This window comes from Anomalospiza imberbis, chromosome Z (assembly GCF_031753505.1).
Source record: "Anomalospiza imberbis isolate Cuckoo-Finch-1a 21T00152 chromosome Z, ASM3175350v1, whole genome shotgun sequence".
Taxonomy (NCBI): domain Eukaryota; kingdom Metazoa; phylum Chordata; class Aves; order Passeriformes; family Viduidae; genus Anomalospiza; species Anomalospiza imberbis.
Window position 1 is genome coordinate 44,551,765 of NC_089721.1, and position 72,089 is coordinate 44,623,853.

Here is a 72,089-nt window from a genome sequence, read left to right on the forward strand (position 1 = left end):
GAATCCCCCAAGTCCTCTCATTCATGCTGAATTTGAGGTGTCAGCTCCTGTACTGCTGCTGCTGTTCCTTGGATGGTGTCTATGAAAATTGACACCCTCAGTCGTGTAACACAAGGGCAGGGGGTATGGCTTGCTTTCATAGAGACATTTGCAGGGTTGGGCACAAATTTTTATGATGCTGGTGTTCTTTTCCCGCCTGTAGCTCAAGTGAGACTGAAAAAGTGTGAAATATTATGTAGCAGGTGTTAGACAAAGAGGGATAATGCAGCAATTTTGGAAGAATTGCTGGATGGAAATAAACAGCTAAAGTCATCATCTGGAGAGGAAACCCAGAACTGTTGTTTCCTCATAAGCTGCAGAAAAACAGAGACTGTGCATTAGGGGTTATTAGAAGGCAAATTTTAACTTGTTTCTAAAGGTCTTCATATGTCTTTGTGTTTTCTATTTTCCTTTTGGCTGTACTAGAACTTCTTTGTTTTATACTGGCACCTTCCAGAACATTTTTAAGTTATGAAAAACATACTTATCTCAGGGCTCCATAAATGAACTATGAATTTTTCCCCCTCTCTAGTTTTTTAAGCTCAGGGGACCAATTCCCTATTGTTCTGCACCTTGTGTAGGTCTTATGTGTCAAATGGGTGTGAAATGCTGGCTATAACTACAAATGTATCTTTGACTGATCAAGCTTGAACTTTGGGATCACAGCCCAGAAATTTGTATCCAAATCCTACATCTCCAGTGTGGGCTGAGCCTCTTCAGATGGCAGCTGGTATCACAGGTATTAATAAGCCACTTCTCTTCCACTATTATTTTTGTAACAAAATGCTGGTTTAATTTCTAAAGAATATTTCATCACTCTGCTCCTTGCTTTTTATTTTTTTGACAGCCACCACGAACACTGGCAGGAGGTTGACAATGGAAAGTAATAGCAGGAAAAATGGATTTTCCTCAACTTGTTGAATATACTGCCAAAACTCCTTTGCAATCCACCTGCAGTCTGCAGACTTGCTGTTACAGAGAAACCAAAGCTAAATAACCAATTGTCACGGTTTGACACTGGTGCAATGCCAGCAGCCCCATGAAAATGCACCTTCCCCAGCTGAATGCTGTGAGATGTGCTCGGGAACAGAGCAGAGCAGGCCCGAGCTTAAAAACAAAGGAGAAAACCTTATTATCCTACAACTACAATAAAAGCAACACACAGAATTCAGGATGAAAACCCTCCAAAACATTCCTCCTCACCCCACCCAATTTCCAATAAACCACAGTGAGACACAACTTGGACCCTCAATCAAGTTATCACCCTTCAGATAATCAATACTCTGTCCCTCAAGGTAGAGAGGAGTCTCTCTTGCACCACAGACCCACCAGGAAACACAGTTGTGACCTCCTGTGTTTCCATGTCGCACATGACACCGCTCAGAGAAATGTGCCATGATGACACCCTCCTTTCCATGTCACAGTGCTCTCACTACCATGCATGGACCAAGACTGCTCATAGGGCTCCTTTAAGGATGCTTTGCCAAGGACGAAAAGAACAACAGTTCAGTTTCTCATTTTTGGGACCACCGTCCCCACCATTTTCTCCTCCCCTGGGGCCAAGGGTCTCAAGATCTTCTTCCTGGAGACAGAGGGCGCCACCACACCCTCCTCAACTTTTCTCTGTTCACTCTGCTCCTGTGCTGGCAGTCGCTGAAGCAGGTCACTCCCACTCCTGCACTCTCTTGGCTCAAGTCATTGCATCCCCCTAAATGCAGTCTCTGTGTCGCAGGATTGGTTCAGTCTATGGCTATATGAGAAAAGTCCAGCCAAGACCACTCCATCATCTCCTTCCACCTAGGATTTCTTCTTTTAAAATCTCAGGTTCCAGACTGTCTCTCTTCTCTTTCAAATCAAGGAGGAGTAGCATTTTGCAAAGCTTTCTTTTTCCCAGGAAAGGGTTAAAAGTCTCAGAGTCCCAGAACGGCTGGAATCTTGACTGCCCAGAACTCCAACTCCCATGACTGGGCACCTTCACCCCCTGCCTCCGCTTCACTTTCTCCTCTGCCTGCTGGCACATGATATCAAATTTCCTAATTTCCTTCAGGCTCTCTGTCTCTCTCTCTCTCTGGGGGTGGGGGGAACAAAGACATCTCAGTTTCTCTCCACCCTTCCATCCACAGGGGCTGGCCCGGTTCCAGTCCCTTCACACCCTGGGCCTACCTCTCCTAGGCCGTATGGCATCTCCTCTGCCACCCAGCCTGTGGCTGGGCAGGGAGAGTCTGCACTCTCTGACGACTGGGAGTTCTCTGCTTTTAACCCCCTGTGTTCCAGAGGTGTGTCCATGCCTTCAGTGGTCACTCCAACTGCCACTATCCAAACCTGACCACTGATTGGTTTGACCCCAGCTTCCTGAGAAAATTCACTTCCCTGTCAAACCATGACACCAATGATGGATATTTTTATATGCTAAAAATGAAACAGCCCAGAAAACAAATAACCAGTTTTTAAATCATAATAAAACTTATAGTAATAATAGAAATTATTTATTACTTTCTGTGATAAACTTTCTCCATGAAATATTATTCTTTTTCTGGAATAACTGTAATGGAGGGTGATAGATGCTGGTACTCAAATTTAGTTGTTTTTTTTTTCTGTCAGAAACTTATCCTTAGGGCCTTCTAGTTAGCAACTCTTTTCATGTTATGTTATCAACCCACACCTCTCAGAGACTCTTCAATGGAGTGTGTACTTCTTGAATAAAAACTTCTTATACAGTCTTCAGAATAAAATAATTCTTACTTCTCCTAATCTGATCATTTGACCTGGTAGCTGAGATACAAAGAGTCCCCTTTCTTTACAAATAGGAAAAACCAAATACTATAGCTTATAAACATTATCATGGTCTTGCAAAGTCAATTTTATATTAAGCACAATATTGAATAGTAAGTGTCTTAATAACAGCAGGAAAAGAATTTTTTTTGAATGCTCTGTTTACCACAGTCACTGACTTATCTCTCACTCAGGCAATACGACATTGAAAGCTAATTTCTGTGAATTGGAGAAATAAGGATTTGACCACATGAAGAAAGACAATTTTCCTATTTTGTGAACTTATGCACCAATTAAAAAAGCAATTATAGTTTTTCGGCAGATTAACTATAAATTTATTACAATAATTTTCTGATATTCCATATTGTTAAGTTTTATTTAATACTTGTTATGAGATTAAGAGACAAAGATATATCTAGTTTAAGGAAATATCTTCAAAATTCATTTGTAAGAGAGCTGTATTAAACCAAATATTGAGATTAATGGTGATGAGATCAATTAATGTTCAATATGTCTAAGAGCGAAGAAGAAATTGCTGACTAAGACAGTGGAGAGAGAAATATTGGTGTCATCACGGTGTCTTTGCAATCACTTCCCCAAATGTTTATACATGTAAGCACTGAAGAAAAATCACTTAAAAGATTTAATCTGATGCTATTAGAGCTTTTGCTGATTGTTTACTATGTTTGACCTGCTTATCTAAGTACTATAAACTAGTGTATTGTCTAAAGCTAACTTGCAACAGGTGAGTTTAAAGGCTAGTTTAAAACATGTGTGTTGATTATAAAATGAACAGAATAATTCTAAATTGTTTCAAAATTTATGTAAAAATGTGTGTATCAAAGTACACTAAAGCATCTGACTATTTATACCCAAATTTTAAAATCATAGATATATATTAACCAGTAATTTTGAAATAGATAATTTCTCTCTACATTTTAATATATTTAATAATGGAAATCTTCAGGCTAGCATGTTCTACAGAAGACAAGCAAATGTTTAGTGAAAAAAAATAAAGAGAATGCATGCTTGTACTCCTTTCAAAGAAACTTTCAGTGTGAAAACACTATTAACACATTTGATCTGTCATGATGGATAGCAGAATATGATTTTACAAAAATTAAAATAAATGGCTCTTGGAATGGATCAGAAATTCAACAAAAAATATTTGACAAAGGTTATATTTCTGGATATCTAGTACAAGCAATAATTGGTAATAATAATATTTCTTTTCATTGATGACTATCAGAGATATTAAAATGGTGTTTGGTAGTCTGTTGACCATCTGTCATCTTCCTGGCATACCAAAGAAGTTCAAATAAAATTATTTGGGAAGAACACTATTACTTTTCTGCCCTAGATTTATGATTGTATTCATAATAGGAATTGATTTCATGTTGTGCCATCAAGTGTCTTTGTGTATTACACAAAAGCTTTCTTCCTGCCAATCCAAAGCTGGGTCCCAGCTTTGGAAGGCAAAAACTGCTCACTGACCCAATACTTCTCTCTTGCTCTCAAAACATTACATCAGAGCATTTGTTGTAGGACACCACAACTAGACATGGAGAACTTTTTGCAGCAGAACAAGATGCTAAGGAATGATCTGCAGATTTCCATGGGGTTGTCTTTTGTTCATGGCTGGTGCTGCAACTTGCTGTCTGCAGATGAAAGTTACTTCCCATTAATAATTGATGCTGAAATACATCTTTTTTATAATAATAATAATATGTCTGTTTTAGTAATGTAATAATACGTATTATTAATATAATAGTATTATATAATAGTAATAATAATATAATAGTAATAATACGTATTATTAATATAATAATAATACGTCTGTTTTAGTGACAGATAGTGTTGCTTAGTTTAAAGAACCACTGCCAGGAGCTTAATAGCCACTGGTTTTGATGAGCAGAAAACAGATTAACACTGGCCTCCATTTTTTTTCAGAAACACTTGAAAAACAACTACTGCCATGATCACAAAGTAGCAGCAATCCCTTTCCACAAACTCAGTTTGTCATAACCTTGTGACATAGACCATAAATAGCCTTCTTATATTTCACACACATGAACAATTAATGTGAACAGTATATATATTTATTTTACAAAAAAAACAAACAAAAGTGCTATATGAACAAGCCATCTATTAGCAAAGGGTTAATTTCCTATTCCACATGAAATTCAGACTGTATGCCTGGCTGACTTGCTTGCTATGACACTATATTGGTTGCAGGTATAAAGTGGTAGTGATGAAAATATTAATCAGTTGCCACTGGGGCTGCTACTGCAAAAGTTACACCAGAAAAAAAATTTAGAGGAGGCTGAGATCTGGATCACGGAAAAGCTCATATGATTTTCTGCGCCAGATTATGGAGTTTAGAAATGAAAAAATATTTAAAAGGAAGCTATTTTTGTTTTTGAAAATTATTCTTGGTGAGTTTATTGAATATGTTTTATTTGCACAGATGATTAGTATGATAATAATAGCAAAATGCTAAAAGAATATGTCAGAATTCCAAAGCACTAAATCTGAAAATACTTACTTGAGCAAATAACTTTTTGTCTGCTTATACCTAAAACCCAGCTACTCTATGGGAATATAAGACAGAATAACAGTTAGACCACTTTTTTTTTCCTAACAAATTTATCTTTGTGCTTTGAAAACTGGAAAAGATATTTTGTCTGATGAATTGGATGTTTTAAAGTAATATAAATAAAAGTGTAGGTAGAAAAAGCAATTGAAAGTGGTGTATTTAAGAAAATATCAACATTTTTTACATGCTTCAATGTTACCACAATTTCTTGCTGAAGATTTACAGAAATTTAAAAAAAAGATTAAATTTATAGAGTATTTAATTCTTTTTTCAACATGAGAAAATATTTTTGCTTCCAAATGCAATGATGCTGATTTGCATTTTCAAAAAAAAATTGTTAAAGATTAAGAGTAGGCAAACCATTTCTACCACTGGAAATGTCCATTTTACTTTTTAAATCTTTATTCACCATGTAACTTCGTCTAAGAGAAACTATCAGTTTGTTCTACTATCTGAGATAACAGAGGGCCAAACAATGGGCAGATGGAACAGTCAAGAAAAAGAAGAGGTCCACAGAAATTCTGTTACTTGTATACCTTTAGATGATCAGGAAAGTGACCCTAGAATGATCAAAATGTTCAGGAAGCCTTCTCTTTCCCAGACATGAGGTAAGAAAACCTGATAGATTAAAGGATAATGCAGTCTCAATCATTCATCTGAAGGAATGACCAAGCCCATTTACCCATTTTCATGAAAAGAGACCAGACTTCCTGGCAACATATGTAGCACCAGTGTAGACAATGCTGCAGGTTTGGAAGGACCTGCAGTAAGCCAACTGCTACCCCTGGAGCACTGGAAACGTAAGGGTGGATCTGACTGGCAAGTTATGTTGTGAGTTGCAGCAAAATTGAGAAGGAAAACTCTTTTTCATCTAGTCTAATCCCTCTGCCATGGGCAAGGACATCTTCAGCTAGATCACGCTGCTCATAGCCCCATCCAACCTGGCCCTTGAATGTTTCTAGAAATAGGGTGGGCATCTACCACTTCTGTGGGCAACCTGGTCCACTGTCTCACCATCCTAATCTTAAAATATTTCTTCCTCATATCTAGTCTGAATATATCTGTTTTCACTTTAGTGTAATTACCCCTCGTCATTTCATTCCATATCCTTGTCAAAAATCCCTTACCAGCTCTCTTTTAGCCCCTTAAGTTCCATAAGGTCTCTCTGGAGCCTTCTTTTATCCAGGCTGAACAACCCCTAATTCTTTCATCCTGTCTTCACAGGAGAGGTGTTTCAGGCCTTATGGATTCCCTTGCATTTGCTTCAATAGGTCCAAATTCTTACACTGGGGGCTCTCAGAGCCCAATACAGCACTCTAGGTGTGGGTTCACCAGAGCAGAGTAGAGGAGCAGAATCACCTCCCTTGACCTGCTGGCCACAGTGCTCTTGATGCAGCCTGGGACACTTGCTGGGGCATGTCCAACCTTCCTTCCATCGGTATGCACAAATCCTTCTTGTAAGGCCTGCTCTCAGTTCTCTCATCCCCCTGACTGCATTGGTTCTAGGGGTTGCTGCAACCCAAGGGCAGGACCTTGCACTTGGTCTTGTTGAACCAGATATGTTTTCCAGAATCCCACTTCTTGAGCTTGTCCAAGTCTCTCTGGATTGCATTTTGTCCTTCAGACAGATTGGATTTATGTCATCAAAATACGAGTGCAAACAATGAAACAGGAAAGAAATACACAGTCAACAGAGTTTAAATTATTATATGGATCTCCACAGATATAATTAGGATTACTTAATCTCATTTTGCTCTACCTTTCAAAGAAGTTTAAGTTTCTAGCCAAATGAAGGCCATTCATGTTGGATTAACTTACCCATAACTCCTTTGCCTTCATATTTCCCCTAAAGCAGTTGTAAAAAGATCCTAATTTTTTTCCATAGGAATTTAGAAAAGTATAAAACTAAAGTGGGCCTCAAAAATATGAAGAAACTTTGGAGTTGATACTCTGCCAAGTAACAGAAATAGATGAGAGCATACACTGGCAGACCTGGAGCAGTTAGGAGTGAAAGATTAAATAAGATGTGAGCAATCAAAATACTCAGAGATCCTTTGAACAGATATAATATTATTAATTTAATTACCAATGCAAATGGTACATATGTAGACAATATCATGCTAAAGAGAGGGGATAGACAGGTTGAATGTTGAATTTCTCTGTTCCTTTATTTCTTCCTTTCTCTACTTCATTAATCTGATGTCAAAGGAGTGCAGTTTTTGTCCATACATTTCACTGGCGTCTTATCAAACTACTGGGGATTCTGTAAATTAATCTGTGATGTTGTATCATAATTCAGTGGACAATGCTTTAAAAAAAACCTCCAACCCTATCCCTGTATTTACTTTTTCATATTTTCTGGTTGTTGTGATTAAAGATTTTAAATCAACACCAGTTGCCACACCACAGCGTCTGAAATACTATTGTCATTTTCCCCTATAAAATAGATACATCAGGATAAATATTTCAATGTCAAAGCCAGTATTTCTTTTTCCTCCATGAGTACAGTTAAAAGACTTCAAATATTTATAGATTTTTTATTAAATCTCATTGTCAACACTATCTATATTCAGAACTCAAATTTCTCCCAGCAAATCAGTTCCCCCAGTATTTTAATGTATTTTTTGTTCCTAAATTCTATTCTATGGGCACATTTCAGAGGAAATAAAAATGTGGATTTAACAGACTGATGCATGTAATGAAAATGAAGCAATTTGAGAGATACAGCAATAGTAAGTTACCAGGACTGAATGATCTCCCTCCAGAATTCTGAAGATAGAAATTTATTAATTATAGTATGTATAGATGGGAATATACTTTTTAAGATAGTAATAATAATATATAACCACCCCCATTACAGACTGAAAGGCAGTAATACTGCTAATTTCAGGGTTTAGAGTTTAAGATATGGTGTGAAAATTCAGATGCATTCTGGCGCTGGGAAAGCTGTTGAATTGTCCTAAAGATGATAAAAATGCAGGACTTGAAGGAGTATAACCTGAAAGGACTAAAACTATGCATCTTCTGTAAAGAGGAGCTGAATTAGAGCAAAACAGGTAGAATTAAGAAAGGAATAAAAACCCCTGGACAAAATCTTATGGTAAAGGTAATTTAAATAAACTGTTTAAGGAAATAAATTTCTGTGTAGGAAGGAATGAACTCCTACTTTGGATTAAACCAGGTATTTATTATTTTTAGTGCATCAGTTCTCTTCTCCCCCCCCCCCCCCCCCACCTCCTCCAGCATGAAGGTAAATTAAAATTGTACTAACACATACTTAGGATGGATAATTACTCCTGCTGTGTTTCTCTGGTCATGTCAACCCATGTTGACTGGGATGAAGAAAGTAAGAACTAGCTAATGTCAGTAAGGTGATTTGAGTGGCTCAAAAACTGATACGGCCAGTGGTAGGATTCTGGGATAACTGACATGTCTGCTGAACTCCCAACTCTTCCTGCAAGCTGTTGCAGGGTCTGACGCTACACAGCAACCTGTCTGTCCATGCCCAAGCTGTGGCTGTGTTTACTCCTGAAACAAAGCTTGATTCTCCAGATTTGTTCTCTAGGAGCATACTACAGAGACTGCAAGGATGTTGTAGTGCCAGTGGAGACTCATGCAAGATCTGCTTGTCAGGAGCAGCGAGGCCGCTTGTGTTACCATATTTAAAAGAATAGCAATAACACAACCTGCCAATAAATAAGTTTTTTCGGCTGTAGACCTGTAAATTATACAGAAATCAATGTCATATTGTCACCCTAACCACAACTTGTTGCTTGTAGGAGCACATCCATGTTTGTTCATCTGACTTTGGGAAGGACACTTGGTATCACTTGGGTAACACACTTTCAACACAGGTTTTAATTAGTGTGTCAGATTGCAAAGCAAGTAGTTAGACATCAGCCTGAGACTGACTCACCCTGAATTCACTCGAAGTCTGTAAAAAAGAATATTAGTTGAGTGTATGTAGGCATACAACAAACGGCATATCTTCTGCCCTATGCACACCCACAGACCAAAAATAGAAGGCCACATCGATGAACAGAAATAAGATTGATTCCTTGATCTGTCTTGAAATCAAAATGGAATCCAGCCCTATTCAGTCAAATACTTTGGCTGGATTTTTAAAGAATGTTGGATCAGTGCATTGCTGTTATTCACTGTAACAACTCATATAAACAACTAAATACATGACTTTTAAAGCCAAATGCTCTTCTCCAGCTCTGAAATGAAACTACTGTGAGAAGTTTGGCTATCTAAAAGTAATCGCATGTAATGCTTCATGTTGTACAGTAACTTTTCTGTCTGAAGAGGTTAGGAAGGATATATTTTGCCATGTTAATGGGTAACCTCACTTTTATTTTTTCATCAACTGATATGTTTTTGAGGTACTTACTCATTAATGCTGGAGACACAATGTGCCACTGCCTAATTCTTTGTGCCAGTGGTGTTACTACTCCCACTGGGAGAAAACATTTAACATCCCGGAAAAAATGGAACAGTTGTTCCCTTTGCTTCTCATGGATTCAGCTAAATCATTCCTTTGTGGTCATCCAAATTTTGGTCTACTTTCTTACTCTTTCAGTCAATCAAATGTAATTTTTAATGTGTCCAGTAATCCCTATGCCCAGGCTTTACCTATTAAAGCACAGGTAAGCACAAAAGTGATGCAGGGCACTGGTTAATGGTGACTTTCTCTCATACATATGTAAAAAGCTTGTCAAATACACCTCTGCCTAATGAGAAAGCACAAGTGTTCTGACAAGCAACAGCAACAAATTAAAAAAATAGTCACTATCTTGTCAAATAATGTTTGTATATCAAGGATCTGGAATACAAAGCATATTTGTCAGCAATCACATTTTGAGTAGAATTCACTTGAATGTAACACCTATTCTCTCTAAGGTTTTGAGTGAGGCATATTAAAGAAGATCATACAACTTACTTATCCCAGGAACAAAGGTTCTTTTTTGAAAGCTGTCAGCTTGCTGACAGATATGATGAACATTTACTTCAGTCTTGTAAAACATTTAATCAAACTTGTTCCTATAGCTTCAGTCCACGGAGGGTTATTGTTTTCTTTAGAAAAATGTACATAATTGAGGAATGATGAATACATGTATAGCTTGAATGCAAAAAATTATCTATGACATTCATTTATTTGTAATGAATACATACTAGTCCATAACAGGCTTATGGGAAATGTAAGCAGTATATGGAAATCTGTTTAATACAAGGCTATTTGCCATAGGTCCATGCACCATTCACTGAACTTTAAGAAACTTTTGAAAATATAGGTTGCATTTGCAAACTTCCATGTATAGAGAGCTGGCAAGCTGCCTGGTTTCTACTTAAAGGATTGTCATCCTTGGAAAAATAAATTTCTCCAAATAGACAAAAGTCAGTGTTTTCATGTTTCACTGCAATCAAACTGATAAGGCTGACAATTTAATGGCTCAACACCTAAAATACCTGTGGATAATTAGTTACTTCAATTATCAGAACTACAAATTCCTCTGTTTTCAAACATTGTATACATATGACAGAGATATTTAAAAGTTTTACTAGATGCCTCTCTGTCCTTAATCTTTAGTGATTTCTCTTAAGCTGTGAAATTATTTTTTCCCAAATGCATGACTTTATAATTAATGGGGAAAAAAATCCAATCCTGCACAATAATCAGATTTTTAAACCTTTGTGGTAAAGTCCTGTTTTATTTAATTTAATGTATATTTCATAGCCTGCTTGCCTGTTAAATGTATGTGGAAACATGCTGGCATTTCAGCTGAAGAGATCTTTATAAGTGAGAAAATGCTCAAGGCTTTTTCAAAGTAGGTGCTGAACATATGTTTCTCTTCTTTGACTCCAGAAGATGCTAACAGCTCTCCCAGCAGACAGGTATCACAAGGTTAAAGGCTAGCAGAGCTGTGCACTTTCAGGATCTAACTGTCAGCAAAGGAGATGAGTAGTTTCTCAAAACTAATAAGAAAAATGGCAGCAATGATGAGAAGCAGAAGGACATGACAACAAAAAACAAAAAACAAAAAGCAAAAAAAAAAAAAAAAAGAAAAAAAAAAGAAAAAAGAAAAGGAACCAGCAAAAAATTAATTCTGGGTAGTACAACACCTGGAAGAGCTGATTTTAATATCTGGCAGGTTGAGTTCACTAATCTTTGCTATTCATATTGATGTGAAACTTCATAGAGTTTTAGAGATTATCTATTAAGACATGCAGGAGTGTTGCTACAAAATGGGAACAAGTTTGTTAGCACCTGCCATTCATTCTCCATGATAAAAATTGATACTATCTTTTTAAAATGCCTAACAGATAATTACTCTCAACACTCAATAAGAAAACTACATCTTTAGAGTGTCCTTTATCTTTCAAAAGAAATTAAAAAAAATAGACTAAAACTCACCAGCAAGGCAAACCAATATTCTTTTGGTTCTTTGATTACTTGAAGCCTTGTAATCAAACTAAGCTTAGTTTCAGGACCCTTGGGGCAGTATCTCTTGGTTCTCTGTCAGGCTGCTTTGGAAAACAATCAATCTTGTTCTTGTGCTGGCTTGGTAGAAGTGCCACAACACAAGGAGTGCACTGCTTTACTCTTTCTGTGAAGCTTCGATGACAAAAGTTTTTATCAGAAGCTGACTGTATTTAGGATTATGAATATGCAATGACTCTCATTAGTATTGAAGCACAGGAACACAGTCTGACATCCCTTGCCACTTTTAGCTGCTGCAGAGCTGTCTAATGAGTTGTCTTGCTCTTTCACTCTCGCAGTCTTTGCTGTTATGGCCCAGTTTGAGAATACTCTTGATGGCAAAAAATTAATTGCCAAAACCCACTCTTGATTTTGTTAAACAGTTTTGAGTCAGTGCTTAAATTGTCAAAACAGAAAACCATTAAACTCTACAGGAGACAGATCCATCGCAAGTGGAGAGGATATGCAGGTCTGCATGCATAGCCATGAACAAGCATAAAAGTATATGGCACAGGTATGCATACAGTCTTATAACTGTACTTATACATAAAACCAGATGTGTATGTATCAGTGTTGTGTCTCAGAAACCTAATGTCCTGATGATTTCTTTTACTTTTCCAAAAAAAATAAATGGAGATAATGGAAAGTTTTTTCAAATGAGTTTGACTCTGATACATTGCTACTTGACCAACCATTTTATTCTCTTCCCTATCCCATTGGAAATATGCCAAGTACTTTTCAGCTCATCTGCAATCTGTTTGAATAAATTGCTGATAAAGACATTTTCAAGAAGTGATTAAGATACATGGCTTGATTTGTTGTATTTGAGGAGGTGTGTAGGCTTTCAGAAACAAGCGAAAAAGACCCTTTCTCCCCAGCTGGTTAAATTAAGTATTTTTTCCCCTCTTCATTAGAAATTTCTTCTGACATAAAAGAAACTCTCTGCAGATTGTGAAGGGTAAAGTGACTTGAAACAGCTAATGTATGTTGTAGTGTGATTTTGTATAAAGTTATTTTATTGATGTTAGGTTAAAATGGTATGTTCCTTGTACTCCCCCGTACTTTCCCTCACAGTTGGTTCAGCCCAAGTTGTTTGCCCCAGAAGTTCCCCCACTTGGCTCCCCAGGGAACTGTCAATATCCTCACCCCTCCCTGCTCTTTCCTTGTTTGGTTCTGCCACTCAAAGTTGTTAACACCCCTCTGGTTTATCAATCCTGTAACCACCCCCAGTTTCTTCCAGAAGTTTCTGTGTCAATCACCCCAGTTTAGCTTGTCCATTTGTTCCCTGATTTTGTACCCAGCCCTGTCATCCTGTCATTGGTTATTATGATCTATGTAATCCCCTTATAGTTTACCCCTATTGGATAAGACAAGTTTACACCCCTGTCCGCCCACTTCCTATTTAAGTTGCTGTAACCCTTGATTTTGCTGACACTCATCCCTGCTCCCACCCTGAGAAGACCTTTTGTTCCTACTCTGCCTGGGGGAATAAAGACTCTTTGGGCACGCAAATGACTGTCCTTTCCTTCATCTCTTCACCTCCTCCCAGCATGTTTTGACTACCTAAGCTGTGTTACCCATGCTGCAGCACTCAGCACTACCGGGGTGGCTGGAGCCATTCCCCTGGAGTGCCCATGCTTGTGGTGGCCATCCAGCCTTATATGAGCCGGTGCATTTCATCCATTCATGGCCGTGGCAGGTAGCTGCCACAAATGTAGTCAAAAAAGCTTAATCAGCATTCTGAAATGTGTGTATGTACTGCAAATAATAAAGGATATGAAGTTCTTGCAGTAAGATGCCAATCCTCTGGAGCTCTGTATCTATTTAATCAGTAATGGAAATGGTCCCAGTGCAAGGAAAGAGGATCTCTTTAATTTTTACTGTGATTTTTTGGCACTGTTGCTCTAACACAAGCTTGGCTTACCTCTGAATCTAACCTCAGAACTGTCTGTTCTTATCGGCTGGATTAGAAAATAATGAACATCTACATCTTGTGAGTATCAAATACAAGAGCAGTTTAAAATAAATGCAGTTCTGACAAAATTGGCTGAACTACTATACATCAAACACTTGTTACCTCACTTTGCCTTAGTGACTACATATGACTAAGAAAGAATGCATGATAAAATCTGAAGAAAGATGAAACCAATCTGGACCTCTTTAAAGATCATCAATCATTCTGCACAGCCATGATATTATTATTTCCAGTAAGCCCTGTTCTCCCATTTTATGGACATCTGAAGTCCCCCACCCCAGAACCAATGCTACCATGGGAAATCATTTTTATGGGCAGCATCTCAGTGTGGGCCAATCAGATCTAATCACATAACAAGCTACTGAATTATTCAATGTTCTCCCTAATTTTGCATTCTTCCTGCACTTTGCTGTCATACAGGGTTTTAAAAGTATGGATTTTTACAATATTTATTAAGAAGATAACCATTTGCAGAAATTTTTCTTTCTCTATGTCTTTCAATAATCATCTTTCCCTTAGATGGTTGCAGTATATACACTATTGTATACAGAATATTTTTTCTAAAAGAGTAACAATCCACAATGTGGCACTCAGCTTTAAACTCTCCCAATTTTTAATATATGAAAAGTAAGGACAACAATAGCGAAACAATTGTGTTCAAACATAAAATATTCATGTTTACAGAGCAAACTATAACCAGCATGTCTCTTAGCTGTTGCTATGAATACAGGGCTTACATTGTATGTGAAAATATTTGTTTTAATTGCAAATCTGTGCAGAGATGATTTGGGGTCTGTAATTAACATAAAAATTTCAGACTTTGCAACTGCTGTAAAGACACACATTATTTATGGAACTATCATCTAAATATATTTCAGTGGTTTTTGCTTTCAATAACTACTGTAAAAGTCTCATTTAATGAAATGTGAAAAATTTCCCATCTCTTGCACTTCTGTTCACATTATGGAGCATTCATTCCTTTGCACTGCCATTTCCCACTCAATCTGCCGTGGACTTTGCTTTTATTCATACTTCACTCGCACCTCAGGGAGATTTCTTCACAACCATAAAGCGCCTTGCACTTAATTTGTTTAAAATGAAAGCCTGGATTATTCAAATAGGTCTGAACTGCACAAACAGGGTAGTTTATGTGGCCTCCATCCTCATGTTTTCATCATGGCTAGAGGCAGGAATAAACAAGGAACGTAGTCTAAGCTGGGTTTAAGCTTCTGTGTGCAGATTTCCAGTTATCTAGAGAGGGTTAATGGAAGGACAAAGTGCTGCCTTGTTATCACCTACTTATTGTAAACTTCAGGCTCAACCATTTCTAGCTCCCATCAGTGTAGGGCACAACCAATGCAAAATTTGCTTCTTCCTTGCCAGAAATCCCATTCATTTTCAAAACAGGTTACTCACAAAACCTGTTTTACAGCAATCGTTTTGGAGACCTTTCACCATTCTTGAGTTTAATAGTGTATTTTTAAGTCTCATGGAATTGAGCATTTTTCTTGCCAGATTTGTGCTTGTTTCTAGGTTCAGGACTGGAACTGCAGATAAAGAGACTGGGCACCAGGTATGCACAAATACCACAGTGTCAGGTTTAATAGTAAAACAGAGCTTGCATTAACAACAATGACAAAGTCCATAATACGGGCTTAAGTCACATCAGAATGTGACACATCTGAAATTTTATATCCTCTACATTTTTTTCCCCCATATTCTTTTGGGTCTCTGTGTATATAGTTTTGCTCTCTTTGAAGGAAAATACTTGCCCACTTCCTGTCTGCTTCCAAACTACAAGACGGCTTACTGTCTCTGGCTGCTCCAGCACCTCTTTTCAATGGCAGCCTCAACAGTCACTGCAGTAATAATCAGAATAATGATCACTAACAGGGCTGCCTTGCTTCTCTCAGGGCTGCCTGCCCTAACACAAAAATCTATATCTGCAGGAGCATCACCCAGCCCACTCACAGGGTGGGCTGAAAGCTGTATCAGTGCCAGAAATGTGCAAATCTTTTTGCATGGGGCTACCAGGATTTTCTCAGACCTGGGAGCAATTCCTTCTCATATGTCTGTCCAGTTGCTGGCACTGGAGACAGGCAGGAGCCCTGGATGGTGAACACCAGCATAATTTTCTATTTGGACAGTGGTATCAATGTCATGGTGCACATGCTCTACAAAGAGAGTTAAGAAGAGTAATTGAAAGATTAAGTGTGAAGCCATTGAAAGCTGTATTTTAAAGTTTCAGTATTACTGTAACCATTAAAATGTAAAGCGACAGAGGCCCAATTATGAACAGTTATTTTATTATATAAAATTATGTTTTTTGGCCTTTGTAAAGCCCTCATTTCTGCTTTGCCACAGGACCTGTCTTCATGGCTACTGGTGTCAGCAGTATCCTGAGCCTCCTGATGAGGAACGGATGAAAAGGGCAGAAAGGCTTGAAGCCTAATGGAGAATGGCAAAGCAGACTCTGCCAAGTGGTCTAGCCTGCTCTTGTGGTAATATTAGACAAAGCTTGAGTACCTGAAAGAGACTCCAAACCTGCCTTTGAAACTGAAAGTGGCATCTGGGGACCGAGAAGACAGTGAGTACATTTTCAGGAAGATAAAAAAGGATGGGTGAGACAGGAGAACTTCTCTGACAGACAAGTGAGTTAATGATTGTTGTATTTGCTTTCTTCACAGTTTTGATGCAAAAATTTGCTGGCTGTTTATACAATAAACCTTAACATTTAGTATACCTCATAAGACTGTCTGGTCAAATAAAAAAAAATTCTTCTGTACCTTTATTTGGCTGGTAGTACATGGACTACTTCAGATCAATAAGTTATACCATCTTTAAAACCCCACGAACAATGTGCTTGCATTGGTATATTGGTATATTTTCATTGCATTGGTATATATTGGTATTTTTGTATATTACCAAAATATTGGTATGTTTTCCTTAATGTCTGGCATGATGAGATGCTGCGAAGGCCTGAGCTTTCTCATGAGAAGGAAGTTACTACTTTCTGGGAACAGGGAAAATTTTAATACAGAATGTCTTTGATTTCTAAAAGTGAAAGTGGCATTTGGCCCACAGGTAGCAGAACTGTAGTCTAAAAATTCAGGAAAGTAGACCTGTCCTGATATCAGCCAGACCATTCAATGTGCAACAATTCAGTTCAGTTTGATTTTTTTCACATTATCAGCATAATTCCAGATGCAGAACAATGAATCTAGTTTTCAGATGAGATTAATAACACCTGAATAATGTGGAAAATCCCTAATAAATGCCCAAGTAGAAGGGAAATCATAGCACTCTTTTCAAATCTGACAGAAGCAATTAATTCTCCTTACAACTGATATCATAATATTGGGGTATTTTTCCTAGCCACCTGTCAAGCAGCTGTACATAAGACCATGACATATCATTCTCACTTTCAGCAATGTTGCTGAAGGAATATGAGATACTTTCCATATACTGATCATCATCAGCCCAAACAGTTTTCATTTTTAATTCCACATTTAATCAAAATGGAAGTGATCAGAAGAAAATATCAGAGAAATTGTTCAGACCACACTTGAGAACATTCACCAAGAGTGGTGTAAAGTAGAGGTAAAAAGATGTTCTCTTTGAATGTACTTCTGGGGCAGGGCAGAAAATGATTTCAAGAGCAGAAGATACAAATACACCTTACCAGCTCACTCTTTTTGATGGTCATAAGTATCTGTGTTACAAAAGAAAGCTACAAAACATTGCAGGGAGACAAACTAGTGATGCAGGTTTTTTTTACCTGCCTACTTTCCAGAGCAGAAATTAAAGCTGTCAGTGGAAAAGGTTTTTGATTTTCAACTGGTAGGCCATTGTCAGCAATTGCTTTCTGCAATACTGGCAAGCTCAATATTTGGTGTTCATGCACTACTTTTTAAATATTTGAAGTGGGACACTGTGCAGCAGCTAGAGGACAGCATCCCTCCGTGCTCAGTACTGTACAAATTCAGGATCAACACATCAAGACAGCTCTTTGTCTAGGAGATTACAACACAGGGAACTGACCAGTGATATTTCATTGTCCTGTTAAGGCCAAATTGGCAGTGATGCTGAACCCTAGAGAAAAAAATTAATCACTTATGTCACTCCAGCTGTACCTGTATGCTTATATCAATATGTATGTTGTTCTGAGCTTGACCTGGCCTGGGCTGGCCTTGCACATGAAGGAAAGACGAACCATATGTCATCACCAAAGAGGTTGCTCCCAGCACCATCCTTGCAGCTGGCTGGATACTGGGCCTAAGTAACCTTTGGGATTCAGCCCAAAGCTTTCCTGCAAAAACAGATGAAGGCTGGGCCCAAAAAAAGGCTATTTAATGTTGATTTAGCAATAGGGTCAAATAGTGTGAATTCAACCTAGTAGCCAATACTGAAATTGGATTTGAATTACTGCACAAGTAATTGCAGATTAGAAAACTGGAATCAAAGAGCCATGGTAAGACATAAACCACCTGCAGGTCATAGGCAAAGGAAATCAGAAATGGTGGTTACAGAGGTCAAAGGTTTTTTAAGTATCACTGTATCGGGGAACAGAGATCACTTTTTATGTTTGTGACATTGGTCTTAAAATTTCATTTTGTTTTACATACAGGTTTGGTATCTTTCCACTAACTAGTCTTACAACTGAAAAACCAAATAAACATTATTTACACTGAACATTTGAACTGTTGGCCTGATACTGACACTCTTTTTAAGCACAAAGTAGCTTACTTTCATCTTCTCTCTCTGCTTGTGCCGCTTTACTCCATCAGTAGTAAACAATGAGGAAAGCTGCAACATCCTGTAGTGACTACAACACATCCTTCCCTTAATTACAGGTTTATGTGGCCAACGCCCATCATCTGAATGGGTAAGACTGAATTCCATGACTGCTGAATTGGACATACTTTGAACTGAAATGAAAGTGGCGAGGTGTCTGTGCTTATTAGGGCTCCTAGTAGAAGTCTTGGTGTCTTATGGAAAGGTAGTGTTACTGTCATATGTGGTGTTTTTTGGAGGTTAAAACTGTGAAAACAGATGAGAAACAATATTTGCTCTATTAACCAGACTAAAGTTCATAAATCTAATGTAACTGGGAAAAGAAGATCACAATTAAAAAAAATGTGGCCCAGTCCCATTTTTAGGGAGTAGATAAGGGGAGATGAAATCATCACATCCTCACACAGGAAAATGAACAATGTTATATATTGCATATAAAGCTCCCAAACAGATTATTTTGCTCTTAAAAAGATCTCAGACCCAGAAGCTGTCCTATGTCTTTGAACTTGTAATTTCTCTTTCTGACCAAAGTTTTTAGTCAGAAAAGGCAGAACAAACTTAGTATTTCTTACATCTTTTTGCAAAGAAGGATGGCTTCACAGCTGTTTCTTGACCCTGCAAACAGGTCTGATTAAATGCATAGGAAGAGTATAACTTGGTAATTTTGTGTATTAGTCCTTACCCACAACAGTGTGAAACAGAAAAGGAAGGGATCTGCTTAGTCCCAGTCTGGATCTGTTGCTATATTTTCAGCTTTAATAACAACATTTTGTTATTCTCAATAATGACATTCATTTTTTTCTGTATTTCAGTGTATTCACCTTGAAACAATTACAGAACAATGCTAGAAATAATTATGCAAAGTGTTTTGAGGTGCTCTTAGAAAGGAGGTATAGAAAAGGAAAGCTGTACAAGAAGACAGCTGGCAAGAAACACCAGCTGTGATGCCATCATTTCACAGTACACTCTTTTCTCCTTTCAATTAACACATCTTAGCTCATACCTTATCAAAATATTTGCACAGATGCAAACGTGAACATGGCCCTCAGAACTTTCTTTAAGGGAAAATGTTTCCTTGTGGAGAAAACTTATTAACAGTCAAAGCAATGATGGAATCAGCACTTGGGGCAACTCCAAAACCACCTACTCAAACTCACAAGCAAGAGAGTTAGACACAGATCCTGGTGGTATAATTAGTATTTCCTCTGGTTTGGTTCTTGTTATTTCTGTTCACATCTATTGCAAAAAAAAAAAAAAAAAAGTTTTAAAGATGTGATTGTGTTCCTCTGCAAAGCTGATTTCCATTTTGCAGGAGATTTTTATTTCCCTTATATCCACTACCAGACTGACAAAATCAAATGACAATTTCTAATTCCTGTTTCCCTCTGTTGACATCACCAGCAGATACAAATTTGGGAAAGCTGCTTACATCATTCAATTAAATTGATATGCTGGTGCTGTCCCTGGGCTGAAGAATGTGTGTAACTATGTATGTTTGATTCTCACTGTCCTTTCAGCAAAGGAAGTGGAGGCTGGAAAGAAAGGAAATTTTTAACCTATTCATCTACTTCCTTCTTTCTGTGCAGTCTTTTGTGCCTGATATATAGAAAACTAGGGTGTGTGCCAGTTAACACCTTTGTGAGTAATAAGAAGGTTTGTATATAGGACATAAGCAGGTGGACACTAACCATGTTTTGAATTTATGTTTTGTGTATGCTTCTTCTTGGCCCTATCCTCCCTTCATTCTTTAATCTGCAGAAGCATGTAACCACACAAAGAGCACTCACACAGCCAAGCTCCCAGTGCATATGGTTGAAGAGAATGAAGGACTAATCATTAAAACACCTTTCATTTAGTAGTGTTTACATTAGGAATACCTTGTTAGGCACACTGACAACAACATTATCAGGCACAAAAGAAACTTACACAAATCCACTTCAGTTTGGCCCTAATTTCTGAGCATTGTGTGTATTAAAGACTCAAAAAGTCCTCCCTTAAACTTAACTGAGAAAGGACACAAGACACAATTTTATTAAATATAAACATATGTTGTTGCTGATGAACTCATTTTGAATTTTGCATATTTGATTTGCATCAAAAAAGAGGAAGAGACACATGCTGCTGTGTGACTTTCATTGTAGCACTGGTATCATACCCTCCACTTCTCCAGATATAAAAGGTAGTTTAGGCTGGTTTTTGTAACATATAGGTGGGCAGTATTTGTGCTGATATTTTGCTGTATGACTGAATTACATGAGGAGCAGCTCCTAGCTGCTGATGGGGCAGTGCTGCATTTGCCAGCTCTACTCATGCATGGCTCTCATTGGAGGAAGCAAGAAGCGTCACAGTGTCTCTGAACAGAAAACTAGGAATGGGAGCATCCTTGCTCAATGCATTCAAGGGGATTTAGTAGTCTGGCCTGAGCTTTTATCACAAACTTAATCATGTATCTTGGTAGTATCACCCTTGTTTTATTGCAATAGTGGAAACCTTGAGGTAAGTTAAATTGTCAGATATGGTGACACAGACACCCAGCTGAAGGTAAGACTGAGGACTGCAACCATACACTGCAAGATGGACACACAATGGAGAAAAGGAAAGAAAAGTTCTTCATCCCTCACCCTCTCAACCTACCACCCTGCATAACCTCCCATAGCTTGAAGCAAGACAAGAAAGTCAGCATTTTGCACCCTCCAACAGCTTTGACATGATAGGTATGGTATTTTCTTACCCACAGGATTGCCAAGGAAATCCGCCCTAGCAAAAGTGCAAAAGTTTTCAGTATAAGGAGGTGGGGTGCAAAAACTGGCTTCTAGGCAAAGGTTGAAATGACTCAATCTGAAACAAAATGTAAAGCAATTACTGCCTGGAAAAAAAAAGATCATGCTGACATTTAGAGGCCGCAGTGATAGTATCTGTCCCTTCCCAGGCTGACATAAGGAGCTTTGATTTCATCCCAAAATGATTTTATTTTTGTTTGTTTGATATTTAGGATATCCTTTATTTGGATGTGGGGGGTAGCAGGATGGATTGCCTTATCTTCAGCTTTTATGCTGAGAAATAATTGCTACTCCAGAAAGGTAATTACATACACTATTGTTTATACGCATAATAAGCCTGGAAAAGCATGTTCTACAGATAGAATAAAAAGAAAATCCTGCTTTCACATCAGAGTGGAACACTATGCAAAGTGACAGATTGCCACAAATAGCATTCAAACACTTGCACAGTAGTGGTTGATTTTTCTTCTGGGGAAGAGGGGGAAGGGATGAAGGCTATGGAATAGGGTGGAAAGGGGAAAAAAAAGGAAGACAATTTTGTCCAACAGCCATAGTAATATTCACAGTGTTTTTTTACTGTCTTGATTGCTGCTAAATGAACCTGATCTTTAAGTTGTTTTTAAAGTCACTGCCTCAAAGGGACATTTTCTGTTGCCATCTTGTGCAAATACCACTTCTCCTAAAGTGGTCTTAATTTGAATTGCTTTGAAAGCAGACCAGATAATCTGCTAGAATATACTGTGGCATGATGCTTTTCCCCTTTGTGCCCTTAGTACCACATAGAAAGTGAATTTAGCTCAGAAAAGGATAACTAGTCACTTTTCCCCCCTTCCATCGTAATACAATGAAAGAATAAAACAAACAGTGTGCTGTGATGTTAAACCCATTTCAGATTTTTTTAAAATGCAAAATATATATTTCTTCAAAATATTGAAAGTTTCAGGGCTGAACAAAGAAAAGAAATGCATATGTATTTCATATTGAACCAAGCATTGTTAGATGCTGAAGCAATTCATAGCAAGGCTATTCTCTGTGGCAGTGTCCAGCAAATTGCATGAGCTGCTTGTTAGGCTTGACAACAGTGTTTTACCTAACAAAGGCCTCAACAGCTCAGAGCAGCAAAGGAATGTCAAAATGAGCACATTTCACACACAGATGTGTGACCATAACAGTCTATAAGGAGATGCATGAGGTGGAGGTAAGAGGCTGGATGCTGGGAAGGCTAACAGTTAGCAACAGGGACATGGCCTTACTGACTACATTTAATCAACCTTTCTGTAAACAATTCAACATCTTCATTGTTCTCTGAAAACTAATAAAGAGAAACAAGCACTTTTCATTCATCTTGAAGTAATTTTCTGTCAGGTTTGAGCCCCTTGTGGCTTACAGCTTGTGCATTGCTAGCTGTGTGATACAACAACTATTTCAATTTATTTTACAAACTCTGGCCATTCACATGTCAGTTAGTGCTCACCAAGCCAGCATCTGAAATTGTGCAGTTAACGAGTTTTACAACATTTCTATCAAGAGAAACTGTTTAGCATAACTGACTCTTAAGGAGTTATTATACCTCTAAAAATCCATTTTAAGGGGCATTATTTAAATAAAATAGAAAAACGGTTCACTGCCTTTTAAAGGGGCTACAAAAAAAGTCCATCAGATCCAGTGCAGTAATCCTCAGCTTAAAGCACTCTTGAGAGCACTTCTGGGAATTATCAGCATAATGAAATGTTTTGTGAAATGTCCAGATAGATTCCTCTACTCAACAATTTTACTTCACTATATTTATTTTCCCTCTAGTTTTTAAAGAAGTGAATACTTTTATGAGGTGATGGTTCTACATTGTGTAGATTAACTGAATGCATTTTTGTCAAGGCTGTAGTATAACTGAGGGGTTCAGTCTGTGTAGAATCTATATACATTTGCACAGCAAGAAAAAAGACTCAAGCCCTTTATGTTATTATCAGCTCTAAAAGGGTTAAATCACAATGCGGCTTATGCAGATTTGCATTTGTCTTGTAGCACATTTTTCTTATACTTAACAACTTTCTTATCCAGTGGCACCTACAAAATACTATATTGAAAATAAGTCTTAAATTGCTCAAAAGAGATCATAATAATAAAATTAGTTCTGAACTGCTCTGAAAAGGAGAAATTTATGAATTTTAACTTAATTAATAGATACCTTTTAACTGTAGCAACTAATGATCCAGAACTACTAATACCTGGAGTTCACAATGGTAGAAACACTGTAGCATTTACGTGAGTCAATCTCAGTGTCTTAAACTACCTAATGGAGAAAACCCCGTGTTTATGATGTAAATTAGTCACCATTCCTGCCTAGAATGAGCAGTGGTAAGAGAAAAATTATATTGTGGTACAATTACAGATACAGTAGGCACAGTATGCAGGTGTACATATACAATATGCACACAGACAGAGGCAACACATATGCAAGGTTTTACCCGGTGTTATTTCTTCAGCAGGACAACAAAAATGGTAAAGGGTTTTGAGGAGAAACTGTATGAGGAGCAGCTGAGGTCACTGTGTCTGTTCAGCCTGGAGAAGAGACTGAGGGGAGATCTTATCTTGGTCTACAACTGCGTGAGGGGAAGAGGAACGGCAGGCACTGATCTCTTCTCTATGATGACCTGGGGCAGGACCCAGGAAATGGCCCGAAGTTGTGTCAGAGGAGGTTTAAGTTGGATATCAGAAAAAGGTTCTTCACCCAGAAGGTGACTGGGGACTGGAACAGGGTCCTCAGGGAAGTGTTCACAGCACTAAGCCTGACAGAGTTCAAGTGGCCTCACAAAGTTCAAGAAGGACAATCCTTTTGGGCATATGGTGTGACACTTGGGGATGGTCTTGTGCAGGGCCACAAGTTGGACTTGATGATCCTGATGGTCCCTTGCAACTCAATATATTCTGTGATTCTGGGATCAGTTGTATCTAGTTCCACTAAAAGCCTCAGTATTATGCGTCAGCCAAAAAAAAACTGACTTGACTCTTCAGAGTTTTTACACTCATTCTAAGACAGAGAGACTAACACCATCACACCTTGAGATCTTTCAACAGATACTCAGTAACTTTCATGCACATGACACCTAGACAATAATTTGTGGTCTTGGTGCCCTCTCAGAGAAAAGGTATAACCTTTCCTGAAGGTATAAGCTTTTCACAATTACTGTAGGCAGTACTACAGAAGTAGTGCCAAAGAAGCAGCCTCTCAGAATCTACTGAGACAGAAATGCATGTAGTGTGACTTCCAGACTGGCAAACCTATGATTGATCAACTATACTAAGTGAGATAATGGATGCTTTCCTAGCAGCTGAGCTACAGCTCAGTTTTGTAAGATGTCAAACATTTGGGCACTGTCTGTACATATTAAGTTTTAAACAATCACTGGCAGAGCTGGCTAAAGCAGCGGGCTTTTTTATGACTGAAATCTTTATTGGAGTGGTGTCATGCTCCTTAGCACTCTGCTTAATGCCTTGGTATATCAAAACACATAAAGCAGGAGAAAAAGGAGAGAGTTTTAAAAATATGCTCAAATTTATGTTAGAATCAGTGGAAAACTTAACTACATTTAAAAAATGTAAATTAGTATGAGTGGTTGTACTACTGAAAGGTACAGAGAGATGAAAGCCATCAGCTTTCCAGGTACTAAAAATTTTGGATGGTGAAACTTTGAAACCACTCAATGTACAAAAAAAAAAAAAAAAAAAAAAAAAAAAAATTGAATCCAGTTCTAGAGAGAAAACAAAGGAGAAACAGAGCAGAAGTGAATTTTTTAAGACTGATCATACAGGCAAAGCAACTGAAGGAACAAAAGAGTGAGCTGAACTTAATTCTAGTGACATGTTACAATTGTATACATTCATGCTTAGTTGTTAGCTTTCTGCATGGTCATCCAGTAGATGCTGCAGCAGAAGCACTAAAGGTCTGCTGGAAAGAGGCAGAAACAGGCCATTAGGAAACTCTTCACAGTCCTCCCATGTTTATAGGATGTGACTTCTCTTTACAAATCCCACTTCCTTCTGGTTCTTGGCCTGAAAAGAGTTTTGATAGGAAATTCAGAGCTGTATTATCAATCAAAGGCAAGAGCAGGAGGCCTGAAATGAAAAAAAGAATGGGTAAGACCTCTTCTGCTGTGTGCTGAGGAGATGTGTAAGAGGCAAACTCTTAAGTGGACAGGAGGTGGCTTGACTGCAGTCACATATTTTAGCACAGTTAATTACTGTAATGTATTTCCCATGAGTTTAACTAGTATGGCAGCAGGATTTCTTTGTGACCTGATTATAGATAATGTTGACCAAAATGGAAGCAAATATTTTTTGACCATGCACAGAGATTTTTTGTTCTGGAGTGAGGGTCTTTCACTTTTGGGGAAACATCTAGGTAAAATAACAATAAAAAGAAAAAAATAATATGAGTTTTAGGTATGATAGATTTATTTGTTACAAATGAAAAGTCTGTAACTGATTTTTTGTGTGACCAAAAACTTGATGCTTGCTCCACTGATTTTTCATTTGTTCATACAGGTTCAACTTTTTGCCCAGGAGTTGTTTCATTTTTATCTTTTCTAAAAGGACTTGTTTTGCCCCTGCAAGTAACATGCACATCTAATTTACAGGACACTCTAATAGGTCTTGGAGATAGACAGGCTTGAAAGGGTCTAAGCTGGGATGCAGACAACATTTGACTATTCCTTCCTGCATGCCTGTGTTGGGTAAAGTCCCTACATATGAGCTATGGGTAGGAAGCACCTGGTTCATGAATTATTTTACTGAGAACTAGCTTGGCTATCCTTCAGCCCACACTGAAGTCTACTGAAGTTTGGACATCTCAAAGCTCTAAAATAGGAGAGAATATTATTATTTTAATTCTGTATCTATAGGAGCAGCCAGTCTTTTGGTCCATATTCCTCTGCACTGCTGGGCTAGCTGTTTTCTTTTCTATTCCCAGAAAAACACTTTCATAATAAAGAGGCATGGTTAATCAGGGAGCAAGGTCAGTAGAAAGCTGTGTAAATGTGTTCTACCTCTCTGGGGAAACTGTTGTCCTTGTTAAGCCTTTTCCCCTTCAGAGAAGGCTTGTGAATGTTTTGCAACACCATGACTGAATCAAAAGAATAATGTTAATGGCAAGCGTAATTATTGAGATAGCATAATTTAGGCTTAGGTAGACAAGTCTTCAAATTATTTTAAAATGTAAATATCATGGAGAAATAATTTAAATCTGAACACATGCAACAAAGCTGAAGTGAAGTGAAGAAGACATTTATATTCACAGTTTCTGTCCCTAAGTTGGTGACAATCTAAACGCTGAATTCCCTCATATTAAGCAGAGCCATATATCAGGATAATGAGATGCAAGCCCACATCAGTGTGGTACCATGACTAATAATATCAACAAGCTTTGTTTTAAATAATTCTGACCTTTGATAGGGAGAAGTAAAACATGATGAAGAAAAAGTGGAAAAATTGCATAAAAATTAAAATGTTTTCTTTCAGCTAGTATTTTATATAATGTCAAATGACTTAGGCTGGATTTCCCTGACCTTTTGGAACATGATGATACTGTTATTTGCCATGAGTCCAAAATTTAATTCACAGACTTTTAACACAGGCTCTCCAGCCTGTGTATTTAAGTCTGATTGATATAATAATCTCTGTAAAAGCTGGACAAGCAGCCTACCTCTATTACTTCCACAGATGCATATAAAAATTAAGACATTACAGCAAGACTAGCCTTTTTTCTTTTTTACCCTGGCTTCCAATAAACAGAGCTTTTTTTGGCCATGGAAAGATTATGCACATATCCAAGTAAGTTTGAACTCATTAGTTAGTTGCAGCTGATTTTCTAAGGGAATGGAAGGGATTGTGAATCTAACAGCAGACCAAGAAACTCTGCACCATATCTCAACAGTGGTCAGGTATATTCAAATGACACATGTGGCAGGTTCTTTCCTATCCTATTGACTTATTAATATCAATGTCAATTGCCAGGTATTCTCCCATTTTGTTTCTGAATAATTTCAACATCAGTCATTTTGCCCATGGTCCCTTTACTTTCTCTTCCTCTCTTTAGCCAAGTCAAGCACAACCCAACAAAAAGACTAGTTTCAGCCTCATGCTATCAGTTGCTGTAAAATGCAAGATTAAGCTTGAATTCACAAAGAATCTTGCTACTTCAGAGGCATGGTGATCTGCTTACTTTTAAAAGGATGGGATAAAAGGATACATCACTCCCCATACTTCTGTAACCAGTTGCACCAATCACAGACAGCAGAAATTATGTGTGATTGCCACTCAATAAAAAAAAGTTCATGAACACAACCTACCACAACAGGCTGTTGGAGCCTTTTGAAAACACCTTATAAAAATACCAAAAAAAAGCACAGTGGATTCTACATTACACAGTGAAGAGGTGGGTGAGTAGAAGAAAGAAGAAAAAGAAGAAAAAGAAAAAAAGAAAAAGAAAAAGAAGAAAAAGAAGCAGCAGCAGCACTGGCGTCTACCTTGAGAACCTGGAAGCTGGAACTTGGGAAAAGATCAACACCTCAGTTAAGACAAAATGTGCAGACAAATGTTAGGGAAACTTCTCTGAGATGCAATGATGCCTAGTACAAACCCTCTGCCATCAACTGCTTTTGGGTGATTTGCCAGTGGATTGGACATCCATGGGGCAGTCCTGGGGTGGGGTCAGCCCTGCAAGAACTGTCAGAAATGGAATTGGGTGGAGGAGCAAAATTGAGGATTAAAAGTCATGCTTTAATAGATTTCTGTCATCAAAATCATCCTGGTGTGTGAGAAGTTTTTGACAGCACACTGACAAGGAGATTGAGCCACACATTTCTGGGCTAGACCAAAGCCTTTGTCACCTCAGCTGGCATTGAGACTGCTGAGATACATTTCCTCAGGGAATGAAACACCCTGTTTGTTTGGATACAGCCATATTCTTCAACTAAACCAGTATTTCTGCTTTCACTGAGTGCAGGATTCACATGCTTTCATATCTCTGTGGGGAATTTTCTTCATATGAATTACAATGGCATGACTGATACAGTGATTTTCTTGGGAAGGTTTGCAGTAGGTTTGCAAGTCAGACGCCTTAGCTAGCAATCACTTCAGCAACAAATAATAACTTTAATGTCCCAGAATGCTAGTTCTTGATATTTCAGGAGTAGCTTTTATTTATCATTCCGTACGTCACCTACATACCTCAGATGACAGTGTTAGCTGCTCTATTCAGATGAATTGCAAAACTCAAAGTCTTGCACTTCAAAGAGATAGTTTTGCATTGTGAAATCCACAATATCTTCAAAGTAAGAAGAGACGGTGTACACTTACTTGACATTGCTCCCATCTTATAGTCAGTCAAAGCCTATAATCATAGTCACATTGTTATATTGCTCATTGACAAATTCTGTTCTCTGGGACCTAATCTAAAACTGGGAAGGTATCTATTCCTGTGCTCCTGAAGAAGGAGGAGTGTCAACAGGAAGCACAAGGGCTCTAGGATCTACTACTCACTGCCCAGTTACAGAAGTTCACACTAAATAATCAGATGAACTGAGACAGATGTCTCAAGTGCTCTGATCACACTGAGGCAGGCACATACTGACTTCAGAGGTTTTGGACCAAATTCCTTCTTCTATGTCAGTGGAAATATGAAAATGGGTAATTTAGTAGCCTCCTAATTACCTATGATATTTAGTGTTCCCAGATAGGGCAGAGAAAAGGGGAGTAGAAAGATTTCCTGCAAATCACTTGTAAGTGTTTTGTCTTCACTCTAACATGTTCTTGCAGTACTTCATGTGCTTTGGCACTAGTTCAGCTGAAGGCAAAATGTGTGTTTGGAAGATTCACCTGTGGCCTACTAACATGTGAACTGAATCTATGTGTTAGAGCTTGAGCAAAAGGTCAAATTCAGGTTTCAACATTTCATAGATAGGTACTTCACAGAGGTAACCACAACAAAAAATGTCAGGAAAACGCCAAGAACCAGACAAAATCAAATAGTGATTTGTTCTGTTAAAACAAGTGTAAGCAACTTGTATTATGCTTTTTTATTTTTTGGTGTAATTTCATTTGAAAGGCCAAAAATTAGGCCTTTCAAAAATAAGGAAAAAATTGCCCCTTTAAATGGTAGTACATAGATCTGTGACACAGGGCTGTCTTAAAAGTGATCTGCCCAATTGTCTTGGGTATATATTACAGCTGTACATTGAACTACTCACAAATGCAAGATTATGCTACTAATTTATCACACCACATGGTTCTGTGATGCTGTAAGTACTTATTAATGCAAGTTTTTCTAAATGACCTCTCAAAGAAATAGGACTATCTTTCTTAAACATCTTGATGTTTTACACAAATACTGTAGTGCTGCCTATGTATAAAGTATGTATCCATTTGCCTGACTCACTTTACATTTATTTCATTAAAATTATATGAATGCTTCATGTAGACTCTTAAATAAATATATTGTCTTTATACAAATTTAAAACCTTGATTAATATATTAAATTTTGCTAGATTTTTACATATGTGCTCTTATTAAGTTCATAAAATGATAAATTAATTTTAAAATGGCAGTTTCACTAGTGTATCTATTGTTCAACTTAAGAAAGTGCAGAAGATAGTATACATCTAAAAAGTCAAGGGGTAGCAACCAAATGTGTATTGATTACTGAAGTAACCCTTTTTAAAAATCACAGCTGGCTTTCTAATTGTATCTGTGTTAAATGCTAGATATTGTTAAATATTGTTTACCACAAAATAGGTCCACTCAGGGTGTAAAAAGTGAATGTGTGGCTTTCTCAAAGTCCTGTAAAACAATTCCTATACAAACTCTGAAAATGGAACTGATAATATGTCAATGATTACAATACAAAGAAGTTAAATATTACAGCTAATTTTCTCACTGTAATCTAATCCAGGGATTAGCAACAATGGCAAATCTGTTTTATTTGCATTTAATTTGTACCTTCACACTATTATCTCCCATGTTTTAGTTTCAGGAAACGTGGTTCAGGCTATTATAACCACATTTCGTGCTGCAGTTGCACTGTTATTTGAGCTCTATGCTAGGAAATTACTTACTGAAAAATAAAGCCAGCATACTTTATTTTAATTATTTTAGAGCTTTGTCTAAGTACAAAAAAATACTACAGCATATATTTAATATGGAGCATGGATTAACAGTTTTATGAGACATAAAATCTATTTATATAATTTTCTATTTACAAATCGGTTATATATCTTTTAACAAAACAAATGCCTATAGTGTAAAAATGAATAAGGAGAACATCAAACTAGCAATCATGTAAGCAGTAAATAACATCTTAATTGGTCTGGAATGCTGGAGCTTGATTTTTTTTGGAACTAGGTTTTATTTATTGATCTATATGGCATATTTATCTTTCCAGTGATTTATACAAGTCTATACCCTTTCCTCAATATTAGATCCATGTATGGCTTTATACTGCCAATGCCATTTTGGGAAATAGCTAAGTAGGAGAAGAATTGTTGCTTCTAGAAAAGCCATCCATTAAAAAACTTTCACTGAGGCAAGAATGACTTCACAGTTTTTGCACTTTGTCTTCTGAAAAAAGGAAGGGGGCAGAGGGAAGGGGAAGAAATGTTGCTATTATGCAGTTGCCACTCAATGAATGCTTCAACAGTCCTTTACTCTTTTCTGGTTTGGCAGTGACAAGAAAACAAGGAAGGATCCCATGTGCACTGGGAAATGTCTTTTAAATGCTCCTGCCTATGTTCCTTTCACCAGGAAGACTAGCAGGCAGAAATCAGTATGGTGGGCTTTATAAATGGTTTGCAATCTCTGGATTTGGTTCTTCTCAGGAGCTTTTGTGCAGATTTGTCCTTAACATCCACACCATATTTCAAGTCACACAGCACTTCACCCCACGCTTCGCACAACACCATGCAGCTGAGAACTGGCAAATTCAAACTTCCTCCACCACAGTGTCTGCTGGGGAATTATTCTTCTTACTGAAACATACGTGTCTGCTGCTAAGTCAATACACTAGAGGAAGAGGGAAATTTATCAATGAGTCTCTTCTTTCTTATAAAAATGTAGCTGAAAATGTCACTGTGGAGATACTGCTCTGTAGCTTTGCTTAGGATTGTAAAACTCTCGTCCTTAAAACTGCTTCTGCTGTTGATGGTGGGAAAAAAAAAATTTACAAACAGCAATTTTGCACTTGTCCATCTTCTGTGTTTATGAAAAGTGGTGATATAAACATGGAAAAGATTGTGCTCTGATAGCTGTCATTGCTCTAGTATAACCTTAGCTGTCTGGAAATGAGCTAATTAAATTTTTTGGTGTGTCTTTTAGATAATACATTTGCATTTGACATAATTAGTGGTAGGCAGATCCAGCTATATCCAGGGGGAATCTCAAGACAACTGCTTTTCTGACTATTAGTGCTTAATTTCTGAATGTCAAATCCTGCACATCTTAATTTCTAGAGAATAAGCTCAATTGAACTTGCTCCCCAGTTATGCAAAAACTGTTCAGATAAAACCAAGTGGACACGAATGTAATGAATGTGGTTATTAAATTGTTTCAATTGAAAGAACCCTATTCTTATACCATCATAATGGGAACAATTTATCCCCACTGATCAGCCTGTCTCTTTTTTCTGAGCTCTCTTTGATCTTGAAGCATATTGCAGTACTGTGTCCTATTGAAAAGCAAAACTGGGGCAATTTTAATGCTTTTGTACCTTACCAGTGCTCTATTTTTCCCTTGTTTAAAAATAGCTGTTAATTATAAGTGCAGTTTAAATGTCTCAAGTGACCCAGAAATGCAGGTTGGAATGAGACAGATTGTGTGTCTCATATAAAACAGATGTACTTTCACAGAGCATCCTGAATTCATCCCTCAATATGTAACCTTCTCTAAGGTTATTTCAGTCAGGTATTGAGCTTGTCTAGCTTTTAGATATAAAATCCCACAAATTTTGAACAATGAAGACAAAACTTCATTTGTATTTACCTCAAGAAGAAAAAGCCTCTTTTTCTGTGTGGGTGTATTTTGCTGGTGGTGGCTGATGGGATGAGGGTATTTCCCTTCAACTCCAGAGACTCAGGAGATTGTATACCTCATTTAATGTCCACCTCTTCTGCCTCTTAATGTAATAAACCTCATGCCCTTAAAGAACATTTAGTGATAATAAACTTTCAGGAGATCATCTTATTTTGACTGGATTAAGCACTGCATAAGTACCAGCCACACCTTGCAGATAAAAAATTTCAAGCTTCTGTGTTTTAAGGCGCTCAAAGTAATTTTTTATTTTCTCTTCTGCCAACAATTGCTTTTAATTTCTGTCTGTTCATCAAGAGAAACCTGAAAAGTAGGGTGTAAATAAATTAAGGCAGGACAATGTTTTACTGTAGGGCCAGAACATATCAGTTATTCATATGTCTATTTATTTATATATTGTTAGCAATTCACAGTCATTTCAATTCATTGACAGGACTTGGTTTCAACTTTTTGATTAGAATAGGCTGTCAAGTGCATTGAGTTTACTGAGCTCTCCCATATCCCTGAAGATCAGTGGTACACATTTCAAAGCCACCACCACTTCATGAAACTGAATGGGTTAATGGCGAAGGAAGCCAAGGATCAATCAAGCTTGGATTGTACATTGAGATCTCAGTCATTAGGAGAGACGGACATCAAGCTAAGGGCTGGAAGTTGCAGGAATAATTAGTCCGTGAGTGTGGAAGAACTTACCCACTGGAGATGAACAGCAAAGCTGATCCACAAGAACATTTTAAACCTTTTTCCTCTCTTTTTGACTATTAAGTAAAATATACATTTTTTTTTCTTCATGTCAGCTAAGAATAAGGGGGCAGGAAAACCCAAAGAAAAAGGAGATAATAATCCTTCAGGAGATCAAGTTTCTTTGGCTAATAAAGCTTTTTCTTAAAAGACCCAGAATTTTATGGGTCATGTTCAGACACATCCTCACATATCAGATATACACACGATGAATAGAGAAAAATCCTCATTTGATAGTGGGAACAAGCATACTACTTTGTTTTCCAGTCTCTGGGAAATAATTTTCAATTTAATATTCGGAAAACTTCTCCCGAATCTCAGAGGATGTTAAAAAAATATAATATATTACAATACTGTGAGTTCAACTTCAATAGAAGCCACAGACCTCACTGTTTTCTAACAGCAGTCCCTCAAAGACCTCATTGATTATATCTGCCCTTTGGAACTTTCTATAACTTTTTTTATGGAAACAGAGAGTGCTTCCTTTAACTATTCCCACTTTTAGCACTTAATGCTATCGCAATGGAAAACATCAGATTTGATAGTAGCTGGAATGATAGCACATGTATATTGGAAATAAGAAAATTGACATTTGGAAAAATTATCAGTTGTCACTATCTTTCCACCTTTTGAGGACAATATTTTGATGCATAAAGGATTATCAAGGCAGAGATGTCAAGAGAAAAATTGCTATGAAAACTCCATGGGCTTTGTTTTAGCATCTAAATTTTCACATTATTATTTTGTGAAGCAAAAGGCAAGGACTGAGCCTCAGTTCAAACACCTGCATGAGTTAACCACCCTATTGACAAAGCACTGCAAACTCAGACTCAAGCATATACTTATAATTGAGTACTATCCTGATGTGGAATGGATACACACTTCCAAGTTCTCCAGCAGTGAGAACCTTAATTTGAATTTAGGTGAAAGTATTTTAACTGGACTCAATACCTTCTAAAGTGAGTTAAGCAGGGACAACTGTACTGCTAGAACTGTGCTCAGTTCAAGAAAGCTTTATTTCAAAGTGATTTGGACCAACATTAGTTTTTGTGCTTTAATTTTAAATTTCCACTCTCTAATGGATGACAGTGACAATATTACTATACTAAAATGAATGCAGTTTGATATATGAAGTGACAACAGTTATGTGGCACTTCCCTGACCTCTGCAGTCTTCCCCTCCTCCACGACCTCACCTCTGCACACAAAGGATAGGCAATCAGCTTAGGAAAGATTTTCATGTTTTGCTTTTCCTAGAAATTGGCAAACCAGAAAATTTGACGAAATAATAACTTTATAGAAGTTGAGTGGATCATAACATGTGAGGAAAAATCATGGTGCAACAACTCTCTAAGGAGGCAGAAATCACAAAAACTTTTCAGAAATCCACAGGAAAGACTGTACAGGTGATCTAAATAATAAACAGATAACAAAAGAAAGCAGACGGAAAGGTTAACAGGCAGCAGTGATAGAGGACTCTGCTGCTTTACATCTACTTTCAGTCCTAAACTGGTCTCCATTGAACTGCTGAGCTGGTTTTATGGACTAGTAGTGCTATTCAGATTTGGAAAAGTTCATGCAAATATACTGAGTTTTTGTGTTGGTAAAATTAATTAGATTTTTTAAAATTTGATAAAATTTTTTTCAGTAAATTCCTATTTGTCAGGTAAAAAATCCCACTGTGTCATTTTGCCTGCTGGAAATAGAACTGTTATGTTTTCTCCCTTTAGTTCAGACATAAAACAGAGCAGCTGTATGTTGTACATCAGACAGAACATATACATGCATATAAATGCTTTCTATATTCAGTCTTTGCATTTGCTTACATGAACTGCAATGAGTGATCCTAAAATATCCCTCAGATTCAGAGAGGGATTCAATGATTTAAATAACTATGATCCCTCCAATGAAGCCATTTTTCCACTCAGGATTAATAAAACTTTTGCTGTCATTCTTTGTCTCACTTCAGACAGTATTTGACTGAGGGCCTTCAGAGGAGGTCCAGAGGAGTGGAGCAAGAACAAGGTCAGGGAAACATGATCCATGAAGAAATCCCAAAAGAGCCTGATCAGCCTCCAGAAGTGAAGACTGTCAAAAGATACGGTCACAATGTTCCCCGGCTGAAAATTCTGGTGCCAAAGAGCAGAGAGATTTATCCTCCCTAAACTGAAAAATTTGTAGAAAAATTACTTACAGTTACAAAGTGCAATCAGGTTGGACAATGCAGTTTTATGGGGGGATGGTTATGGGAAGACACTACAACTAAAACATGGTGAGGTGTTAAAGGCAGCTTACACAGAAATAGCTTGGGAATGCATTTGAAGTGTTTACAAACCCTTTGAATTTCTTCTCTAACTAGTCATTACATTTCCCTTCCCAGTAACTCATTGCATTTCTTCCTACTCTAGGACTTCCAAATAAAGGTTTATTGTCTTCCACAAAACCACATTTATCAGTGTGCTGCTCCTTTCCTCTCCTTCTCCTTCCCTTGTGCAATTTTTCTCTCTTTTTTGCAGGTAACCATGCAGAGCTAATCAACAAATGAAAATAAGCTGAAAAACTATAATGTAAGGAGATAAATGTGATTTTTGGTGGACCAAGAGCCTGTCTCTCTATCTGTGTTTATAAGTCTCTCATAATTATCAATTTGTACTTTTACATTCTGTGCTTAAACCCAAACTTGATGATCCTAAAACTGATGTCAAAGTTTCAGCTGAAGCTATATTCATCTGAGTTTTGTAGTTGAAACTGCTTTATGCTATATTTTCCTAATGAGACTACAATTTTGCTTTTATTTTTTGCCCATAAGTTTCTTGATGTGCAGTGATGAGAAGCTTGGAGTCAATTTCATCCTTATGTTATGGTAATTCCAAAACTGTTTCATGAACAAACTCTCCTTACAGGAGGTACAGAAATAGGATCCTTTCCAGAAAGTATCCTAATGGGCAAACTTCTTTTGTCTGTAATTCCTACTCTTTGCTTTCCTTATCATATTTTGCCTCTTAGTCTGTAGTTCAATGAATTTTATTCTGGTGATGGACATGCTTCAATAAAAATCAAAGCAAATATTCTGAATAAGGGTTTGCATAGTAGATAAAGCTTTTTTTTCAAGGAAGAGGTCTTTCAGTACAAGATGTAGAAGATAGATTTCAGATGGGGTAGGCTTCCCATCATCAAGCCATTGCAGAAACAGGAGGCAAAACCACCTCTCCGTTGGCCCTGGAAAGAATGAACACACATTATACCCATTGGTTGGTATAGGCTGTTTGTTTGTTTGGCTTACTTTTTTAAAATTTAGATGCATGACTGAAATACTGGTGATAGTAACTTACATCCACAGAAATTTATGGAACTGTAGCTGGAGCAAATACCTTTTAGGAGGAATCAAGTAAATGATTATCTGTTATGGTGCTCAAACATTGTTGCCTCAGGCTCTGGGTGGAGACCAAGTCATTGGATCTGTGACATGCTCTAATACTGGACCATACTGAACAACTGGGCTTTGATTCAAAAAATACTTAGTTACATGCGTATTTTAAAATTCTTATATGAAGTAGATTTATCACATACCACATAGTCCAATTTCCTAGGGCTTGTGCTTTGTGCTTCCACTTGTTGCATCCTATGGCTACTGCCAGTACTGGTACCCAATTCAGTGCTATCATCCACAGATTTATCAGGTGGCGTTTAGCATTATGAAGACAGCTGTAGGCAGAACTGCCAAGAGGATACTACTTATTACATCTTTTGCTGTATTGGTTCTATTTGAGAGCAAAAGTACAGAATAAAACCTTCAATAAGCTGCATAATTCTCCTGTAAATAACATTCCATTCAAAATAGCCAGGAATTTTTTGCTGCCCATATTTTGTGCCATGCTACCCCTTTGAGACAAACTGGTGTAAAGCTCAGGATATTTTCCTAGGTGCTAAATTCTCACTAATCACTGAGGAGGTAGGAAAGAAGATATTCTTTCTGAATTTCTGTGATTCCTGACCCTTTACTCCAAATCCATTAGTGAAACTACAGTGGAGGCTCCTTAGAGCAAGCAGAGACATTCCTGTCCTTATGCAAAATTTCTGACAATTTGGCACTGTACAAAGCTGAACAGATCAAAAAAGGCAGAAAAATTTTAATGATATCTACAACAACATAAAAAGAATTCCTAAAAGCTAAGAAAATTGGCATATTATAGGACATAGCTGAAACCTAGAAGTGTATAGAAATTAAACCTAGAATTCTGTAGAAACTATACCCAAGGTAATTTTTCTATCTTGCGATTTTATGCAGTTTTGGCTGTCTTGGCACTGTCAAGCCCTGAGAAGACAATTTCACCTATCTTCTGTTCTTATGCATCCATCATAAGGCAGCATTCTTTTCTGTTCTTCTTTTCCAACAAGTTACGTATAATGGATTTATTCCAATTGTTGAGAGCAGGAGGTATGGCAGATATCATTGTTAAACATGTAATAAAAAGAGTTACTATTTGTTTCCTATGCATCACTGTTTGGCTCCTACATAAATTTTTCATTTTCAGAGTAACTCTTGTTTTGTGTTGGTGTCATGGAAACTTGGATCTTCTATGTGGAACTGCTTGAAGTGTGTGGGATTGCCACACAGACAGGTACTTCCATAAAACCACTGTTACAACTTCTGTCAACCACAGGGATAATAACAACTGAATCAGACGCTTCAATCAGAGTACAGGGAAACAGATGTGTCCTCCAAAACATTATATTATTGTCTTTGGATTTTTCCCTTTTCCAATTGCTCAAAAAATGTAAAGTATTTTTTCCTAAGTATTTAACATCAAGAAATAGTTTTTTCCATGTAATTTGTACATTGAAGGATTTTAAAAAAAGTCTTGTTTGGATGACACATAAAATGGTGATGATAATGCTTTGGAATTATATTTTTTAAAATGTTACTGTGAAAGTTTTCAAATTGTTTGTGTGGGAGGAGAAAGGAAAAATAGTTAAACTAACAGTTAAATGGAAACTACTCAAGCATCTGAATTTTACAGTATTTATCTTTACCACAAAACTGTGGAACTCATTGTCAAAGAGTATAATGCCAAAGATGTAACAGAAAACAGACAAGAATTTGATAAAATTTCTTGGGGATCAACTTGATAATTGAAGGTTGAAATATGCAAGTCCAGATGATTCCACAGTCTACATCCTGTGTCCATGTGGTGAAGGATGTCCTTGCCCCGCTACACTCTTTTCACAGGAGACTGACAGCTCTCAGGAAAGAAAGAGCTTGAGTCAGTATGGACCTTCTGAATCACTTACACTGTGCCGACTCTAAGTCCACTGAAACCTGAATATTGCACAGGGAGGTAGGTGCAAGGATGTCTGGGGAGAGAGCAAGTGGTGGAAAGTAATGACATGCTGAGGAATTTGGAGGAGGCAGAAATCAATATTCACGAGTGTGTGGTACCTCAGGTGAAGAAATAAGCTAGAAATGATAGAAGGGGCTTTAAATAACTTGTTTACTGATTTTAAACAAGGTGTCTCCTTCCCAGTGCCTCACCAACAACTTAAAGAATTTGACAAACTGTACAAGATAGGGAAGCAAATACTCAAGGGAATAAAGGTGAAGTCTCTCTGAATAAAGCATGACATGCAGAATTTTACAGATGAAATACAGTTGAAGACACACAAACATTTTTTAGCTGAAGAAAAACACCAGCATGCTTTAAAGGAGCTCACCCAGTCATAGGAAGTATAAGACAGAAGCAAGGGCAACATTCTTCAGAGACCTCTGTACAGCTGCCAGGACATTAGATCTGTGTACAATCAGAAAGAAGAGGTGGAAAATACCTTCACAGAACTGTCTCATTATAATTAGTCTTATATGAAATAATGCTTATAGTCAGAAGGCTTTGACTGGTACAAGCAAATTACTGCCGCTCAATCAGTAGTTTAGGAACAGCGTTATCTTCAATCCTTCTAAATATGCTGACATAAGCACCTGAACATCCAAGAACACACATTTTGAAAGTGAAGGCAGTGCTTAACAGTGATTCTAATATTTGGAATGATAAATAATTTGTTTTATGGAACTCTGTTTATGAACGAAAAGAAGAAAGACCAAAAACTACCTAGAAATAATAGGAGATAGTAGGCACGAGGAGACTGATTTTGCAGTGTTTGTGAAACCAGCTTCACCAAAGCTATGTGATTATATTGAAGATTGCAAGTCTGGGTCTTGAAGAAAGAATCTGAAAAATAGTGGGAAATCCAGGTATAAATGGTCTTCAGTGCAATTGTCAGGTTAAAAAATGATGGAAAAAATAGTAATTTTTACAATGGTACCAGACCTATTTTCTAGTTTAAAATTTAAACCGTGACCCATCATGAATGTATCAGCTGGCCCACACAAACCTTCTCAACTTCTGCACAGTCCAGTTGCTAACTATTAGACCTGGCAAAGTCTCACATGCTTCATTAGGGAAAATGTATGGGCCGAAACTTGACCCACCCAAAAACTGAGAATGTTTTCCACATTCATAAATGGGAAGGATCTCTTCAAAACTGGGGGAAGAAAAGATAACTTAAAAAGGTAATCCATGTTATTTCTGAATGAACAGGTAGTGAAACAAGAAGTCATTACTCATCATAACACTTGTCATTCTGACGTGTCATTTCTCTCAATTAAAAAGAAGTTTGACTGGAATACAGGTTCATACTCTGATACACCCTGCAGCTGCACTGGTTTTACAAGGCTGCAAGTCACCTGAGTTAGCCTAGGATCAAAGCTGGCCCCCTGAATTTTAATTTCCCTTTATCTATGAAAATTAGTTGTTTCCAACTTAGATTTAAACATGGTAAGATTTGATAAACAAGTTTTAACCGGAGGTCTCTTGCTAATTGGGACATCTGAAACTTGTTCTTTCAGAAAAACATACCTCTTCTGAAGATATTTGGGGACTAAGACTCATTCCAGGAAATATTACTTAATTCAGAGTCTATCTCCTTGGAGGGTAGAGTCCACTGGCCATATGTTGGAAGGACAAAAACTCTTCTCATAAAATACTCTGTCCCTTAGTATAATAGAGGCTGACTCAAACTCCAATAAAATTTTTTTAAACAGTATAGTTCTTTACAAATTCTTCATACCATTCAAATGCTGCTATTGCTCAGAAACACTTCTGTTTAGGAGCACTGTATTCCACAAGAGCTGCTATATACAAGCTGGATCCGTGGTGGGATCCTACTGGATCTCCATTCTTACCCAACAGTAAATGAAAGAGTGAAGAATTCCCTTTCTTCACTGGGGAAGAAACAACTCAAATTAGACTGTATGTTATCCTGAACAAATACATGGTTGTGATTTAGTGATTGTTGCATTTGAAGTTCCCAGGGAAATCTGTAATCTGATAATTTGTTCATACACTCAGATCTTCAGTTGTTGGCATTCTGAAGATGAAGATCAAAATAATTTAAAGCTGTAAGCATCTCAGTCAAGTTAAAAGTGCATTTTGTAAGATCCTTGCTTTATTATTGCTTATTTACCTAGTTACTTTCATTAAGTATTAAGTAAATTATCAGATTTAAATTAATAGAGAAGGAGCTAAATGCTTTCAGTGAGATAGTAATTTAAACAAAAGACTCATAACCAGAAATCAGAAAAAAACATTACTTTCTTTTATTCCTTTTTAGAACATTTTAACTCCTTTTGGCCATTCAAATTTAAGCCAAAACAGAACTGCTTAAAACAATACAAAGTAGAGCAAATACAAATTTTTTTAAAGCTTTACTCTTTCAAGGATAATATCTGTTAGTTCTCTCTATGAAGAATCCTCCACTTCAGAGATCTTTCCTAGTGACCTGTAACTTTGTTAAGGATATGAAGGTAATTGGATAATACATTTACCATTTAATAAATTGAGAAATGTATTTTAGTAGTGCAAGTATAGCTTACTCAGCTCTTCCCTCCCCAGCTTAATAGCCTTTTCACTTTTAATAAAAACACAGAAGCCCTGCTTTCATATTAGACTACAACACACTTCTTGCAATTGATTTGAAAACATGAGCAGGACAGACTATTGCCAGAAGTGATGAGCATAACCAGTCCTGGTCTCACTGATCTGCAGGAAGCAGGAAGGCAGGAATGGCAACCGATCAGTGAATATGATTTACAGAGCCAGACCTGTCTCAAATTGCTGGCCAGATGGAACACATATAGAAGCCTGCCCATTGAAGAGACAGGCATGGGCATTATTTAATGCCAGAGTTTTTTTGGGAATGGGACCTAAAACATCTCCTGTGGGAGGAAATGTGAGAGGAAATTGCTTGTTACACAGAAAAAGTGAGAGAGAATTAAATTGTGAAGGTGAGGATATGGCTCGCAAGGAGAAGAAGGTTTGTGTACAATATATGGAAAGGAAAAGAGGTGTTGGAGTAGGATGTATCAACAAGCCAGCACAGATAAGGAGGAAGCAAAGCCTGTGTAGAAGGTAGACAGTTCATGATTGAAAAGTGGAGCCTTGCCAAGAATAATAATTTACAGATAATTAAAGAAAAAAGGGTTAGCATAAATATGGGAAAAACTATAAAAGGCTCAAAGGAGACTTTAAAATCTCCATTAACCTCATGATTCAGTGCATTACAGTTGACAGTAACCAAGAAGAAGAAAGACAGACATTACATAATTAAGTTCCAGACAATCTACTGTTTAGTGTTTTCAGTCAAATTTTTATGTTAACTTGGGCAGTAGAGGCTGAACCAGAACTATGTCACAAATTCAGTGTTTGAAACTGCCATGTGTCAAGAAAAGTTGCTGAATACTACTGGTTCCACCTGCAGTATTAATGGAAAGGACTTTAAAACTCTCACATTTTTATGTAAAGATTCCACAAGAGAAAAAAGTATTACAGAAAGACAAATCTTGCATCAAAATATGTCTTCCAGGTCAATATTAAAACACTGTGAGGAAGCTTCTAATATTGTACCAGATCTGCAGATGACACTAGTTATGAATCCCTGGAGTGTCATCTCAAATACTTTAAATTGCATAAATTGGTAGTAGGAAAAAAGAGGTTTTTATCAAAACTATTTCAAAAATGGCAGGAATGCCAGGAAGTAACCAAGAGAGCTCTGTACATCTCTATGCTATGTAATAGCTGCTTTACAGTAATAAAAAAGTAGCAAGTGGCATAAAACATGGTACTCTGACTTCTCTCCACCTCTCTATGACTGCTCAGTGGCAAAATCCTTTTGCATCTAGAAAGTTTCCCAGAAGAAATAAATGTTATTATGCATGATTCCCTTAGGATGTTAACATAATTAAACTGAATTGCTCTCCTTTCTAGGATGAGACTTTTGTTTTTCACTAAAATACTGGGCGAATGAGCATCCTTGCAGTATTTTAACAGGAAATAATGACAGAGACAATTTCTCTTAATATTTCAACATACCACAGAGTAACAAAAATATGCAAGGTTTGAGCAGCTAAATATATACATACATACATTTTTTTAAACACAACTTTTGACATGAAAAATACACTATTAGTAAATGGATCCTTCTTCCTACACATTCAGATTTCATTGGTGCTTAATTCATTTATCTCTGGAGGATGAGGATAAAACCACTTTCTGACACACACATCATTTTTTTGTGACATCTTAAAGAAATGTAGAGAAGAAAATGTGAGAGTGTGGGCATGTCAGTGTCTTACCTAACATGTCCCAACCCCAAACATAATCGATAATTTCCTATTAAAATGATATATTAAAACAGCTTATTTTTTGTGTGTGTTGCAGAGGGAAGGTTTGCTTGTATTAATGCTTATGGTGTATACATGCTTGAGTTGCTTCACAGCCATTTTGCCTATTCACTAGGGCGATAGCTAGAGGCAATCAAATAGTGGCCAGTTGTACAATGCTCCTTTGAACAACGTTTCACAGAAATGACATCTGTTGTGCATACAATCCATCTTCTATGAACTAAAAGAGGTGTTATTAAAATTTCACTTCCTCATGCAAATCTCTAGGTTCCTTAAATTACATATGTATTCCATCACAAATAGCACATTTTTCTTTGTGAAGACACATAGCTTGATTTGAGTATTAAGAACATCTTGAAATTCAGGCATCTGGACTAGATAAGATATTTTTTCATCTCTAGGGCCTAAATAAATATTGTTCTAGGGGAGATTAATCTGAATCAGCAATTGAGAAAATGGAGTCTGCTGAAGGCAAATGTATTTCTTATTTCTTGGCTACAGTATTTGTAGGCGAGGTGTGAAATTTTCACCTTAATGACATGGTATTTGCAAGTAAGTCAAAGCAAAATATTTGTGCTATGTTCTGCTCATTTTACTCACTCCATTAGTCCTACCACCTTCAAGGAGACTAGTACTGTGTACACAGCAAGTGGGATTTTGATCTTTGTTCTATTTCAGCCTGCTGCAGTTTGGTTTTGCATGATGACAGACTAGAGAGATATGCATTCTGTAAGTTTAAATGGCATTGACTTTCCCTAGGTCTAACTGCTGTTAACCTTCAAGTTGGTGCTGAAGTCTTGTACAGCAGTTTTCTGTCTACAGCTGAGGCTGGTGTTCTGTTCCCAAAATGCACCAACAGTGGAGGAGTCCCATTTTCGAACCTGCTTTGGATTTACCTTGTTACCTACCTGAAGACAAAACTTGACTGTCTCATTTTCTGCAGAGTCAGTGGTAAGATGATATTATGGCAATATTAAGGGGTTTGCAGCCTAAACTAAACAGCACTGCTGCAAGAGAAATCAGAAAAGTACCTCTATTTAAATAAGCAGGAGGGAAATGGTTGAATCTATACACAGTCTGGTATTGACAGAGAAATGTGTGTGTATAAATGTAATGAGACCAGTGGCCACTCAGTGATTCCCACTGCTAAAAAGCACCTGATACCAACACAACCCTGTGTAGTAGAAAGGTCAGTGTTGTGGAGACTGAACGCACTTCTGAGGAGGGGGTTCTTGCCTCAGAAAGGCTACAGCCTTCTCATTAAATAATAATTTACAAAAGATTTTAACCCCTGCGGGTTTCTACAGAATCTCTACATAAGTTGTCAAAGATTTATTTTATAATGCGCTTTCCAATATTAATCTACTTAGTCAGTATCTTACACTTCTGCATATATATGTGACGGTTTCTAATTTCAGCTTTAAATATGTATAAAATTTATTCTGACTTTTCTATTACAGTGCTCCTCTCTTCAATTTTAAGCAGAGTGACTGCAGTGGGTGACTATTGCTAGGGCACACTGAGATAAGAACAACTGCTGCTGAGCCTTTCAGTATCAAGTGCCTCTAAGCCAGAGCTGTACTGAGCAGCAGCTTGGATAGGCCAAGGCAGCTGACTCAGGCAACAAAACTTGAAAGGTCATTATAATAAATTAATTCAGACCTTGAGTGGGCTGACAGTGCTGGATTTAAAAATCTCTTCTGAAACACACAGGACTGATGCTGTACTTTAATTAGCCACCTGGTTGATTTACAACTTCCAAAAGTAGATATTGTAGCATGCAGAGATGCTGAACAGCACCTTTGCAAGAGCCACTCCTCAGGCTGTGAAACCACTTCAGGTTTCCAGATTGGCTCTTTGTCTCACCTACAGTATTTGGTAGCTTCTGGTAATGAATTTTTTGTCTTTTTTTAATCAAGAGTTTCATTCAAAGCTTTAAAGAACCTTGGCAGCACTTAAGTGAGCACAGCTCACAGTGCAAAATGAGATAGTGGAATAAATGCTCAGGGTGTGCCAACAACCTGCAATTTTGGAGGTTTCAAAACTCCAAGGTGATATATCAGTTAGTTCACTAGTAAATAATTCTGTACACCTAATCTGAATGCTGTATACTGAAATGTTAATGTGCTTTTGAGTCTGATGAACTCACAAGAGTGATGCCAGCATTGTGCCAGCAGTGACAGTAACTACACTATATTTTTCACATACATGTCCAGGGCAAAGAAAAGAAATTAAAAAGAAGATGAAGAAAGCAAAAGGAAGAAAAGCAAAGCAAAAGGAAGAAAAGCAAAAGGAAGAAAAGCAAAAGGAAGAAAAGCAAAAGGAAGAAAAGCAAAAGGAAGAAAAGCAAAAGGAAGAAAAGCAAAAGGAAGAAAAGCAAAAGGAAGAAAAGCAAAAGGAAGAAAAGAAGAAAACAGCTGCTTTTTTTTAAACAAGAATAGACTGTACTAAAAGTCTATAAGTACATGAATTATCTTTCTCCTCTTTTTCCTTGTGAACTTTATTAATACTCGTCTCCTTTGCTCCTTTAGCTGGCTGAGCATGTGCACTCTAAGCAGAATACAGACCCTATTAGGTCTCCTCCTATTAGGCACCCTGTCTCCAAAGCCTTGGAGCCTTTGAAAAATACAAGTTTGATACAAGCTTGGGTTTTCGATACTTGTCAACATACACATAATGATTAAAAGTGCACCATAATTGGAACAAAAATACAAACTCACTTTGAATTAGTGACCACCACTGTTTTCTAGATCAAGTGTTTCATGTTTAGGACAAAAGAAAGATTACAGAAAAATCGTGAAGAGGATCTGCAAAGTGGATATTGCTTAACAAATCATATTGAATGCTGATTGTCCTCTCACTTAAACACTGCTACAACCATTGACAGGAACATGTATAACACATACCTACAGGTTCTCATATCACCAGGGGAACAATGAACTTAGAATACAGTATCTGTGGTGGCCTATCCATTCCTGTACCTTGAGTTTGCTTCTTGCAAACACTGCTGTACCAGAAGCATCCCTTTGGAACTTTACAGAATGAACAATGGACAGTGGAACAGGAACTTTTTCCAGAAAGCCTTCTTTCTTAAGATGTACACACAGCCCCTGACAGGATGATATGCTCCCCTCCAACAGCATTTGCATTGTATAAGCTCTTTCAACAGTTTTTAAACAGGGAGGGAAACATAGTCTGCTTGTCAAACACCAACTGGACACATGTAAAATACACTCAGGATTCTGTATAGTCACTGTATTTTATAAAGGATTTAGTTTCACAGTCTCTATGGGGTCAGAAAGAAACATCAAAAGAGAACACTCCTTCTGGGATCATGTCTTCTACACTGAGGATTATCACACAGGCAAATAGTGGGTGACTCATATATGCTATTTTTTGACTCTGGGTTAAACCTGGAATATAAATTATGTCAATCTGCTGATATAAATCTTCCAGAAATCATGGTTGTCTTGAATTACATGAAACACTATTTTCCCTAATTGCAGGTATATTTGAAATCAAGTAGGCTGTCAAATAAATATTTAAAGGTGGAATGTACACTAAGTGCTGATGTGATGCATCATATTGCATCAAATATTTTTCATATTGTAAGAGCCAGAAAACTGTCATGCAAATATATAAGGGTGTTTTCAGTAAAAATAACATGTTAGCATTAGTGTCTTGAGCTGTGAATAAAGATCACTCATTTGAAAAAATTATGGTTTAAAAATTTAAAATATTTTCAGTTAAAGATTGTTTGAGGGCCAGGGTTATATCTCTGTTTTTCAGGATATTACTAATGCCAGAAGAGGCATAAGAATTAGGAATCAATTAATTATTACTAAATTGTAATATTTGATGACTGTAGAATATAGAAGGTATGTAATAGGAATTGTCTAGGAATAAAGATGAAGAAGAAATTGTTTTTGGGGCTGTTTCTTTTGTGCTTTTTGATCATAGGCTAAGTTACAGCCATCTGTCTGTTTCTGCATCTATCTAAATATGTGCCTGAATATATTTTTGGAAGTTATGTCTAATTTTCTGGGCCAGCAGAAAGCCACCTTCACTCTAGATTCATTCACATGTTAAAACTTCAGATAAAGAGGTCAAGGTCATAAATATACCAGCTTGTAGAACAGGAACTGCATCACAGTTACATTCCTATGTTGAGAAATGTAGGCATGAGTTTTTCTCTGTGATTCATTTATTTTTAAGTGCATTCAGTTCCATTTCTCATGCTTGAGAATAATTTTAAGGTATGCCTTTGTTTTAGATCTTCCTGAGCACAAATTTTTGTCAAGTGCCAAGAAAGCAAGAGTGCCAAGAAAGCAAGAATAGGTTTAAAAATGCTGCTTAAATTTTGAGTGCCTTGTACTTTATTTCAGATGGCCCAGGGTAAAATTGTCTCAATGGATTACTGGGCCTAGAATCAGTCCAATCACAAATAAAACTTGATTTTTTAAAAAGGAAGAATAATTCTTAATGAATTGCATTAAACAAGGATTTTTGAAATTTCAAGTTCTACCTGTCTTGTAGAATTAAATTTTACTTGGTAGCCAAACTGTTCTCTTGGGCATAAAATAAGGATCAATTCTCTGTTCATAACCAGTTATTTAGTATTAAAGCCTTTTATCACCATAGATGAAATACTGAAGTTAACATGTTGCAAGCTTTGTCTTTAATTTAGTCGTGTTTATCAAATATACCTGAAATTAGAAAAAATAATTATGGAGATTAAAATTCCAGTTTTTTTGAAGCCTACCAGTTGGAAACCGTCATGGCTTAGGTACCCAAACCTAAGGAAATTAGGTTTTCCATTAAAGAAAATGCTGACACTAGCAAGCAAAAACCATAGTTGACATTGCATCCAAAGTTCTTAGTGATAGAGGCATAGCAGAAGTGAGAATTTAATTCGTAAGTCATTCTTCCTCTACAGTGCTAAGCAGACCACTGAGAATCAATAAAATTGTTTCTGACTTCAAAGGAGGATACTATAAAGGACTGGGCACTAGCGGGTCATAGGACATACAAGACAGAATTAGGTGAATTTACAGTGCACTTGCAATGCATTGTGCTGTGCTATGTGAAACTTGTGCAACACAGTTGTTTGCAAAATCCACAGCTTAGTGGCAGCCAAGCCCACCAAAATGACACTATTTGACTGTGCTAAACATGCCAAGGAAAGAGTGCTTCAGTGCCAAAGCTCATAAAAGAAGAAGCTCCAAGAATACACATTCTATGGTGTATGTGATTACTTTGCTATACAATTTCAGATAATTTGCCAGTGAGATTTAGGCATAAGCAGACCAATGGGTTTTAAAACTTTAGTTCAGGGCTGGTAGAAGTACATGTTAAAATAAAGTAAGATAATAAGCTGCTTATCTGCAAAGCTTTTTGTTCACTCACTTCTACATAACAGCTTTCTTTCTTGAAAGAAATCATAGCATCTGAATGTTAGATACTATTTTTATTTTGTGAAATGAAGCATTATTATTTAGAACATTTGCTAAAAGAGCACTTTCCAACCTAAGAAAAACATATTGCAGTACTGACATAATATCTGCAGATATTATCTCATTCAGAGTAGTACCGCCTATGTATCCATTCAAAATAACATGTAGCTCCTTGGAAATCATTACTGCTTTTATTTGCTAAATTGGAAAGAATGCCAAATCATGCATGCAACACCCAGAACATTTAAATGCTAAGGGTGTCAACAAAAGTTCCTTTCCTGTGGGTCATTGCATGGGAGAAATACCAATGAGATATTCTCAAGAGGTCAAAATTACGCAAAACTTTACTGGCAAAGTGCAGAAAACCAAGGAATTTGTTGAAGGATCTAATACAACATCCAATTAAACATAAAATAATTTTCAAAGCATTAACATAGTTCATTAAACGTAGACACCTTTAAGGCTGTCTGGTGCTACTTAATTCAAAATGTTCCATGAAGAGAATTGGAAGGAGAAGAAAGAGAGCAAGACAGAAAATACATAGAAAAACACACACGTACCTACAAGTTCCTGGGTTCCAGGGAGAACGAGGCACAAACTACATGAGGGTCAAGGATAGGGTCAAGGCCATGAGCCTCCCACAGGGTCACTGTTTAAGTCCCGGGGCCTCTGTGGGCCCTCCTCCCAGGTGGCCAACCAGAAGCTGTGTTAGGCAAGACTGCCAATGATTGACCGGCGCTGCAGGGCTGGAGGCCTGCGGGAGAGGCAGTGCTCCTCCCTCCCTGCCTCCCTGCCTCCCTGCCTCCCTGCCTCCCTGCCTCCCTGCCTCCCTGCCTGCCTCTCTCTGCCTGCCTCCCTCCCTCCCTCCCTCCCTGCCTCCCTCCCTGCCTGCCTCTCTCCCTCCCTCCCTGCCTGCCTGCCTGCCTGCCTTCTTTCCTGCCTTCATGTGGCAGTTGTTTTGTATGTACAGCCTTGGCCTGGATTCACTGCTTATATTTACAGTCTGTGTATCACAGCGTATGCTGTTACTTCAAAATTTTATTCAGCAAAATAGAAATAGAGGTACAAATAAAAGCACCAAATGTGAAGTATAGCTGGAAGGTTTCAACAGAAATAACAGCAGGGCCACTTAATCTTTACAGCATTTGAGTCAGTGACATTGCAATTGACAAGGTTTCTGCTTTGAGCATTTAATTTTGTAATTTAATGTACAATTCAATACAACATAAAAGGAGGGAATGTCCAATTCAGTCACACACATGAATCTAAAAATTTAAAGTGGTATGAACTGTATTGCATAATATTTTTCATTTGAATATATTAGATGCATATCTGCAACATACATGTAAAAATAGTGGTACTCAGGCAATAATATATTTTGAAGATGTCTGAAAATTAACTAATATCTCATAACACAATTTTTTTATTTGATAGAATATGATCAAATTTTAAATTCATGTCAATTTCATAACTTATACTGAAATTCAGAAACTGATCTAGGCATAAGAGTACAAGTCAAAAATAATTCAGAAATAACTGAAAAATCTATTTGATTGAGAAATCTTTGTCCCATATATTATGATATTCAGCTTCACACATTGGATTATACCCCACGGAAGGAGATATTAAATTAGATAAGCCAGATATGTGAATTAAGAAGTCAAAATTTTTGAGTGAACCATGACCTTCTTATTATCTGTGTTTGTCTTCAGAATACAACAATTTGTCACATTAACTTTTGATTAGTTACACATGTTGTGAAAAATAATAATTCTCAAGCAACATCATAATCCCCACATCCTTGTTAAAGACAATATTATTACTACATGTGGTTTCATTTATGAACTCTGATGATATAGAACCTGCTATAAAAACAAAATGCCTGGACAGTCTTGAAAGGTTTGTCTACCTTCTATTATGAATAGAGAGAGAGATGATTTACTGTAAATAACGAGGCAATAACTTCATGGCAATAATGAAAGAAGAGAACTAGGTAATATTCCTAGCCTGCTACACCTTGTGGTGTCTCCAGTGAGATTGAATCTCCCTGTCTGACCAGATCTATTGTAATATCACTTTAAAAAATCAGAATAATTGGATTTAATCTTTGATGAAGTTGGTATATAATAAAATCCAAATTGTAGAGGGGCTATTTAGTGAAGATTCAACTGACCTACCAGCAATATGAACTTCACCACAGGTGGAAATGTCCTGGCTGTCAGACTCTCTGGCCCCTATGTAACAGTGTATCTGGACAGTGCCAGTGCCTGAGCTATAGGGGATAAATTAATTTGCCAGAGTAAATTAACGATCCACTGGCTACAGCTACTTTGTGTCAGCTGCTCTGTCTGTGGGAGTTTGTTGTCCAAAAATCCACCACCTCTCTGATATGGGAAGTAGGTATGGTCATGTTCAGTTTGATCTTAAAAAGGATACTCAGAAATACATGGCAAGTTGCAAAACTATTGCTTTAAAGTATTGAATGAAAATGCTTGGGACTGTTTATCTTAGACAGGAGATGTATGAGAAAAGACACTATGCAAACATACAATGCAATACATGCTCTGGAGCACACAGATCCATGCATTTCTGCTCTGTCTTCAGTGTTAGAAGGCACTTAATAACACCAAAAGTTGGAAATGAAAGAATGATCAATTAAAAAAATTCTTTCACACAAGATATATAAAAACTTTGTAACTGTATTACAGAGGTTATTGGAAGACAGGAAAGTAATAGGATTAAAAAGGATTAGACATTTTTATCCATATCTGGAAGAGTAAGAGCTATAATTTAAGATACAAAGCATTTTGGAAGGACTATTAAGCCTTGCATTCAAGCCTTATACTGTCCTATTAATAAATGTATTTCTGCACAGACTTTTGCAGGCAGAGATGCCTGGGTCTGATGGTACCCTGATGACACTAGAAATGAAACAGCTTTTTCCACTTTAGGCCAGTTGGAACATCATGGAACTGAGCAAGGGAAACTGAACAGAGCTCCTAGCTTACAAAAAAGTGCAAAATATAGAGATCTGACACTTTGGACCACCTGAGAGTGGTAGCAAGACCCTGTGTCTGAATCGCTTTTGTAATGGTGATGTTCCTGAGTGCTAGTGTTCCCCTTTCCAGTTATATCTTTTCACAGACCTCATACCCATGACATTTGGCTTTAGCATCTGTACAATATAGTGTAAAAACAGAGCTATCACAAAATTTAAGAAAACACTCAAAAGGCAAATTATGCTGCATTATATTTTCTTTCTGATAGCTAGAAAATTTCATGCCCCTTTTTCATACTGCTGCAAAGGGAAATAGCTGCTACAGAAAACAGTACATTTTCAAAACCTGGCTTAAATTTCTCAAAAATAAAATGTTTAGTTGCTTCTGTAATTTATTCTCAGTGGGCTTTTTCATTAGTATTGCATAGACAAGAAGAGTTTTTTCTCTCTCCAGAATGTTATAGCCAATTGCCTGACAGAAAGGAGGAAATACAGTCACACAGACATGAAAATTAGTAATGTATAACTTGTTTTCTAGGTTTGATACCCTTTCCATCTCACTATTCTTACTGTATAGAGGATGGGCACTCTTTTTCTCTGTAGGTGGTAAAGAGTGATTATTTCTTTCTTTGCACAATCTGCATCTCATCATTGGAACCCAACACAGGAAATGACTGACCTGGGACCAGGCTGAACCATGCTTTTTCCTGCAATCCTGTTATAGGTGTGAAGGTAGAAGGAAGAAACATACTGTGATGTTCAGTTGTTGGCTTAGGAGTCTAAGCAGGACAACTGATTTTCAAAAGATACAAGAGTGTTTCACCATGCTCTTTGACATATCCATATATTTTCTCTATAGCACCTATAAAATAACTCTTAATTATATTTTCAAAAACAATTGGAAAAATTGGTATCTTATCTTCCGTAATAATCTCTATCAATATTAAAAAGTAATGAAATTGTAAAGGCTGGGAAAGACCTTTCAGATCTTCCAGTCCAGCCATATGCTTTATGCTTCTACACTGTCTTGGTTCCTTTGCAGGAGGACCTGACCTGTGTGCTGCATACTGTCATTAGAATGTGATCAACTCCCCATTTAAGTTACCTTTGACATACTCAAGCAAACAAAAGTTTTACTTTTGGGATATTACCCTGGCCTTAGATCTACTGCACTATGTTAACAGCACATGGCATTGTACTGTTAACTGATCACATTGGTACTTCATAATTTCTGTATTGCAGAATTAGATAATTTCATTTGATTCTTATAAATATAATACATGCATGATGATAAAAGTGATATTTAAGAATTATACCACAACTATGCATTGGGGTAGATGAGGCTTTTAATATGGATTCCTTATATACAAAGGAAGTAATGAAACATAAGGGCTTCTTCAGTGAATACGGTTTTTGTAGATGATAAACCAGAAGTCACAATAATAAATAAGTGTGATATATGCCATTTTGTCAGTCTACAATGCATTCAGATAAAGCTTCTACCTTTAAGCTGTCAGGGTTAGGATAGTCCAATGGTTAAAATACTAAAGTATTCCTTGGATTCTGTTCCTGCAATTGTTTCAATCTCTGTGATTAAACTGGGGCAAATATTTTAACTCTTCAGTGTTTAATTTCTCCATCTAGAAGATAAGAGTGGCAAAAACTTTTTACTTCACAATGCTGAAGTAAATATAATATACATTATATAAATGTCTGTGTATGATTTGAACACCATAGTAACTGGGAACAAACAAGATACTGGAGACATACTTACTCAAATCTGCAGTGGCCTTGGCAAGAGCCATGATAGGGAAACAGTCAGCAAGGTCTGAATAACTCAACACAGAAATAACCCAGGAAAAAAATAAGAGAGCATGATAGCAGAAGAAAACAAGGGATTTTCTCCCTGCAAACTAGATAGTATTTAAATGTAATTCAAGAGAATGTCAGAGCTGCATTATTACAAATTTGTGTAGTGTTGACCTACTGGTGGATTATCTGTGCCACGTGGAGGATCTCAATCATCAGAGCTACCAAAGAGGAAACCTTTAATAACTGTTTTTATTTTTTTCCCCCCAAAAATATGGGCACATTTGGCACACATGTTCAGGCAGTACCTCCAGTGTGAATGTGATTAAATACCTTGCTTATAGTCAGACTGCTGGAGGAGCATGTTCACAGTAAATGTACTCAGTTTTCTTTCAGTTGCCAGACCAGACTTATATTGATGGGTACTGATTAGGACAGATTAGAATGTCTTGATGCTTTATTGATTATAACACAAATATAAGAAATAGTCGTCTAATTTCAATTTTTACTGGGGCCTCTGCAGCTTGGTAAAGACAAAGAGACGTTTAGAAGACCATGGAAGAGATTTGTACCACATATATAAATATCCCACCTGGACATAAATAACAGTTTCCACTGTGCATTTGGCCAGAGAACAAAGCTTTATGACAAACCCCACAGTTCCCATCTATCTACTTCTTTCATATAAGTGTATAACTACCAGAGGTGCCTGTGCAGGTAAGGTGCTTGCAGAGCAGTAAATACTGTCAAAAAACTGTTAAGACTAAGGGAAGCCTTCGTGACAACTACCTTGTGGGGGTCTGAGCTTCTTTTTCTCCAAGTGTACTGCCAAAATTAATAGGAAATTCTTGAATATAGAGATAGGCAATCTTTTGGTATATAGGGAGGGAGTTCCAGTTTACAAGTGAAAAAGGACAGAAAAAACCAGAAAACCTTCAGTTTGGTTACTCTTCTGAGTACTTACTGCTTTCTCAGAGATCAGTGCTTTTCTTCCTATTGATACTGAATGCAGATAAGACTCTGAAACTCACTCTGCTGGTGAACTGACCCATGGATTTTACTTTACACGATATTATAGCAAATTGCCTGATTTTTACACACCTCTGGCCAAGTACCACCTCAGTGACCCCAATATGAATCCCAAATAATACCCTTTATCTTGATGAATACAGCATAGAATTTGCAAAGCCATTTCAGGGTGGCAATATAGCAGTAAACTGAGTTAGCTGTCCATATGGTGTTAGCTAACCCCATATTTGAAAATGAACTTGTTTTCTATTGGTACCTGTGTTTCTGTTGCCTTCTACAGCATGTCATAAGTAACAGAAATATTTCTATACAGTCTTTAATAAACATTCAATAAGCATGTCTTGCACATTATAGCTTCAGATATGTAAACTTAAATCTGTCATCAGGCAAAATTATTATATGAAATTATTGCATAATATTAAAAATAATTTCCTGATAATTTAAATTTACTTATTTCTTCTCATGTTAAGTACAAGCAAGAGTTGTTGCAGTTTTGTGGTTTTAAGACTGTGTGCAGATCAGTATTGGGAAAGGGTACAAGAGTGGTGTTTTAATGGCAGATGTGTATTCCTCTGCCTGTGTGTGATAGAAATAATGCACATCCAAGGTACAGTAAAAATCTATGTCAGATGAAAATGGATCATATTAAAACAAAGACACTCTTTTTCAAATGTGAAAGGATTTACTTCCCAATTTTGCACTGATCAAAACTTCTATGAGAGTAAGGCAGGGGATCTGAATAAAAGAAACCCACATAAATGTAAATCTAGCAGAGAGAATATGTAAAATAAATGACTCTTAGTTGAGTACAGTTCTCCAAAATAGATTAAAGGATCAGGTCACCTAGATCCTCAGGACAGCTTCTAAAATATGAAATACCCTGGTATTCACTGTCAGTAAATGTCTTGATGGAAGCTTCTTAAAAAAGGGGAACCCTAACTAATCAATCCCTCTGGAAAAGTACATAAAAGTCACAGAAACAGTTTAAAAAATAGTAATAGAAGAATAGGTTATTTACAAGTCAGTCTTCGACCAAAGGCCAAAGCTCCATCTGCTGATGTGGAGTGGCAGTTCTTTAAGCCTTAGGCTAACATGCAAACTCTGAAGCTTTAAATAATTTTCCTTTGAAATGGGGAGTTTAAAACCCTTAGTAAAGCATGCACATGCAGCCTTCACACTGAAATCTAAATCAGTATTGCTTGGTCTGCAAAGAATTTTGTATTGCACACTGGGGTGTAACACACACTAAAGGCTCTATATGATTTACCTCACCTCCCCACATAACCTTGCATTTTTAAAATCTTTTCATTTAGCAAGAACAGAAAGATCACTTGTAAAGATAACAGGGAAAAAAGACAGAATATAGAAAATGGCATTTTTTGCTTTAGGAGTAAACACAGGGTGGCTAAATCTGATTGTTTATCTCCAATTTTATAGCAGCTTTGCCATAGGCCTGTTTACAGATCTTCTTTCCTGTCATTGGCATGAACCAAAAAGTCTCCATTTGAACGAGCATATGTCCCAGTAACAAGTCCTAGGGGTTCCCAGTGCAAGTAATGTCTCAGCCCCTGTAAATGGGACTAAATGGCAAAAATGACTGATGCAAACCATGAAAAGTAAGATATTAAACATGGAGATGAGATATTAGACATGTGAGATATTAGAAATGGAGAATAGGATGGGCAGTTTACTATACAGACATCTATTATCCTTTTCCAGCTTAGGGTTCTTGTTCTCTCAGAAAACCCTGTTGATGTACAATTCAGTTTGAATATACATGTATAGTTTTATATGGTCTCTTCTTTGCATTCCAGAGCAAATTTATTTGTCAACTAATGGACTGCTAATGCAAAGGTCCCTTCCAGTCCAGTAATTATCAAGTTAAAAAATAATAAAATTATTTTTCAATTGATGGGAAATATCCAAATAGATCACCTTTTATCATTAGAAGAATATGTTATCACCTTGGAGGTAATAGGTTGTTCCTCATCTTCACTTCAAGTATAAACTGTAGTTTTACCCAGTCTATAGCTCTTAGATCAGACCACAATGCTGACAAGAGAAGGGACAGTTATTGTCCAGTTGCATCTGCACCCAGTGCTGCTGAGCTGTGCTGTGTTAGAACAACTTCATGCTGATTGTGCAACAGCGGCAAATAAATAAGTGAAGCCAGACCTGATATCACCATCCTGCATTTAACCCTGTTTCCAATTATGGAACTCACCACATGAGCTCAGCTCCTGTACAATACAATATTATAGAAGCTTTGAGTGTGTGATGCATGTGGGCGGGTGAATACCAGAAATTCAGTCCAGGTTATTTTGCCAATGGCATACTTTGCTAATGGTGCAGAAGCTGTCCTACTGTTGGCAGCACCAGAATTGGGAATACTCTATGTGCCCAGTAATGCTGCATAAAAAATTAAGGATTGAATAAAAAAAAAAGTCAGGAAAAGGGCTTTATACCCATTGGCATTCCCTCCAATGGGTGACAAATTAGTTTAAAAAGAAGAGCCATGAGAAAAAAGATCAAAACCAGCGACAGGCTGCAACTGACTGGAATTCAGCAAGGCTCAGGGGTAAGAACGAGATAGCTGTAAACTACCTTTGCTGCTCTCTTAATTTAGTGCTGATCTTGTTCCAGTTTAAATTGGAGAATCCTGACGGCTGCTCTGAGTTATAGGGTTTGCCAGCATTCTCAGGAGGTTTTCTTCTTTCTGCTGTTTGTGAAGTGAAAGCCATGCAAGGAAAGTACCTTGTGTCAATCACAGGCTGAGATTTCTTTGATGCTGGCATTTACTGAAAATTCTATACTGTTTTAATATTTCACAGCTAACTTGTGACAGTGGCCATAGCAATTAAATTAAAGCACATAAAGTGTTTTCTTTAGATGTACTTTATCAACCCCAGTCCTTCTATACATCTCTTAACAATTTTGCCATTGAAATGCCAAAGACATGATTAAATAAAGGTGTCTGGCAAAACTCTTTATGCTGATGAATTTGATCCTGAGCACTCCATTTCTACTCAGAACAAATGCTAAGTAATTAATTCTTAGCCATGACTTATGCCACTGGCAATTAAAACAGGGTCTGGCCCAAGAATTTTTGAGAATAGAAAAATGCAATGTCTAGCAAAGTGTTACCACATTATGCTACTTTTGATCCAATAAAAATTAGGAACTATATAAGTGAAATGGATGAAGAAGGGAAAGAATATCAGATATGAGGCTGGTCATCACATTCTTCTGTTGATCTCTGTATAATTTTTTTCTGATAACTTACAGTCTGCCTACTCATTGCCCTGCAACACATAGAGTGCTACTTTGATTATCATTGGTACATGCAGATGAAATACAGCTTTCCCTTTGCTTATTTATTCCTATGACTTGTTTTAGCAATGAAATCAGTTCATTATCCAGTTTCAGGATTATACTTTTAATTCAAAAAATCAGTGAAGCATACAGAAGGGTCCTAAAACCTCTGTGGTTTTAGGTGTATTCAAAAGGCAGGGATTTTGGTATGGCTTAAATATGTGCTTCAGTGTGTTTCAATATCAAGGATATTGTCAGGAGAGTGCCAGGATCCATATGTTATAGATTTGATGCTGCAGTTTGAGTAGTTATACACCAGCATATCCTCTAGTCAGCTTTCAGTTGTAGCTTCTCGACTTCCAATAGCAAGGAAGATGTGTTATCTGGTTGTTGGCATGAAAATTGAATTACAGGATTTATCTTTGATGCTACTGGTAATTCCCAGATCTAAAATTCTGGGCTTTTTTTTTTTTAATTAAAGATATGGATATTGTTAAATCGCAGGAAACATTGGTTTTTAATTATTTCACAGGATTGTTTGTGAAGGCAGGATGATATGGGAATCACTTCCTTATTTGTGTGGCTGTTTTCTTTTAGAGATGAAAAAAAGCACACTTAATTCACCAAACCCTTGTGAAAGGCTCTAAGAGAGTCAGTCTTCTGGATTTTCTGCTTATGTTTCCTATAGAAATAATTATCCTCTATGCTTATATAGCACCATATATGTAAGGAAGTAAAGAAAGGCAAAGAAAAGCAGATTCTTGAGATTTTGACAGAAGAAACCATAGGAATTCTCATGGGATTCTGAGAGTTGCTGAGCAGGAATAGAAAATAAAAAGAGTGAGAAGATATTTTTTCAGGTTCTGAATCTCAGCGAAAAGAAGAGTTCTCTGGGGGCCTTCTCTGAAACTTGTCACAAAACTGAGATCTAGCCATCCTAGGCTAATGACAGTCATCAATCAAAGCTGATTTTCTTTCAACTGGCAGGTTGAAGAAATAGCTAAAAGCAAGAGTGGAAAGATATCTTATTTTTTATTTTCAGATTTTTGGTTTGCTCTTACACGATGATGATAATTTTGCAGAAAGTATTCAATTGATGCTATATAAGAGAGTTTGCAAGGGTGAGCAATCTGTCATGATTATGATAGTTCCAGGCAAATCTATGAGACTGAACAAAGAAATAATAGTTTTTAGCATTCCTACTTAGATGGTAAGGAAATTCATGGTTTCTTGGATGTTCTACCTCTCTTTTGATGCCATTACAAACACAATTTCTATATTGACATAACATAAGAAATATTTTCCCTTTCCTAAAATTTCTAAGTATAATTTAAGAACCCAGTAATTACCTCAGCTTTTACAATAAAAATAATTCAAACAACAGGCATTGGAAAATTTGTACTGCATTATTTCAAAACAATTCAGTTAGTGTATGCTACAACAGATTTTAGATTATTTTTAAACATAGTGACTGCTATCACAAGTTTAACAAATTTAATTTCCTTACTTAACCATCACTCAAAAAATTTACCATTCCTAGGAGTATTCTATTTTAACTCCACTCATTTTTAACAGTTTTCACAACGCAGAAGAGCTTGATAAACAAGTAAAATAAGCAGTTTAAATCTGAACATTATTCTAAAGCACCTGGTTATAAAGTAATATTCATGTACAAATGTGTATTTATTTAAAAATATTGTCATACAGTCATATTTAGTATCATATAATTGTCAAATTAACACCCTAAGTTTTGTTTATGAGACAATTTAAAAAAATTGAAGTTAAAAGGAATTGATACACTATTCCAACTATTCTGCAACTGGCTGTATATAATACAAAACATATGGTGCCTTAAAAAGCATCAAACAAGCTCCACCTGCAAAATACATATTTTCCAAAGTTAGCACTGCCCCAGCTGATGAAGAGCTAAATCAAGATGTGAAATCAGACTGTAGGTTTGGGTTGAGAGCTTTGCAAAAATGAGAAATTTTGTGTTTGAGACATCAACGTCCTTATCCAGTACCACTAAGGAGAACTTTGAGCTGTCCAGTCTACCTGATGTGGTGTGAATTCTCTCTAGTATACCACTTTTGGGGATAAACACAGAGCTCTGAAGTAGTTATCTTTGATAAGCTTTGATGAATTACCCCTCCTTCTTTTGTTTGTGCACAAAAGTGTATGAGACTTGAGTAAGAACCTCAAGGATATTGCTTTATCAGGCATGTGCACCTTTACCTTCTACAACACTGGAAGAAATCAGTCATGCAGACCTCCAGTGACAGGTAATGCATGCTCTCCTCAAAAGCCTAAATGTCCATCATTTCTTCACTGTCTTTTCTTCATTTTTGTCATTTTAGCAAGCTGCCTCTCTTAATTCCTTTTTTTCTTTTCCTGATACCAAACTCAACCATCAGCAAGAGCAAATTATCAGTCAGTCAAGGGAATTGGCTTTCGGCTCCACTGAAAACCCTAACCTTCTTCTCACCTATTTCTGCTGGGCTTTTTTGGCCTCTGGAGGTGTGAGCTGTCATGGGATGGAAAGGCTGACATGATCGTAGGCTTTACTGACGGTCTGTTGGAGAGAACTAAGCAAATTTTCACACATACTACATCATGTTGATATGTGTAAGAAATAGAGGGTCATTTACCTCTCCATCACTGTTGTCTTTTCCAGTTTCTTTGCTCATGGTCCTGTCCTTTGATGGGTTCAGATCCTCAGCCTGATTGCATGTATGTCTTTGTTTCTTTCCATGTTTAACTTCATTGCTTGATGGCATTTTCCTGGAGCTGTGAGGAAGGACATCGATGTTGATGCACAGGTCACTACCACACTACCAAAAAATGCAGATCTCAGCATGCCTGTTCTTTTGCTCTATATATAAATGAACTAATGTTTTGAGAACTGCCATAGCAAAATGGGTTTTGCTGATCTCTGATGTTTATCTTAATGCAAATGATGACCTGTTGAGTATGGAAACCCAAATGAAATTCTGAGGTGCTGGAGTACCTGGGACTCTAAATAGCAATAGCAGAAGAAGAAGGAGCATCAGGACAAATAATAGTAATTAACAACAACAGTACAACAAAACTCATCCCTTTTATACCCTTTTTTCCTATTCCTTAGAGCACTGTAGGTGCACGAGTTCAACTATCAAAGAGTCAGCAGCACATTGTTCTTACCTGGCCATGATCTGGCTGTGAAAAGTCAGGACAAAGTACAGCCCTGACATGATCAGCTCCATGAGTCATAGGAGCTGAGGAGAACTTTCTGACACAAATATGTTGGAGAGAGGAACAAGTGTGGCGAGGAAATACTGAGACAATAGCATGCTGGATTATGCAATAGTATGCTCTGATTTAGGGGTGATAAACACAAGTGTTCCATTTCTATGCAAATGAGGTTGAAACATGGCCAACACTGAGCTTCAAAAAAGCAATGAGTTGTTTTAAGAGCAGGCAGTGTCTCTTTTCTGTGTGCAGATACTCTGGCTCTGAGCATGAGCCCTTCACCTCATGTCAAGCAGAAACTTCCTGGGCTTTATTAATTCCCATGAATTCTTTTGGGTCTCCTCACATTTTACTGTCATTTCTGCATGTCTCTTTCACCTCACCAGATGTAGTGTTTTAAAACCTGGTGCTTCAGAACTGGATGTGTTATGTCAATACTATTTCACCAGCACTTCAGCATGATTACTGGAACCCATTTCATAGGCTTGGGTGTTTCTGGAATTAATATGTGCCATGCAGAAGTTATTTAAAGAATTCAGGTGTGCAATCTGAATAGCAAGAAGCACAGAAGACCTTCAGATGCGCACATCTCAAAGGAAACAGGAAAGTACTTTTCCAGTGTCATCTAGCAAATGTTCACCTTAGTGTTGTACTAGGGACTTAAAACTGCATGACCTGAGGTATTCTGACTAGTAACATTGACTCCAAAGGCAACAAAATCAGTCCCTTTCATCCTGTTCTCCAGATCATAGGAAGACTTATGGTTTGACTCCCAGAGTTAGGAAAGAGATGTCAAATTTTCTGAAACTGATATTGGTTTTACAAAGCTAAACCTACCCAAGATACTTGCGCAAACTCCAAATCACACAGAGGTACTCTTTTCTGCAGTTACAATCAACTGTTTAAGGCATATTTAGAAAAGCATTATTTTTCCTCCCATCACAGACATAAGAGATAGCAAGTGCATTTGGCAAGACCTGAACCCTTTCTATCATGCATTCACAAACATGAGACACCTTTGAAAGAAATACTGCCTATTAGCAAGAGCCAACAAGAAAAAGACATTTCTCAGGCATCAGACCAAAGAGAAGAAAAATATAACAGATTCCCTTTCAATACTTGTCTGGAAACAAACCAATTTTTTTATATTAATAAAGATCTACTGAACCCAAAGATTAAATGTAATTTTTAGGTACCCTGAATAGAAGAAAAAGAATAGATCATCTAAAAATTGATTTTAAAAAAAGAAAGAAAATTATACTGAAATATCTTTCAAAAGCCATATGAGCCCCTGACAAAAAGAACTGAATTAGATAAAATTAATAATCTAATAAATAAGACAATGATGGTACCCCAATGTTATCTGTTTATCAGATTTCTATTGTATATTATCATTCTTCTCCCTATACCTCAGCAAATCTTTCTCAATGTTTTAAGCAATTTCATTCAGCTGATAAGTGACTTCCCTTTTTTCTATAGCCTAGTATTTCCTCATATTTCTGCCATAACTTTTTAGTACAACATTCTGGAGTTAGAACAGTACATTGAAAATGTACAGGTTCCTTTCTCATTTTTAGAACTTTTTATAAAAAACAAAATTTAGATAATTTCAGGTCAGCAACAGTGAGTTTTTGAATGGCAAATTCAACAGCCAGACCTGTAAAAATGGTGCACTTGACAAGAAAATCCATATATTGTTATTTTAAGTGTGTATATACTTAATAGTAACAACAACAATAACAACAACAATAAATGTATTATTAAGCATTATGACATGTATGCATCTGCATGGCTGTTAATTCCTAGTTGCTTTTACACCATTGGCATGCTGGTTTCATCCACATTGGAAAAGCAGTCCGGAGTTACGAGGAGGTTGATGGCTCCAGCCCTGTCTGCCTGCACAAACCACCTGGTGATTTTTACAGATGATGATGTGACCACATCCTGCCAGAGAATCTAATAATTTTTTTTCTTCTCCTTGGGGTGACCATTGTGTCCAGCAGGTTTTATACAGAATGAGTCATTAATTAAACCTGGATTCTTTGCTGGTGGCCTATTGCAGGGCTGTGGTCTATTCCTGCTTGTTCTGTTCCTGGAAATAATATTTTGGGGGATTTCAGGCAATGCTATTTTTGTGATTTCACATTTTCTTCACTTTTCCTTCTGCCACAAGTATTCCTCCAGGAGACAGAAAGGGAAAGGCTCGGTGAAGAAAAACACAGCCACCTCCAAAGTGCTAAAACCGCAATAAACCCATCATCTCTAACAACAGCGGCATGAAAAGATAAAACCCAGGCTGCCAAGAATGTAGTAACCACCCATTCACTTTTAAATGCTCTCCACACTTCAATGCACAGACCTAATTACTTTTCTGCATTCCCAAATCCACTTTGCAGGGCTGCAATCAGAAACCTGGTGTTAAAATATTTTAGATTCTAAGGATCAAGACTAATTATGGGCCTAAGCTGCACCTCTTGGTTTCCTTATGAAGCAGTCTGCCTCCTCCCCCACCCACTCCACCCTCTTCCCTTCTTTTGGGATGTTTAAAAGCATGCTCCACTAGAAGAAAGGCTGTCCAGTCTCAGCCGGGGGTGAAGTAAAGAGAGAATAAAACAAAAAGCTACTCAGTCCAATTCAGTAAGCTTCAATGAAACTGGTATATTTAATGTGGGCCCAGGGTTTGCCTACAGAATTGTGACAGAATGCAATATTCTCAACAAAAAAAGATGTGTTTAAAGTCAGGCAAGGCCCCATAAGGCTGTTGTTGGTGTTTAAGCAGTACACCGAGGTATTTAGCTCTAAGGGTTTCTAAACATTCCAGCTGAGAATAAAACCACAGCTTTACAGTAGCTTCTTAAAGGTTTGGGGGGCTGGGAATGTTCCCTCCCCCTTGCATTGAAAAGTCAATAAACAGTAGGAAAGATCATGTCATAACAAGGATGAAGCCACCTATTACAGGGTATAGTGATGGCTAATGGTGCTATCAGAAGGACTAATCCCATATAGTAAATGCTGTAATTATTAAAATTATATTATGATTATTATAATGTCCAGGCATGGGGCATTTTTCATTTTGTGCAGTATGAATTCACTGCCAATTCATTCACCCTTCCTATGGTTGGTGCCTGCTAAATTACAGAACTATTAGATAATGACATCAGCATTGCAGGTAGCAGCCAGCACTCCAAACACTGTTCTGTTACATGTATTTTATATTTCCTGGCATTTACCAAGGTGCTTTAGGTCACTTTTTCTGGAGCTGCAGTCCTAAAAGCTTTTATTTGTGATAAACCATTACTAAATAACAGTAATAACATCATCATCATCAATGACAACAACAGTAATAATAAACAGAGGCTGTTTACTTATTGCAATATTGATGGTGAGCCTCTTTCAAGGACCTTCATGGGAAAAAACACCAAGGCAATATTTAATTCTCTGACATCTCACTCTCTTGCCTTTACACAGTTCAGGATAAGCTCAGATTATTTTAAATCACATAGTTATGGGCACATAACCCCTGGTCCAGTTTAGGATAATCAAAATTAAATAGTTGTCCTCAGCTACTGATATGAGGGAAAGGGTTAAAACAAAGGGACATTAAGAGGCAATAGCTCACATGAACATTTAAGAAAAATAATAAGGGAATTAGCAGAGACTATGCATATTGGTTTACAACTATTAATTAACCTTCCTTGTTAGAGAGGTAATTTAGTCCACACAGTAGCATCAAATTTAAGGGAAAAAGGTGACCAAAGCAATAATTATTGTTATGGAACTCAAAGGCTTAAACCCATAATTCCTAAAAAATAAAAACAGAGTTCTTTTCATAGTATATGCTTCATCTAAAGACTGCAATAACAGCTAGGCCCTAGCTGTGACCCTTTACTCTTCAAGGTGAAAAAGTAGGTTAAAGAAAGTAATGGCAATAATCACAGGGCTTTTCTACATAAAACAGCCTCTGAGTGGAGGTCAAAGATCAAACACTTGGGGCACTACCTGCGTCACACAAAGATCTCTTCCACAATAGAAATGAAGTACAAGACTGGCAGAAAACAGCAAGAAAACATCAATTCTAGAATTATTAGGGAAAAAGAGACAAAAAAGAAACAAAAAAAAGCAGATTTGAAATGTCTGGATGATATTTAAAAAAAAGTGTGACCATTCTCTTCTCAATTTTTTTTGAAAAATAAGTCTGAAGATTTCCTACCCTTCACAGAGAGCTTCTACAAAGAATGAATGTTAAATATCTCTATTTCATCTTCATCCCCACCTACCAGCTACATTATTTTGCACTATCTGAAATGGTCCTTACATTCCTTTTTGTACCAGTTTGGGCACTTTTACAGAGAACCGAAGATGATGTTCTCTCAGTATTATATTCTTATTTTTCATTATTGTTAAGGTTTTGGATGATTTTTGCACCATAGTGGGTAAGATCCCCACTCTGAACTTGTGTGAGTTATAGGAAAAGTTTTGACATTAAGAATCATCAAATGAAACACACTTCTGCCGTCCTTCACTTTGACTGTTTCAGAGTTCAAAGATAGATTGCATTCAAAAACTCTCTGGACTCGCAGCATAACCTGGGGGTATTTTTCAAAGATTTCACAATAAAGATATTCCTTAGTTTTCACTTCAGAAGATTAAGGGGTGAATCCAGTTGCCCAATTGAAAGAATTCCTTGTTTTGCAACCAGTTTTAAGGCTATATTTTACATGCCAACATCACCCTGTTGACTTTACCAGTCAGGTAAAGACTTTCTGCCTTTCTTAAGGCTGGGCTTATGTAAAAATTTTATTGGAAATAGGACACACTGCTCAGCAGTGAGCAGGATTCAGTGCCAGCAAATCAGAGGGAACTGCTTCATGAATACACTGCGTGCATGCACAATGAGGTTACTTGCCTGGCTTGTTTTTTTGCCTTCGGTCTTTGAGTTACAGTTGTCTAGGTATGTATTCTTTCCCCCCTGACAGATCTTGAGACAGAATGGTGATGTTTATCTGCTCTACAAGCTGGGTGGTGGACCTCTACTTCATCCTTAAGTTTTGCTATGAGATATAAAACTGATGTGTAAAGAAATTCCAACAGTGCTCTCAAGTACTTGCCATCAGCATGATACTGTGTGCTTTTGCTGAAAAGTTTACCACAAATATAATATTTAAGACATTACAAGGATAAATAAAAACAACATGTAACATTAATTGACCTGACTTCTCAATAAATAGCAGAAGGTAAAATTAAAAAAGTAAAATTTACCAATTTAATTAATAATTTATTAATAATTTAGTATTAATTTATTTAATAATTAATTGCCAATCAATCATTAATTATTAATACTTTCTGGCACTAGAGTGTGGCACTATTTTATGTGAAACTTTAAAAGACAGCTATACTTCCTATTCTCTAAAATGAAACAAAATAATAGGTGTATATTGTACACCTTTTTTTTATTTCAGTGGTAGGATTTCTCTCATTCTTTGCTGCAACTATGGAGCAGTCAAGAACTCCTTGGATGTCTGAACATTTTATATCACATAATCTAATAATTTGCTATAGCATCAGGTCACAGACGGCTGATTCATCTATCTGACACATTCAGCTATCTATAAGATACATACTAACTCTTATGCCCATACTGTACATGGGCATAAGAGCCCATATACAGTATATGAGCACATTCTATATAGAATATATAGAGCACTATATATAGAGCACACTCTATAAAATCTGAAGGAAAATATGACTTGGCATTATTTTTTCTAATGGATCAGAGAGGTTGTAGGAGTGAAAGGCAGAATCATAGGTGCATTGTTCTTCTAATATTTATTATGTTGGGTGCTCCAGGTTTTTTAAGATAGAGCAAGAAGATCTGAGACATGAAAATATGTTCTTGTTTCTGTATTTTTGCTATATTACTGTCTAAATTTTTGTCATATACAGGTCTTAAATCATCCTCTAATGTATGTCACCACAGATATATCCCTTATTTTTAATTGCCTTTTATATGCTTAATGCAAATATTTGCTTTCACTGTTAGATATCAGAATTCACTTCCTTGTGATGTAATTTCAGTTAGCAATTATTGTCTGATTGACTCCTCAGAAAAAAAAACAACCTCAGTAGCCACTGTGCTAGGAGGTATAATGACGACTACGTCAGCCTATTGTTTAAGATCTTGGTCAACTAGCAGAAGGTTACTGAGGCTCATACTATTGATGTGACATGACTGAGCATGAAGTCAAAATTCTAGTTGCACAATGGCGGTGGTGTTTTGAGTTGCACTGTTTGCAATTTGCCACAATGTGACCTTCCTGTTTTATCCCTTAAGAGGAGTTATGCTATTGATTATTATTCCTGGCATTGCTGTAGTTTATTAGTTTTGTCAGGTTTATTTTATATTTAGTTATTTGTCACATGAGGATTATGTGGCAAGTCATGGAGTATGTGCCACATATTTTTTATTGCAGCAGATGTTCCTGAAATAGATGTAAGCATCTCTGCAAAAAAGCAGCCCCTCTGTGCCAGATTCCAGCTTGTGCTAATGTAAGAATCCAGTAGGCTGAGAGAAAGAGTATAAAGAACCTTTATCCATTGCTGCTGTAATGACAGTTTCTGAGTTTTGAAAATGCACTACAGATTGCAGTGATTTGCAAAGAGAACAGGGGTGGACAAGGCCAAATCTTCGGTTTGCCCCTCTTTCTGCCTAGGTATACTCCAGAGCTGGCACAACTAGTGCCACTTAGTTGTGCAGTGCAATCTCTTCCTGAATGTAACTTAACATTTTGTTAAAATTAAAAATTATATCCTATAAAGTACTTTTGTCCAATATGCATAATCTTCAACAGGTGGCTGCATTTTCCCCCCAGACTGACTCTCTTGGGATGTGTTGAAAAGTACCCGATTCTGGGAACACCCATCTTCTCCTGCCATATTTCATTTTGTTATTCTCCTGAAGCCTGCAAGGTCATGAAAATATTTAATTTTTTATTTTCCCTCTGTATTGAAGACGCCACCAAAGCATCTGTAATCAGAACATACCATTTTTTTTCTCTAAACTTAAATGAGAGATTTTGGTAAGTTTGTTCCTAAGAAATAATCTTGGGAAACTTCAGTGACAACTTTTCCCCAAATTAATAATTTACTTTAAACCATTTTACTAGTTGAACTCAACAGAGATCAGTTTTTCTTGCACACCAGTCCCTGCCCCTCCAGCTTCACCAATTATTTTTACATGTCACACTATCAGATAGGTTACTGAAGCCTTGCTAGTCATTTGTCTGATTTCTTTAGTCCAAGAGAGTCAGTTGTCTTTTCCAAAAGATCTGTCTGGCATTAACATCTTTTGGTTACTCAAACTGCACACTTTTTCATTCACAATTTTTCACACTTTTTTTTTGCTTATTTGCTGGGAGGACTAATAGAACTGGTATGACTAGTAGAATTGATAAGGCTAGTAGTTTAGTAGGCTTTGCTATAACCACTTCTGACTGGGGAGGTAAAAAACTAGTTTGAAATTCAAGTTTTAGAGATGAAATCAAGCTCATGACCCTGAGCATATAATTCATTTGTCCCCCATGTCCCATAAGTGAGAGCAGAAGCACAAACTTTTCTAATTTTATATTCAGCTGTGCTCCCCTGGCTTTCAAGTTCTGCTGCTTTAGTGTGTACTAGCTTTCTGGCAGGTTTTCAACATCTGGGAAATGCTGTCTTTTCCTGCAATGATTTGAAAGTACTGTCTAATAGGATATGTTGCTATTTTTAGGATATTTTTAGCTACAGAAAACTTGAGGTATTTGGACTAACAATGTAATTTTCTGAGCCTGTCTGGAAATACTGAGCATCCCAAATCAAACCACTGCTATCACTAATTCAAGGTGTGTTTTATAAAGGTCAGGAGATGAACAGCAGGCTTAAACAGGCTTAAACTCCCACATACCATCCATATTTAAGTTTTTTTAAGAATCAGAGCTGATGTTGGACAAGTTTTTATTTCATAGATGTCCAGTCAGGCATGACAGGCTGAAAAGGGAATGCCAGTGAATGTAAAATATAAAGTAAGAGGAGTAAACAGAGCAGGTGCTATTCTGGGTAACTATGGGGTAAGATGTTTCACCAAGAGTTGGGCAATGGATCACAAAATGTTTTGTAACCAATTACTTCTATGTAGAGCATTTGTGAGTTTTAACAAATTTTAAATAGACAACTGGAGAAGCAGTGGCAGCCCATGTATATCCACAGTAGATTCCCTGACAATCAACAACAAATATTCTTCAAAAAGAAAGCATTCCTACCAAAGACAAGTTGCACTTGCAGTATTACTAATCTCAGCAGCAAAGGATGATATCTTTAGGGTAGAAATTCTGCCAGTGAGACTCACGAGATAAAGAGGTAATAGGCCATGTGTTATGTGACAAACAAGCTCTGGTTGGAAAGCAGCAATGACACAACCCTCTTTGGCAGCATGGGAGGCAGAGAAATTACTTTCCTCCTGTTGTCACTTAAGCTTTTGCATTACTTATGTTTGCTAGGATATACAAAAGCCTATGTCAATTAAGACAAATAGGTGTTTTCTAAACTATTGTAGCATTTTCTAATGAGTTTATTAAGGATTTACTGCTAGTTCTCCAGTTATTGCTTAAGAGTACAGTGCATTTCATTTTTGACTGCTAAATTATTCAAGTGCACTTCCCACATCTACCCCTGGCTTATAATTTTTCTCTTTTGTCTTTGGATCAACAAGTTCCAGGCAGATGCTCCAGGTACATATGCATATAATTTTGCACAGGTTTGGTATTGCTATGCACAAAGAGCTACCCTTGCAAATGCCTCTGCAACCTCTGTGAGGGAAAACATTCAAACTACATTCAGAAAAATAATGAAATTCACCTTTTTAATTTCATTCAGATACTTGTATGTTGGGATTTAATATCAATTGCAGTTGCTCAGTAGCTCTGAAAAAACAGGTAAATTATGGAGCGTTGAATTACTGGAATTATAAAAGCTCCAAAGAGATGCTTGTAGACTGCTTGTGGAGCCAGCTACAAAACAATTGTTATAATGAAAGCTTAAATATAAAGGGATATTGTGTTTGTTGTGTTAAACAAAACAAAGGCAGCAGATTGGAAGAAACCTCCTCTGGTGTGCAATGCTCCATGAAAGTTACTACATCTGCACCCTGGTGTGTATTGCTTTTGAGAGCTGAGGACGACTTTCTGCGAGGTGCTCTCACTTGTGCCACTTCAGTTATTTACAGAAACCGTGTTGTCAAGTGATCCAGTGTGTTTCAGCGAGTCACTACAAGAAAAAGTCAAACTCTTCCCAAGCTCATTCTAACTCCCTTTGGAATACCATGGAGCCAGATCTTTCCAAATTTGGTTAGGAAGCAACAGTATTTCCCAAACCAGGTTGCCTGTCTAGACAGAAAAAAAGTTCACCACCACATGCCACACTGTTTTCTAATTTCAAGACATATGGAGTCCTCAATTTTGCTGCTTAACCATGTCAAGCTGCAGCACCAAGCAATCTCATGAAAATACGGGAATTCCATGCTGTCTTTAGGATGTTCAAAGCCAGCCCTGAGATAACTACTCTCATATGGCTTCCATGAGCTCAGAAAACCCTGGTCCTAAAAGATCCTGGCCAAAACCTAACCCTTCCTCTGCTTAACATGACAATGCTTAGGGGTGAATTGCTGTGATAAATAATTCTGATTCAAATAATTCATCTTTGCTGATCTGGCTTACTTCAAAGGGTTTCCAGACGTAGTGGGCTGAGGATGCCTCTTGTGTCCACTGACATGGGCTGAAAGCAGCAGAAGCAGCATATTCGTCACATCAGAGTGACTCTTCCCAGCCAGTGACTTATGGGAAATGTGCTGAGCTTCTGGGAAGGTGCTGAAGGACCTAGGTGCTCACTCAGCCTAGACTCAAAAGGCTGAAGGAGTTCAGCACTCTACAACTATTTTTTTTCTTAATTTCTGTTGTTGTTGTAATTTTCCTGATTAATTATTCATGTCTGATAGTGGACAGGACAAAGAGCACTGGCCTTTAATTGCATTCATTTTTTATCTGATGATTTGTAGCTGATCCTACCACCAAAGGAAATGATGGTATAAGAGAGATTTCCTTGTGTTGGGACAATGCATTCTAACATAGGCCAGCAGCTATGTGCATAGAGACCTTGCCAGCCTTTCCATTTTCACACAGTTTTTAGGCTGATTTTCAAGAAGGGTGAGTATCACAAGTCTCATTTTTAGGTTTTTAAAATAAATGTTCTTAACTGCACACAGGGGCCATTTGCAGAATAAGCACCCATCTCCTATATTTCATGTACAACCTTGAGGGCTTCCAGCAAGGTAAGTCTCATGCTGGGATGAGCTATCTAGCACAAGATGCTACACCTGCTTCATTCCACTAACAAATTGGTCTCTACCTGCTGAAGACGGTCTAACTTGACTTATTATACCTTTCCCATCAGCAGAAAGACTCATCACTGCGACAAAGGTGAATTGCCTGGAGACAAAGTTAGAATGAATTTTTTGCAGTCCCATCACACCAGGCATTCAAACCACTTTGTCTGGGGGAGAGAACACCTTTAATGGTCATATGTATATATGCTTATAAGGCCAGTGCAGATTCTCCCTGCAAATCTGCTCCATGTGAATGTGTCAAATCAGGTAAATCAGAGTAAAGTGTTTTGTTTCTCCTACCTTTTATTCACTATCAACACAATCATCCAGAAGAAGAAGAGGTATGGAACACAACTGAGGTGGTCTGGAGATGATGCTCCCCATGTCTATTAGCCTCTATGGAGTCAAATGTGCATAGCATGAGGTAATACATAATAAAGCATGCACATATGCAAATTCACATACAGCAGTAGGTTATGTGGGAAGAGCAAGCTGGGGGGGGGGGAGGATAAAGAAATTTATGCTTGTATATGGCTTCTGGTCCAGAACAACATCAAGATGCTTCCAGTCAGTGTCAATTTTCATTTGAAGAGTTGCTTTGTATTTACAGTTTTCTCAATCCCTAAAGCAAAAGAGGGTAATATTAATTTAAACCAAAGAAACAATTAAAATCCCAAATTACAATTACAATATACAGAGCTAGATCTACAGAGCTACAGAGCAACTGCTCTAGCTTTATTTATTGCACACATAAATAATCATACTTCAATTAACATGTTAGCGCCTATGATTTCTTCCCAGATTAAGGTTGCCTCAAGACTGCTTGGTTTGGCTACTGTAAATATGACATGAATTCCTCCTAGGAA

The 72,089-nt window shown here is 37.2% G+C and overlaps 1 long non-coding RNA gene across 1 annotated transcript; it reads left to right on the forward strand.

Annotated features, from left to right (window-relative positions):
* The first annotated feature begins 11,451 nt into the window (after nt 1-11,451).
* Nucleotides 11,452-14,798, forward strand: LOC137464444 (uncharacterized). The gene is made up of 2 exons (XR_010994237.1): nt 11,452-12,874; nt 13,607-14,798. It is a non-coding gene; the product is annotated as an uncharacterized lncRNA (long non-coding RNA).
* Nucleotides 14,799-72,089: the final 57,291 nt, after the last annotated feature.